We start from the raw sequence: 72,089 nt of genomic DNA, 5'->3' as shown, positions 1-72,089 counted from the left end.
CCAGACTTCCTCAGACCACGTGCCCTATGCACATGCCCTCAACAGCTACTTTCCTCATGTATCACCCATTCTGCAGGACAAAGACTTTGAGCTGGACCACCCTGGAGTCTTTCAGGGTTCGGGTCTGAGAGGGTCAGAGAAAAAGAGTGGAATGTCGAGTCCTTTAAGCTGAAAATCAGGAGTCTACACCTGGTTTGAGTTTGTGAATGTCTGGTTTGGAGAAGCAGGAGTGCGCTTGTTTATGTGTGTGTTTATGAGCACTTTCTGCAATATTTCAAGTGTTACCAAAGTTGTTGAAGGGAGAAAACCAATAACTTTTAAACTGATTGGCTGAGACTGCAGTGTAGGAAATGCGGCCATATTTACATGGTGAAACTTAAAATATGGACCTTCGAGCTGAGATACCGCTGCTGATTTTATTGTGGAGTCTGTGTACTTTGTTCATTTTGCGGGCAGTACGGCTGTTAAGGTCATGTACTCATCATCCAAAGGGTCAAGTCTGGAGCAGTATCCTCAACTGAAGTACTTACCTTGAATTGATTCTGTAAAAATACATCACAAAGAGACTCTCGCCATGCTCGAGGATATTAAAGAATTACCTCAGGGGCTGGAAACCCAATTGTATGTGATTTATTGGATTTAAAAGAGTGGGACTGTACTCTAAAACATAATGAAAGAGTACATATGATTTGCAGAGAACACGGGTGCGTTTCATCAGCATACAAGTGCATTATATAAAGAGCCGCACATGTACTGTGTTGAACGTGTGACGGGCTATGACTTCATTATTCGATAAACAGCTCACTGAGCCCAGCGATTGAATGTAAACATAAATCATAGGGAAAAGGACAGCGTGTGAATCATAAGCACAATAATAACAACAGTTAGAGAAACAGGATGGAAACAGTAACAGAAAAATGAGGAAACGAATCAGGATTTTGTTGTTATTTTAAAAACAGTACAAAGACACGTTCACCTTTAATCCATTATGTATCGTGGTATTTAAAAACCGGATACACCAAGCCTCCTTTTGAACAGCCGTGTGTCTCTGCCACGACCGCTTCTTGATAAAGCTTTGATTCGGGTCCCACCTCCTGTCCATTAAAATGCCTGGCGAAGGGCAACTTCTCCTTCTTATTTCTAACAGAGCTTTTTGTTCCCTTATCCTTCCTTTTAAGGGCCTTTTAGTTTTCTCCACATAATAAAGGTTGCAAGAAGGACAATGCAAAAAAGCAGAAGTTGCACAGGGTACACCCTGGATGGGACGCCCTCCTCTCTCACGGGTCCAATATTGTGGATTTAAATACAACAATACAAGTTGCTTTTTGGCTTTTTGTTTCTTCCAGCTGAATTCACATGACATCAGGGAGATTTTACTAACCCCTATTTGGGTTCGGTATCAGAGGGGTAAATAAGAACACGCAGTGTGCGGAGTTTAAGCATTTGAAGTATGTAAACCAGTGGTCAGTGGCCATCTGGCTCTGTGTAGAGAGAGGATGAGATACAGCTTGTGTTCTCCGCTGAGGTCTTGTCCTCTCTTATGTGCTCCAGCCTCGTAAAAACCGTCACCTTGTTCCCCTTATCAAACACTGAACCTCAGATACAGCAGTCTTGTTCTCGGTATCTGAACCAGCGAAGGGAGTGTGTTTTTTTTTTTTTTAATAATGGTGAGGTTGATGAGCCGGGACGGGGAAGAGAAGTTCCTCCGAAACAGAAAGACTTTTCCGCCTCCCGGAGAGGCCATAGCCTCACACTCCTCCTCAGCCCAGGGCGCCTCCTCGCAGGAGTGAGGGAGACATCGGGGGACCCGGTCTGTTCTCATGCCCTGAAACTCGACTGGGTCCAGTTTCTCACGGCAGCTGCTCCGCACAGATATCCACTGTAAATGGCCACTGCAGGATGCAGGAAGATGTGACTGAATTTAATGGATGTTTTTCCTTGTGACATACAGATTTTGAATTTGTGAAATGAAAAAGGGAGTACATAAAGGCACCAAAGTCAGTGCTCCTGTGATTGGAGCAAAGGCAGTTCTCACGTGGATTAGGCTGAAGGGTGCTGTGTTGGGAAGAATAAGGTGGCTTTGTTTCATGGCCCAGGAAAGGAATCAGTGTAAATTGTGGTGACTCTAGCAGCAGGTGGCAGTAAAGACCAATAGAGAGTTTTAATTAGTGCTTTGCTGTTATTTGGCTGCAGACACACACGCTGTCTGAAACCACTTGCCCCAAGTGGGGTTGCGGCAAACTGGAGCCTAACCCGGCAACACAGGGCACGAGGCTGGAGTCTGCGGCAAGGCACCCCAAGTGGGACTTGAACCCCAGACCCACCAGAGAGCAGGACCCGGCCAAATCTGCTGCGCTACCGCCTTACCCCTGGCTGCAGACAATTAAATTTAATTTTTTACTGGTCGGTCAGTCGACACACATAAAGCAGGACAGTGGATAAGGAGCAGGTCTTGTGGTCAGGTTGGCAGTTCCAGGTAGCTTCAGCCGTATGGATCGGTGGGCTTCAGAAACTATAATATACAAATAACAATGTAACAAATATACATCTTGAGTCCTACATGTATATTTGAGTCCTGCATGTATATTGTGCATATTGTATTATGTGAATACTGTATGTGCTGTACAGGTGTTTATTGTGTATATTGTGTATATTTTTTGTGGTCTATATATTTGTAACTTATGTCGAACAGCTGCAGGGAATGCACCAAAGATTTTAACCACTTATACACTTGTGTTTATAGTGAAGTGACAAAAAAATGATTTGATTTGATTTGAACTAGAGCAGACCCTTGAAATTTTCAGCAAATTACTCGCCATAACTCCATACACGCGATAAACCTTAAAAAATTGTAACTATAAAAATCTTTAATGTTTTCCCCCACCACCTCACATTCTGTATGTCTAGCTGCTTTAATTATGCATTTATTTATAATTTAGAGCAGGAGAAAAAAATTAGCTCAAGATAAAATACACACCCACACACATTTTCAGAACCGCTTGTCCCATACGGGGTCGCGGGGAACCGGAGCCTACCCGGCAACACAGGGCGTAAGGCCGGAGGGGGAAAGGGACACACCCAGGACGGGACGCCAGTCCGTCACAAGGCACCCCAAGCGGGACTCGAACCCCAGACCCACCGGAGAGCAGGACTGCGGTCCAACCCACTGCGCCACCGCACCCCCCTCCAAGATAAAATATTAAAATTGAAAAAAAAAATAATAATTGTTCTTACCTCTAGTGAAAATGTAAAATTTAAAAAAAAGTCTCAGCAGTAGAATAGTCAGGAAGCTTCTTAAAAAACACAGTTACAGGCAGCTGACTCCTGTGCTCCTTCAGCCGCTGAGCCATTTGTCAGAAGCTCAAAGACATTGACTAATGCCCTGCTCGTCTTTCTGTTGCTCTCCAGCGATGGGTCATGATGATTAATTTTTTTCCTGGAGTGCCTGCAGTATCTGCAAAAACCTCCAGATACGGAATAAAAGCTTTGTGCAAGGTTGATAAGTATACACACACACAAACACACACACACAGTCGGACACCACTTGTCCCAAGCAGGGTGGTGGTGAACTGGATCCTAACCTGGCAGCACAGGGTGCAGGCCTGTCGGGGAGGATACACCCATCGCAAGGCACCCCAAACAGGACTCGAACCTTGGACCGACCAGAGAGTGGGACCTGGCCAAACCCATTGTGCTGCCACCCCCCCCCCCCCCCCTTTGATAAGTAGCTGATATTTATATATTTATAATTGAACGTTTTATTATTTGTTATTTACTAACATTTTCTAAATTGTTATTTTCTGGAAACAAACTACAAAAAAAGCAAAAAAAAGATAAAAATTTAAAGGTTGAGTGCCCCCTGTGTAGTGTCATTAGTGGCAGTAGCAACACAACTGTGAGCTGTCTTGATCTCTGCAGATCGACACCCTTTTATTATAGACAGGTAATCACACATTTTGGAAACAGGAGGAATGAAGTCTCCCAAGGTCTGAGCTCCTCTCTGCACACTTTCTGGTATGAAAACTGTAGTATGGAGATGGCAAAAAGCCTGCAGTTTGCCTGAGTGTATTTTTTCACAGATGGCGAAGCCACAGTAAGACAGACAAGACATTGCTCTGTTTCTGCAAAAATTATTTATGATATATGATTATACAAGATTTATGATATAATTTATGCTTCAATGAGATATGAACTCAGTTTTAAACATTTAGACAAATCACTCCAAAGATGAGTCAGAGGTCATGATGGCTTCTAATGTACAAGCTCTGGATGGACCAAAGGTTCTCCAACACGCCTATGTCTCAGTTTCAGGATTAAAAAAGTTGTTGATCAGATTGTGTGCCTACAACTTATGTCTTATCAAATCTTTTGAAAATATTGCTAACTAAAGACTTGGTAAAAAAAAAAAACAATTACCATTAACATTCTGAAGTGCTACTTAACCTACCAGTCTGAAGAGGGAAGTTGTTTCCATGGTTACCTCCATAACAATCCATGCTAGAAGGAAGGATAACTGATGACTGCAGTGTACTGAGTCAGAACATATTCTCAATGGAAAATGCCACGTTTGCTATGTTTTTACCAGGTATATTGAGAAAATGGATATTTCTGACAGTCACAGACATATTCCAAATAGTTTTTCAGAGATATTTATTATATTTCAGCAATAACCCACTATTATTGTCTTGACACCAGAGAGGAGAAAGATGTTGATATATTAGACATTTTACCAGTCGATAACTATCTGTTTTTCATCTAGTCTGGGGATTTTAAAAAAATTTGTCAATCACCATAAATGACTAAAGGAGCTCTTTATTAATGTTTAGGTACAGGGAACGGTTTAGTACACACCTTTGACACTTTTAACATAATGCAGCAGGAATAAATATCATAATAGTGGACACATTGTTTCCTTACCACAGTTACCATGGGTTGCGGACCATTACCAATGATTGTAAATGTGTGTTGGTCCTCCTCCTCGCAGTTGGAGATCTACCCAGACCAGCAAATTAGCAGCATAATAATTAGCCCTCAGAGACCGATCCTCCAGGCCAAATAATAAATAGAGATTAAGAATTCTGCTCTCTGAGGGGCATGCTCAGCTTCTTGTCCCCTTTCCCACAAAGTAAAAGAACATAGAGCAGTCATAAATTGTTGCCTGTTTCCAAAGTTGCTTAGCACCCCTGAGAACCTATTCCAACGGCCACACTCATGGTTTTTCCCACGAGGAGCCAGAAGAATAGATGAAACTGTATCCCATGTACAGTACTGTGGCTCCCTGACTGCTGCCACACTTGCATAAACATCTGCTTATGGAACAACTGGGGTTTAAAAATTTTGTGTATGACTGCCTTCTGGAATATCAGAAGCAGCAGGGGGCGCGGTGGTTAAGGGCATGCACTAGTCATATGAAGGCTGTAGGTAACAGTCACAGAAGAAAACTTTGACTCAGCAGCCTCGTTCAGGGCTCCAAAACCGAATGAAATGAAAGAATACACACACTTTCTGAACCGCTTGTCCCATACGGGGTTGCGGGGAACCGGAGCCTACCCGGCAACACAGGGCGTAAGGCCGGAGGGGGAGGGGACACACCCAGGACGGGACGCCAGTCCATCACAAGGCACCCAAAGCGGGACTTGAACCCCAGACCCACTGGAAAGCAGGACCCGGTCCAACCCACTGCGCCACCACGCCCCCGAAATGAAAGAATAATGGAATAAAATCCATATTGCATGCAGCCTTTATTTTGTGATATGCTTTGCTACAGCTTTTTCCCTAAAAAAACAAGGTGGAACCCTGTATACAGCTTTGAACCTGTGCAAAGGTTTTATCCTCTTTCATCTGCTCTAACGTACAGTAGAAACAGACCCTACACCACAGAGTACCAGGCTGTACCATGGACTTCCATGATCCAGCAATGACAATGAAATAATAATAATACTATCTTTGTTTAGCACTCAGTAGGTATGTCTGTGCTTTTTAAAATCATGCTTTTATTTATCCTAGAAATAATTTGATTACCTGCAGCTATGAAATAGGGTTAGGATTGGGGTGAGGTTATGCAAGTAGACAGTGTTTGTGTCTCTTTGACTTTGATGTGTGAGTAAATGTCTTGCCAGATACTGGAAGACGATTTCAAAGATATGGAATTAAAATTAGTTCATGAACGCTCCATGCTTTTATTTTTCATATTCTCATTAGAGGAACCAGAAGAAGCTGGCCTACAAATTGCCCATGGGACAACATGGAACATTTTTTTTTTATAACTGAGGACATGTAAGCATCTGTGAAGCTGTTTAAAGCAAATAAAATATTTTATCACAGCCGTATGATTAATTAAAATCATTGTGTGCAGCAAGGGGAAAAGGGTTTCTCATACAAGCAGTGGAATTTTATTCTTCATGCGAAGTCTTAGCTGTTCTGTTATAATTTATTTTTAGAAGAGAGAAACAGTCTCACTAGAAGCAACATCACAGCTACTGCCACTTGACTGCAGTATTACAGTACCTACTGTATATACGATATTCTCACCCCTTCTTTTCCATGCTGTACTACTGTATTTTACAACATTGAGTCACGGCAGATTTGATCAGGATTTTTGGAACTGATCAACGGTGCCAAAAATTTGAAAGTTTTCATTTGTTCTTCAGTGTGAAACTGAAGTCACACTTTTTTCATGTAGAAAAATTTCTTGTATAAACACATGTTGAAAAAAATTAGATAACATAAAATATCTACCTGCATAAGTATTCACCCTTTACTGTGATGCACCTAAATCCGCTGTTGTGCAACAACTGAATAAGCTGAATGGAGATCACCTGTGTGCGGCTAATATGATTTTAGGATAAATACACTTGTACTCACCAGCTGGACAGGTTTATACTGTACTAATAATAATAGTTGTTTTTCATGTTTTATTATTACTGTTTGTATTTGTACAATTTTGCATTCAATAAAAATGAAGTATCATTGCTAACAATTTTCTTACAACATTGTGAAGCTCACAGATGATCCAGATGTAGTTTTATGTAACATTTTTCATCTTGCATATATATGCTGGTTGAGTTAATACCTGTTCTTCTGCTCTGCTTTTCTTGCTGGGTTCCTCATGAGCTGAGCTCAGCTGCACTTCATCTCCTCTTCATGCTGTGTTGATGCTCCATTTCTCCTGGCTCTATCTGGAGTATGTCTGGAATGCCTCGGTCCACTTTGTCTTCATCTGTGCAGCTGGAAGGCTGTAACATGACATGTTTTTATATGATGAAATTAATTATTAGGGGCTGTCGGCAGTGAATGTGATTCATTAGAATTCTCTTCTAAGCAAATATATATAAGTATGAAACATAAGTATGTAAACCGTGTTTCAAAAAAGTTTTAATTCCAGTTCTTCCCAGTCATTTCCAGTGCTTTAAATCACTGCCTCTCTCAAACTCCCTTATACTTTACATCTGTTTTTTTAGCTGAGATGTTTCTCAGACGCAGCTCATAATGTTAGTCAACGTACAGCTGTTTATGCACTGAAGGAGCTGGGTAATTTTACTGGAGCAACTTAGGTAAGTACCCTGCTCAAGGGTATTACAGCAGTAGCTGAGGTTCAGAGTGGAGGTGGCTCAAACCACTATGCTACTAGCTGCCCCTGCTGAAAATCTCTGCAGCCTCACTGCTCCTTTGCACTAGAAGGTCTCAGGTTTAAATCCCACCTCATTCTGTAATACCCCCGAGCAAGGTACATACCATGAACTGATTACTAGAAAAATTAGCAAGCTGTAATAAATAGTTAAATTATAGTAAGTGTCTTAATATTACAAGTCACTTCAGAGAAGACTGTCAACTGTGTAAATGACAATAAATATGTAAATAAAGCAAAGTTACAATTTGCATATCAAGCAGCAAACAGTTGGCGGTATGATGCTCTGCCAATGAGTTAACTAGTGTAGTGGTTGAAGCTGGTGCTTTGGACTCAAAGGTTATAGGTGTGAATCCCACCTCCAGCTGTAGTACCCTTGAGGAAGGTACTTACCCTACATTGCTCTAGTAAAATTACCCAGCTGTGTAAATTGGTACATAATTGGCATTATATTAACATTGTAAATTGCTTTGGAGAAAAGTGTCAACTAAATGAATGAATGTAAGCAAGTATATCCAGTGATGTAGACCAGAAAATATTTTTTTAAGAGCGCAATCTAAGGTGGTCCTTTACAATTTATAGCATTTTAATCTGGGGTCCCCCAGCTACGCTTTCAGCCACATGTGCAAGACAGCGTGGATTAGGTCTCATTCTTATGTAACTCCTTGAGCTAAGACACTAGATCTCTCTCTCTCTCTCGCCCTCTCGCTCTCTGTCTTTCGCTTGCTTGCCCTCGTGCTCAGCCCGGCTCGGCCGCTAAGACCGCTCCAAAATAGCAACAAGTACCGTAAGCATGTGGTGAGCAGCAAAGCGGAGCTGGAACCACATTCAGGCCTGGAGAGTAAAGAGGGAGAGCGCCTCATCTCCGCGCTGCTCCTGCCATGCTCAGCGTTATGTACTTTCTCCGCACTTTCTTCCAGGTAAGATCTCTCTCCTGGTTCAGGGTGATGGACCCTTCTTTGGGTTTCTTACCTTCTAGTTGTGAAGTTGTTTACCTTTTTTTCACAGGCATCTCCTGAACTTGAGAGGTTTATGTGGTAAATGCTCTGTGCAGTGCTTGTCATTTTGTTGTTTAACCATTTTACCCAAAGTGACTTGCTATTTTGCCCATTTCATGCATTCTGACCCAAGTCTAAGGATTTGCAATCTTCCCCAGACTAGATACTGTGCTGTTAAGAGTTGTGCTTCCACCTTGTGTATGTAGAAAACATTCCTGCTTTTTTAACCATTTCTGGTGAATCATTCCTTGGCACTATGGCAACATGTTGCCTTCAGCATTTGTTCTGTATACACGCAAAGTCTTCACCAGGTTTATAATTCAGACATTATTTTCGACTAACCTGAGAAAGAGGATTGACATTCACCAATACACGCCCCTGAGTAAGTAAAAGGGAACTGAAATTCTCAAATACCTTAAGTAGCCATAGTTCTCAACAAGACCAGGAAGAAAGTGGGAACAAAATGGCCAACAGATTCATCATTTGTGAGAGAAACTACTGCTCTTCACACAGAAGTATAACATGTAGCAGCAGAACTATGTTCCATAAGATTTATATTTATTCATTGAGCTTCAATGGGGGTGCAGTGGTGCAACAGGTTTGGCCAGGGCTTCTGCTCTGGTGGTTGGGGGTTCAAGTCCTGCGGGGGGTGTCTTACGACAGACTGGTGTCCTGTCCTGGCTGTGTCCCCTCCAGCCTTGTGTCCTGTGTTGCGGGGTTAGGCTCAGGTGCATCACGATCCTGCTTGGGAAAAGCAGCTTCAGACAGGATGTAGATGGAGCATCAGTTTTTTCCAAAGCAATTTACAATGTTGAATTACTTTCCACTTGTTTACCCATTTATTATCCTGGGTAATTTTAGGTAAACATTTGGTTCAATGATACAGCAACTGGAAGTGGGATTTGAGCCTGTGACATTTGGGTTCCAAAGCAGCAGATCCAACCGCTACACTATCAGTTATCCCAGAAAGGCCACAGGGGGTGTGTTCCCATCTTTAGGAAGATGAGGTAGAGGAATGCTATAATAGAGTGGAAGGGAAGAAAGATATAATAGAGAGGTAGAGGAAAAAATATAATTCTGCATCTCAAATTGAAATTTCTTGAACCCCGTTGACTCAAGTGCAGCGACTTTGATGCATGGAAAACGTGCTTAACTGAGTTTTACGCTACTCTGTGACAGACTTTCCAAAACACATGAACTCTGCCATATGCTGCCATAGACTCATACAGCCTCTGCTGAAGGAACTCAAGGTGCCTCAATCTCCAAGGCTTGGTTCAAGACCTTCGAAGCACTGCTTACCATCAGCAGACACCAAAATACTGAAATCATGAAGGAACCTTATTATAACACAATCTCATCTGAGATTAAATGCATTTGTATTTTTCCCGGAATTCACAGTTGCATGTCCCTTTTGGTTTCACTTCACAGAATTCACTGCATTGGGTTAAACCCACCCTGGAGTTACATAGAAATCTTAACTCAACGTAAATATTGAAATGTGCCTACAGTGTTAGATAGATCTGTTCCTTATGGATAGAACCACTCTGCAGACTCTGCTTGGAGAGCCAGAGGGGTAGAATCACCACCCGATGTGGTGATGCACCTTGGCTGTCATCCTGTGTTGTGGTGAATATGTATTTCCCAAGGGGTGGGGCCTGGACTAGACTTAAGCATCTCCACCACTGACCACATTGAGAATGTGTTCCCCCATACTTGGCCTTGGAAATTTCTTGATACTTCTGCTCAGGTTTGGTCCACTAGTTTTGATTAGGGAGGGGGTTAATTCCTGTCAGCTGAAGATGCTGGGAGGAGTGGGCAGGGTTTTTTTGGAGGCCAGTAATGTGGCTTATGGCTGACAGTCTTCCACAGAGCATACCATGAGATCTTGGTATGGAAGGCTTGGGGATCAAACACACTTTCCATTTCAGACTCTGCTGTGTAATATTTACTGGAACTGAACTTTTGCTGCTGTCTCTTTGTCCAAGAAGAAAAGTGACATTTTCTTTAGTGTACTTTCTCTTATCAGTGTGCACATTTCTGATCTCGTGGAAGAAATCAGTACTGAACCTTCAAACATTTATATTGATATTTTACAAGCTGGGGTGTTGCCCTTACCCCGAGTGATGTATTATACATGAGTTGGTGTCGTAAAAAAACATAAATATAGATCACCTGTTGATAATGGTGAAACTTAATTTCCATTGCTCGTGCTGAAAATCACAGTAAATTGCAATAGTAATGAGCTGCAGGGATGAAACGGATTTATGCAAAGCAGCATAATTCCAGCTGTGATGAGGTATGACTACCATTGTCTTGATCTTTACCCATTTATATTTCCGAAGTGGTCTCTGAAACAGCAGACAGCTGTCGGTTGGCATAACCAATAGAGGTCTTTCTGGGACTTGGTCATGGGCCTAGTAACATACACCCATCGTGGGTGGATCCAAGGGACCTACCCTTGAAGACTCTCAGTCCTGGAAGACTTCTGCAACTTGGGGTCCTCCATTTCCTTAGGTCAGAAACTTGGTCACTATCCAGTCAGCAGCTAATTTTGCCTAAAATGTTGTGCACTTCCAAGAACTGATTAAAAAGCTTTGAGAGTTATTGAACTGGATGGGTCTTGCATGGCTGTAGCTGTCACTACCACTGACGCATCTCAACCAGCAGCACCTAACTCCGATTAGGTACCTGTCCACAATCGGAGTATTCATCTGTAAAAACTACCCCCAGCTCCTTCCCAGTCACGGAATCTCTTAGAGACAACCACTCCTTCTGCGGCCAGGAATCTTCCTCAGCACCTTACCTAGCCTCCTCTGAGTACCTCGGTCCTTGTTCCCTCCCCCGTCTCCCCGTCCCTGTTCCTGTCTCCCATGCCATCGAACTTCGCTTCGCGTCATCGCCCACGTCTTCGGATTCTCATCTCGGACCACGTTTGCATCTCAGATTGAGCTATGTTTCTCTGCAACTCAGAGTATTGCCTTGTCCCAAGTATCTTTATAATAAACGATCCTGCAATTGGGTCCACACCCGGGTCTCCAGTCTACTCTGTGCGACAGTAGCTGCATTGTCATGGTGGTGATGTGGTCAAGATCAAGGTCTTGAGCCTGTATACCAGAAGTAGGAGCCTTTTAGTCCTTCAGTTAACCCCTGTTTTGCAGTTGGGTGTGCAGTTGATGTTTCTACCTGTATGACAAAGACCGTGTGACTGAATTTTGTGCAAAGTTCCAGAAAAGTGGTCACCAGAATTTTTCAGTATTTAATATTCAATCATACACATGGAACAGAGACAATGATCAGAGCAGAAAAAAGCTATGAAAGGTAAAAAAAAATAAATTAGTAATATACGGCTTCTGCCTTGAAGACAGTGTCAAAAAATTAGCTGTGGCATTTCTTCAAAGGAAGGAGTACAGTGGCATGGTGGCATGATATTGCAGCAGGCTTGGCTAAGTTCCACTGTGTGTCAGATCTGGGGTTCAAATCCTGCTTGGGGTGCCTTGCAGTGGACTGATGTCCTGTCCAGGGTGTGTCCCCTCATGCCCTGTGTTACCAGGGTGAACTCCAGTTCACTGAGACCCTGCTTGGGGTAAGTGCTTTTGGACAGTGTGTTCTTTTATTTGAGGGCTGCAAGAACTATACAGAAGTAAAATAATGTAGTTTGAAAAGCGAAAAGTCCACAACTCTGGAGAAATGTGGAATGACATCTCTCAAAACTTTTCGATCCTTGTAATGTTCTCCAAACAATGACGTTAACTGATCAACTGCATTCTGGAACAGCTCATCTACAGCAGAACTGCCAGCTTCTTACTAAATTGTTCAGAAATCCTGTTCTTGGGCATGGTAATAGAAGAAATACATACAGTATTTTTCATCATCCCAGAACGTTAACCAGCCATTAGCTGTGCACCTGCCTTCTCTGAACCCTTTATCGTCCCAGGAAATCCTCCCATTTTGTTTACCACTTCCTCATGGATTGACACCATGCCATGCACATCCCTTATCAGACGTGACAGCAGGAAAAAAAAATTGCAAGCTAAAAGACAGAGGGTAAGCAAGCAGCGTGCGCTCCAAGACTCAGAGCCCCAAAGGCCATGGCTGGGTGAGTGATTACGGAAATTAGATTACGGACGTGTAAGAGCTTTAGTCTCTTCTGAGCACCTCACGACGTAGATTAGCATCAAGCAAGATGAATCCACGCGTTGTGTGCTGATGAGACATCTGGGTCATACCTGTGTGTGATGCCCATTGTTATGCATTCATGTTAGCCTAGGAAAAGTGAACCCGCCAGTCTGTACCCAGTGCCCTGTGTTTCACAGACTGTTGATAGAAGCCAACTACGTCTTGGCCAAGCCTATGTCTGCAGGTTTTCTTTTAGACCATTTGTAAGTGGGGCACCATTAATGGTTTTTAAGAACTGTTGACAGGCTAGTTATGCAATTATAAGTCCCTTAAGTTTAGCTCATTCTTCCATGCCAAGAGTGAGAAACCGATAGAATAAACAATCTCTGTCGCTTGGCATCCTTTCAGCCTCATTTTCTTGGGAAGGAGAAGGTGGTTAAGGGAAGGTGCCTCTTGGGGAAACACCAAAGAACTCTTAGGAAATTCTGTCCACATCCACTGAAAACAGGTTTATTCTGTCAGTGAGACTATGGAAAGAGTACAAATCTGTGCAGCTGGGGTGTAAGTTGTAAATATAATGAGTGATATTCAAAATAAAATTTTTTTGAGAGATGCAGATTAGGCAACAGAGAGGACAATAAGGAGTTAAGGTTTTTGAGTTTAATTCTTAACTGACAGAGATTTCAAGCTGTACTAAAGCAGTAGTATTGAGGATACTTGACACTGGCTGTATTCGAAAGTCCAAAGAAAATCCTTCTCTGTTTTGTACATTACATATGTATATTAGGTGCCCGTGACAGACAGCTTTTTGTGCTATGTTTTGGGATCAGGGTAAGCCGGTAAATCATTTGGTTATAAAATGTCATTCCATTTGTTTATGTTTCTGTGGTTGGTTGCTATGGACACAGTAAAGCAGGAGAAACCCATGTGACGAACCAAAGCTCTGTGTGTGAGAAATACTCTTTTCTTCAGCCGTTCACATGTGACCATACCTGGCTGCAGCAGGTGGCACAGTGGTTAACGCTGCTGGAGCTCCCTGCTTGAACTCAGACCCCTGCACTGACACACTAAAAAACCCTGTTGTATAAATGGGTAAACAAATGTAACTTGTTCTTCAAATGCTGCATAGACAAAAGTGTAATGTAAATATGGTGGCACAGTGAGTAGCGCTGCTGTCTCACAGCACCTCGGTGGTGTGAGAGAACGTGAGTTCGATCCCCGCTCAGTCTGTGTGGAGTTTGCATGTTCTCCCCATGTTTGCGTGGGTTTCCTCTGGGTGCTCTGGTTTCCTCCCACAGTCCGAAAACATGCTGTTCAGGTTCACCCATAGTGTGTGAGTGACAGAGACTGTGTGTGTGTGTTCCACTGATGTATGGATGAGTAACCCGGTGTAAGTAGTGTATCTAGCAGTGTAAGTCACCACAGTGAATAAGGTGTGTGGGATAGTAACACTACATAATATCCATGAGTGTAAGTCGCTTTGGAGAAAAGCATCTGCTAAGTGAATAAATGTAAGTGATTAATCATAATTCTTCTCTTGTTTTTGAAAAGAAGAGGATTAACTGGTTTGTAAACAAACTTGTGAAGATTTTGGTGGAGATCACATGGGTCTAACCCTGTACCAGTCAGTGGAGTTAGAAGTTGGACCTACTGTATCTCACATGTCAGTGGGAGTTAACCCCTCCCCCCCTACTTTATTTACCCTTTTTCCTGTAGTGTGCGACTGGAGTTGCTGGAGGGACCGCCGGTGGGAAGGTTCTGACAATGGGTGGGGGGGCCTGGGCTTGGGGGTTTAAGGTGTCACTATTGCATGACCTCAGATCTGTGGGAAAACCGAGGCGTCCTCGACTCTTATGAACACACAGAAGGACCAGAAATCCAATACCTGAGATTGTACAAAAAAAAAAAACACCTATTTCCAAGGCAGGCTGCTGTTGTCCTGATCTTATTACACACACCATGTACTATAAACACTGCAGGAGAAGCAAAGGATTCCTCCTTGTGTTGACAAATTCTCTGAAAAATTACCCAAGAACACAATCCTTCCTGAAGTATTTTTATGTGGGGCTACTGTGCCTTTACTTATAATTAAGTTGAATTTTACACATTTCAGTCTTTTTTTATTGTCGCAGGTAATATTATATTTTAGTTTTATTGTGACGTTTAATGACCGCTAGCAATACTGATAAAAATCAGTCGGTTGCCATCAAGCACTGCAAGGTTGTGGAGGTCCAGAGCCTATCCTGGAATCATTGCTCGTGTGTGGCAGGGAGTACCCCAGACAGAATGGCAGTCCATCGCAGGGCAATCGCAAACACTCTTTCACATGCACATACGGTACATACATTACGGACAGTTTAGAATCACCAATTCACTTGGAACGTGTCTTTCGACTGTGAGAAGAAACCAGAGTACCTGGAGAAAACCCTTGCTTAGGCAGAACTTAGGCAGCGTTGAGCTCCGTACAATGTTTCAGCTGTTAATACAACAGCGTAATTTTTACTGTATTAATTTAGAATACATACCTTCATCAAGGGGACGACAGCAGGAGGTGGAATTCAAAACCGCAATCTTCAATTGTAATCCAGCAGTGCAACCTACTACAACATCTGCTACTAACAATCAAAAATATTAATAGTCAAGTTGTTATGCAAATTATTTTCTTAATATTCAGGAAAGTGCGACTGAAACAGATGGATGTAGCGAGACTACCTGGTAAAGACAGGTTTGTGTTTGGATTTCACTTCGTCGAGTTTCGTACCATCTAACAAGCACAACTGTTTCAAACCTGGTCAATCTGGCAGCAGTTCTGATATTAAGATGTGATGTGAGCTGAAGACTGTGTTTTTTCACTTTATTTATAAATATTGTTAACACCACAGAGTGTAGGGAACTGGTTTGGTAGCACCCGCCCGTCGCCCGCCCGTCGCCCGCCCCTCCGTTCCTCAGAGTAAATGGACGCCTTTGTCACCGGCTTCTTGTTTTCCATGGAATCTGTGAGCAGTACTAACAGTGATGTACAGAAAGCGAAGGTCAATGTTGACCTTTTTAGCGAATCCCGTCCCAGATCGCGCGTCGCTCTGGAGTTCTGCTCCCGGCCCACCTACGGACAGCGCGCAGCACACGCTTCTGGATCGATGACCCTCGGCTGGCTGTGCGGAGTTTCCAGCCGCAGACACAGGCCTGCCTGTTCGGGTCGAACCCAAGTAATGTCATTCCAGGAGCCTTATGCTTGCCGTCTTTCCGCTTGAATCACTCAGCGGCCGCACGTCTCTTCCCACACGGCCGGAAAACGACAACGCTTGGCAGGCAGAGGGCATTTCTGCCAGTTTGGCATGGCAGCGAGAAAAGGTGTGACCACTCGGCAACTCATTCATTGTTTCCCTTCATTGCATTTACAGCATCGGAACTTATGTGTTCACACTAAGAGTTTAAACTTTTGAGCGACAGAAGCGTTTCACTGGGATGCTTTTGTTCTGGCTTAAATCGCTTGTCCTGACAAACAGGAGCCTAACCCAGCAACGCAGGGTGCAAGTCTGGGGGGAAGCGACACACCCAGGACGAGATTCCAGTCCGTCGCAAGGCACCCCAGGCAGGACTCAGACCCTAGACCCACCAGAGAGTGGGACTCTGCCAAATCTACTGCGCCACCACACCCCCCCTTACTTTGTAATTGAAATGTAATTGATTACAACTGTTCACTTGCTAAACCCCACCTAGACCGCTACTCTCCTCCTCCTCTGGATGCCTGGTGGCTCCACGTACAAAGGGTCTAAAATCAAAAGCCCAAAGGTTCTCAATTCTGAGTTCACTATAGTGGAACAAACTCCATCTGGCCCTCAGAGCTGCTGAATCCCTTTGAATGTTGAATAAGGGTCTCAGAACCGTCAAATAAGTGTAAATGTACTGGAATAGGGTTCAGTGAACCATTCAATAAAAATGTTGATGTGTCTCTATCTATTTTCTTGTTAATCCACAACCCAAGTTATTCTTATTATTATATATATTGTGGAACATAGGCTGATTGCTGTCTCACACTTGGCACAGAAATGTATTTTATTTTTACGGCCAGCACCTGAAGTTCCCTCAAAAATGTAAATATGTAGAAGATCAAAGTGCTTAAATTTCTTCCGCTCAAAAAATGAACATTTGATCTGCGGGACACTTCTAAGGAATTGCGGAATTCCTGGGAACCCTTCTAGAACTTACAAGATGGAGCCATGTGATCTTACCTATGAAATATTGTGACCTTTTGACCTTCAGCCCTTGCTCTGTAGAGGTGGTTTGTGGGTCTGCATTTGTAAACCTAACATTGCTCTGGATGCTTGGGCTGCACCGTCCAGCTCGTCCACCCATGCATCAGGACATGTCCTCAGTCTTTGTGACAAGTAATCCTGTCGATCAGACAGTCTTCCCTGTGTTTTTTGTAACCTCCACCCACTGGGAGGGATAAGCCAGGCTTGCTCAGCCATGCTCTCCTCCGCAGGGGGCCAGGGTGCGAGGGTGAAGTGATGCCTTTCAGTGCGCGCTTGTAGAAACGCGGGATTAAGTGGACGAAATGTAAGACTGAAAAGGGAAGAGCGTGAAAACAGGAGGTCATTTTACTTGTTCTGGTGCCTCTTAAGCTTTGCTGAATCTTATACATGAATTACACAAAGGAGACTTTAAGAAACATGATTTCCCATTAACATTCTGGATTGTGTGCATTAAGTATTGACTGAACACACCAAAAAATTGTAATGACTTAATCAGAAAGCTTGGTTCTTCTACCCTGTTTGGCGAAATATTCACCATAATCAGCAATTCCATTACCTCTTCTGCTGGATGCTGCAGAAGAGGTAGGATAATAAATAGACAGGTAATTTCAGCAGGTTGTTGAGATGTGAGAGAGCAGCTTGCAGTGATTTACTCATTTATTCAGCAGGGTAAATTTCGCTATCAGTTCAGGGTAATTACCTTGCTCAAGGGTACTACAGCAGGAGGTCAGATACAAACCTTCACTCTTTTAGGCTAAGGCTGGTAGCTGTAACCACTGTGCCCCCTGCTGTCCGAGTTACACGGTGCCGTCAAGCTTCAGGGTAGCCCAGGTAGTTGAAACTGAATCACTCAGCATGATGGAAAGGTTTCTCTCATTTCAGGACTTTTCGAGGTTTAAAATTTGGACATCTTACAGCGTTTTCTTCCTACATTTACCACTAGCAGGAGATGGTTTCAGCTCGTATCTTAGCGGCTTGTGTCAAAGACAGCGGGGAGGTCAGAGGGGAGGGGATGCATTTCTGCCCCATCTGCCCCTTCATGGTGCCACCAGTTCAAATATCCCAGAATCAGGTGTCCTAGAGAAGTCCCCTCAGGCAACACGACATCCATTGTGTAATTCTGCATACCCCAGCAAAATGAGTTCAGTATAAAGAGGGAATTAGTGGCTTCTTATGGGGTCCCCTGGCCCCCCTCATCCTTGCCAAGTTCCACCTCTCTGATCACACAGCAGGGGATCCTTTTACTTTTTTGACACCTTGCCCTGGGATCAGTTACATTTCCATCATCACTGCACTGACACAGGTCAAGGGGAGGAAATTTACCCCAGTGCCGTTGCACTATGTACATTGTGAATGTGGGAATTTCATTCAGGGTGTTAATAATGAAATCCCACCAGCCCTCAGTGACATGTTGAGTTCACATATTGATATGTGCATTTTAGCCCTTGCTGCGTCAGGGATTTTCTCATTCTTACAGTAAGACTTTCTGGGTTTGCAGCAGGTGGCGTAGTAGTTAACGGTGCCACCTTTGGACTGGAAGAACCCAGGTTCGAATCCCATCTCTAGTTGCTTGCTGAATGATTAGAGTGACTTGTTCCCCGCTGTACAAATGGAAAAATCACTGAGTTGCTTCGGAGAATTTTTTGCCGCTTGAATAAATGTGATGTAAATACTAATGGTTCTGTGTTCCGTGGTGGTTTTCAAAGATGCGGGACCACCCTCCCCCACCTTCCCTTGGGCGGCTGTCAAAGCTGCTCGCTGTTGTGGTCACTCTCTCCACGGCACGGCTCTGATAGGGAGCCAGCCGGGCGGCACAATAGGGGTAGTCTCAAAGTCTGAATGGAGGGCTCCCACGCACATTCCCCATGCGCACCGGGAGCCCGGTGGGTGGAGTCTGTAACGGCCGAGCAGCGTCGCGCAACCAACGTGAGCCCAGGCGTCGGCAGCCTTTGCACAGCTGGGAGGAACTGGATTATGAGGGAAGGCAGGGATGGGATATCGGGGCCAGCATTATAAAGGCACAGGTATGTGTGTGTGTGTTTGTGTGTGTGTGTCTGTGTGTGTGTGGAGTTGATACCTTAAAAGACAATGGATGTGTTACATGTGTATGTGTGCAGAAGAGTGTTACCTGTGTGTGTTTTTCCGACAGGATACTGCAGCGAGCATGAGAATTTGGGTGCGTCTTAATGTGCATAATCACAAAATGTAACTCCGTTTAATTTTTTGCTATAGTGCGCAGAACAACGTTGCTGTAAAATCTCCATTATTCCAATATTCCATAACATTGGATCCAGTATTACAGTTATAATATTTACTTATTAAGGTACTTATTTATAGATCATTAATTACATAATTACAGAGTTCAGAAGTGTGTTTGAAAGAATAATGTGCTTCTTTGGAACTTCAGCATGGGGGTGTGGGGGTGTGGGGGCGCGGGGGCGCGGTGGCGCAGTGGGTTGGACTGGGTCCTGCTCTCCGGTAGGTCTGGGGTTCGAGTCCCGCTTGGGGTGCCTTGCGGTGGACTGGCGTCCCGGCCTGGGTGTGTCCCCTCCCCCTCCGGCCTTATGCCCTGTGTTACTGGGTAGGCTCTGGTTCCCCGCAAACCTGTATGGGACGAGCGGTTCTGAAAATGTGTGTGTGGAACTTCAGCTTTGCTGTGTTTGCGTTACATACACATGTATATTTACATATTTTTACCGTGGAGCTCAGTGTAAGTACCTTCATCGAGGGTACAGCAGAAGTAGGTGGGACATAAACCTGAGTTCTTTGAGCGCAAAGCAGCAGCTCTAACCACTGCGCCACCTGCTGCCCTATTCACTGAAACACACAGGTAAAAGTGCTGTTAACACTGTATGTTTAGTGCTGCTATTAAAGTGCCGAAATCAGTTGAGATGCAGACCATCAGCATCTTGAATACCCCCCCACAACAGAAACAGCTGTTTTTAAAGAGTCCCTGTGAGGTGAAATGGCATTTTGTACTTCCTAGCGGCATTTTCTGGTGAGTTTCCAATGCAGCAGTCGATGACCTCAGTGATGGGGTGCCTTAAAACCTGCGGACAGTGAAAAACAGGACAGAATAATCTGGAACAAAGCCCGGGGATCTGTCCATGTAGTGTGTTTGCCGTGTTAGCGGTTGGGACCCTTTCGATGCGACGCGGGCCGTCCAGACGTGTTCGGTCAGACATCTGCATGCGCTTCCAGGCGTGTTCTACGGGACATTTCGATTGCACACATGGGTGCGTTTTTTTTTTTTTTTCTGTTTCACAGAGCTCGGAACTAAGTCAGCTGTGTGAGCGGCGCCGATAGCATCAGCAGAAAGGTTTTCGAAAAAGGGATTTCTGCTTTTCACCGTAGTGTGAGGTGGGCGGGAAACAATCAGCGTGTGTTTTGAATGCACGGAGTCACACACTCGTCCCCAAGCTCACTGCTCACGCTGGCACCTCTGCATTTCCACGAAAATGGCACTGGAGTTTGAGGAGTACCACTAGCTGCTAGACGAGTGTTTTGCAACGTTTTGAAAAGCAGAGACCATGTGTAGCTGAGGTAGGGGAAGTAGTGATTAGAGCTGCAATACCTAGATTATAGGTTTGAATCCCACATCCTAGTGTTAACCCTCTGGTTGTGTTCAGGTCAAATTTGACCTATTTACAACTTTTCAATATGGTTTCTATCATCTGAGGATCATAAGGCTTCATGAGATCCTTCACACCAGGCATCTGAACATGTAAAGTTACTGACCACCAGTTTCACGGAGCTTCACCTGTTTTTTCACATTTTGTACTGTGTGTGTGTGTGTGTGTGTGTGTGTGTGTGTGTGTGTGTGTGTGTGTGTGTGTGTGTGCACACGCGCGTGCTCAGATCTGGGTGCCATAGGAAATAAATGGGTGAGAATTTAATACAGACCATAAATTCCAAAAAGAAGACATTGTGATAATGATTAGGAATGAAGTTGGTTGAAATATGTAAGACAACATCAGGTGATCATCTGTGTTTTGTAACTGCTTTACAAACAATTATCATGGGGCGCCTTATTTTGGACAGGAACACTAAAAATTGGAAGGTGTCTCAATGCAGCACACTGCTTAAAAATACCATTTTCCAGGGTCTGCAATGTGTTCAGTCTGCCATCCCACAGATAGAATCACAAACTCCCACTTGTAAATCCCAGAGATCCAGGCTGACCAGGATAATCCCCAGCAGGCAGCGGTGTGTTCTGGATAATAAACTCAATTAACCCTGTGCTGCATTTCTGCATTTGATGCCTTTCTGTTACAGGGCGGCACAGTGACTAGTGCTGCTGTCTCACATGGCCTTGGGTGGTGTGGGAGGATGTGGGTTCGACCCCCGCTCTGTCTGTGTGGAGCTTGCGTGTTTTCCCTGTGTCTGCTTGGGTTTCCTCTGGGTGCTCTGGTTTCTTCCCTTAGTTCAAAGACATGCTCTTCAGGTTCACCCATAGTGTGTGTGTTCCACTGCTGTATGGATGAGTGACCCAGTGTAAGTAGTGTAAGTCACCTTGGGTATGTGGGCTGATAACACTACATAGAGTTTGTTGGAGAAAAGTGTCTGCTAAATAAGTAAATGCTTGACAGTGCATCTGGAATGTTCATTTCAACACTAATGTAGTTCGCTTTATACAGTACAGGTGTACACTGGATACCCGCTATAATGTCTTTTACCGTATTTTCTCTTTTACCTTTTATCTTTTACCTGGCTTTGTCCCTGAGATGAGCAGCTGTTCTCAGGAGACTTCACTGTTGACCTCTCCGAGCTGCCTGATCAGGGGATTTATAGACGATCTGTGACTCACAGTGACTCACAGTAACCCGTGAGGTTAAATCCCTTTTGCTGTAGAGCTCATTACACCTCTGAAAGTAAACAGACACTGTAAGTCACACAAATACTGTGTTTTTAATGAAGTAAGTATACATAGCCAATCACGTTGCCTTTCCCTTGATAATAAAGTGTTTCTAAAATTATAAATTTATATTTTAAAGTTATTAGGCTGCATAAGGTTCGAAAGCTGGGCAAATTCTAATACATATTGACTCAAATTATAATAAAAGAGCAGCAGCAACAGTGGTTGGAGCTGTTGTTTTCTGCCTGAAGGTTGCAGGTTTGAATCCCACCTCCTGATCATGGGTACAAGCTTAGAGGGTTGGATTCAAGTTGCATTTCTTGTATAGTCTGAAAAGGGCTGCAGAGATATGGATGAGTAATCCAGCTGCTCTACACGTCTTGCTTGCCCTCCTGCTTTCAGCCACGACCTCCTTTAAAGCTCTCTTGGGGGGGACTGCAGGGACTAGTTGGTACAAGTAGAGGGGCCCCAGTCGATGGGTTGTACCTGTAATTTAAGAATCCACCTTGTATTGGGGCCTGGGCCTTACAGAGAAGGTTGCCCACAGGAGCTGAACAGATAGACAAAACTATGGTATAGAGGAATGCAGAACGGTGGGTTCGCTGACGGCTGAAGAAAGGCAGAGGGGTCCCGGTCTTTGTGTGAAGTACCATGCACCATACGAGCAGTTTTCAGCTGGGCGGCTGTGCGCATCTACACACTGACTCTGGATTTGGCTTCACTGACCAGAATTTGTACTGTAAGTGTGGTAATAGAGTGTTTTTAAGCAAAAAAAAAAAAAGATATAGGTCAAAAAATATAGATATAATTATAAACTAGGGAAAATGCAAACATATAGTTGCATATAATTCAACTCAAGGGCGATGGTGGAGTTTTATATGGTTTACATGTATTTTTCACATTTTTATATTGTCCTAACTGTCCAATCACAGTGTTATTTTATATTCACAGTACATATATTTTGGAATACTGACAGAATGCAATGTTAAGACTTTCACGGGTATTCATTAGAACTGAACGGGAAACATTGTGTTCCTAGTTGAATTTCGAAATTTTTAAGCTGTAACCGAAAGACATCCATGGCACGTATTGTGATGCCTGAGAAGAAGGTATAATTAACATTCTTCTACTGTTTACACATGAACTTGTGCTCCTGTTTTATGGATTAATTAAACTGGCTTTCCTTCCTTCCATTAAATGTTTAGCTTTTTAGGTGCTAAACTGTTTAACATATCACATTTTTCTCCAGCCTTTTTTTTTTCTTTTTTATACAGCTGAGTGCTTTTACTGGAACAATCCAGTTTAAGAACCTGGCTCAAGAACATGAACACAAAGCCAGTTTTAGGACGTGAACCAGCAACAAGATTACAAGACTGTTTTTGAAACCATTAGGCTACGTAGAGATGAATTCTGCTTGTATTGTGCTCATATTTCCTATCTCTCATTCCTTCTCTTACTGTACAGGTCCAGGAGGCTATTGAGGACTCTGCAGATGACCCAGATGGTTTAAAAGACAGTGGTCTCGGACCAGATGCTACGCAATGGAGTGAGCGGACACTGGACGCCCCTGAAGAATACCACGACTCCCCGCACAGTGACGCTGTTTCTGACCTCAACCCAAACAGCGAAGGGAGTCTGTCCACCCTGCTGGCGGCAGAAGACCTGCATCTTGGGTGGCACATTGACAATACCTTTTGCCCTGTTGAAATCAGATCTCAGCATAGGAGGGGGAGTCCCAGTAGCCGGCCTGCTGCGAAGAGTCCTGGAGGAGATGAGAAGCACACAGAGCAAACCCTGAGGGGTCAGAGTATAGAGACAGGTAGTGAACATGCAGTGATCACAGACACACACATTGACCACAGCAGAAAAGCACAAGGTGGGCACTGCTTGGACACACATTGTCTCCTTACAGAAGCTCACAATGTAGATCTAGGTGTAGCAGGATCGGGAGTTGTGACTCCTGCAGCAAAATCGGGGGAAAAACAGGAAGCCGTGTCAACTTCTCCGGTTCCGCTTTCCCATACTCGTTACTCATGTACCCCAGAGTTCCACAGGATAGAGGACACCTCCAAAGTACGGCAGCTAATCGCTGAGCCTCTGAGGTGTCTGAGTGAGAACCTCGAGGCAGACAGCAGGACCGCAACAGGGCGCAGTTCGTCCAAGAAAGACAAGGTGGACAATGCAGAAGAGCCAAGCTTCCCTTTTCCCTGTGGACTATCCAAACCCAAGGAGGTGCTGAAAGACTGCCTGCTTCTCAGCGATAGAAAGTGTGAGGTAATATCCTCTGACATCTGTGCACTGCCAGACTCCTTCAAACTAACCCCAAAGCTGCCATTTGGCAAAGAGAGCCCAGAATTAATAAATTCTCTTTGTAAAAAAAGAGATAACGTTTGCAATGCTTCCGTTATACGGAAAAAAAATGTAGGCGACACATCTAGTGCTTCAGAGACAGAAACAGAAGACTGTGAGACTTCCCCTACTGAACAGCACGATTCAACAAAAGCAGCAGGACCACTTCCGTGCAGGCCCAAAGTCATTTTGGTGGAAATCGGAGATGACCTTCACGTGAACTGCAAAAAAAGTGGACAAACCAAATCAAATCAGAAATGTAAAAAAGGTAAGAGGTACACAGACCCACTGGTGAACTCCAAACACCTTACTGAGCTGAACTGCCTCAGACACACAGACCACATCCAAGGGGACCTTGGAACCTCGGAGCTAGAGGACATTCCGGTAAGGACGATAGAAATTACACTGGGGAATCATGCCTTTGATAAGTGCATGCGATCACACTTTGATCACATTGATCTGAACGGTGTTTCTGAGGAGGTTCCTTATGAGAACTCCACCTCCTCTTCTGAACTGCACTCTGACACCAACAACAACGTAAAGGCCAGTTCAGACCTGAGCGCTACTGATCATTTTACGCACAAAGTTCTGGATGAGGGACAGTCGTGGACTTATGAACCAGTGCACTCATTCACAGAGGAGGTGGGCAGATGCTTAACAGATGACACTGAAGCTCATTCTCCTCTCAGAGAACTGACCCTGGGCCTCAGGCCATTGCTGCAGATCCCAAATAAGGACCGTGATTTGTCCAATGAGACCACTAACACAGATGTTCTGTGCACCTTGAGAGATGGGCCATCTTGGAATTGCAAGGAGTCTGGACTCATTGCCAGTGGCCTTGAGGGGGTCTCTTGTGAAATTGAGCATTTTGTGGTGGAGGAGCAGGGGCTGAAAGCAGACACAGACTGTGCAGCTAGTCAGGAACCTACCTCAAGGACATGCTGTGCAGATAGTTCAGATACTACAGAAAGGTCTGGAAAAACGTCTGGTTTGCATGAGTGGGATTCTCCTTCTGTTCAAGAAAAACAGGATCTGGAGAGCTCTCCAGATGAAAGACTTGAAAGCTTATTTCAGTTTCAGGACAATGTAGCATTACAGCAGTATGCTTACCAGGATGTCTCCTTAAATTTGGCCTCGGTTAATAATCTTGAGCCGATTTTGGAATCGGATCGCTCTCAGGATAACTCTTTCATTGTGGAGGAAGAGTACGGAGTAGAAGAGGAAGAGGAGGGTAAGGCCAGCACGGAACCTGCAGTGCAGGATAAGGGCCATCATCTGAAGAGCATGAGGGAGGACTCATCCAGCACTGATTCAGAAACTCCTCTGGGCTCCTGCACCCTTGACTCAAATGACCCAAGGGTCATACAATCCCTGCCTAATGAGGTGGTGTGCAGTGAGAGACAATGTTCTTCTATGGAAGTCCCTCAAGACCTGGACACCACCAGCACCAACAGTGAAGAAACAGATGACAATGTCTGTTCCCACCTGGGGAGTAACACCAGTCTTCACAAGGCAGTAAAGAACAAGCCAACTAAGGGCAGCTCAGGTGGGAAGAGCTCAAAATTCTCAGTATTTTCCAAGATACCTTCTTTCAGAAAGGGTAAGAATTTGGGCCGTGAGAACAAGAATGGTAATTTGGGGGTCTCTCCCTTGGAATGCCCAGAAGGGGAGAGAGACAAGGACAGTGGAGAGGGTGGGCAAGTGCACAGAACACCATCTCCTGTTCACAGATCTCACCTATCTCACAGTGCGGAGCAGCTGACCGAGCTGGAGAGAAAGGCTGAGAACTTGGATGATGATATCTTCCACAAGGGTGAGATCTTTGAGCAGACTGTCCAGAAGGACAGTGCCAGTAACCCCAAAGCACAGGAGAGCTACAAGCGGAGCAAGAGCACAGACAGCCTAAACCTGCGCATGAGGTTTGCTCAAGCACACAAGTCCCTGTCATCTTTCTTTGAGTCTCGAACACTAGAAAAAGACAGTGAGGGACAGGACAAAGACAGCGAGGAGTCAAGGACAAAACAGTCCAGAAGGAGATTAAAACAGTTCAAGGAGACTGAGGTGTTGAAGCGGACTGTGTCAGTGCCGGAAGCTGACAGCAACAAGATTTCCCTTGAGATCCATAGTGAGTATAACCTTCATTCCAGTGGAGATCAGCTCAGCCTCTCTGGGTCTCCCTCAAGCCACACTGCCTCATGTCACACTAATCCTTTGAGTAAAAAGCGATCTGCGCAAGAATTGTCTCCTGAGAATGGGGAGTCGGTTGACAGGAGAAGGTCCCCACCTGATGGACTGACCATTCTCTCCCCAGACTCCAACCAGCCATCCTTGGATGACTCTAAGGTCACTCCAGTGGAGGGTTCCACTCCTCTGCTTTCACTGAGCTCAAGCCCCCCCCTCCCGGTGTCTAACCAGGTCACACCCACAAAACCCAGATCCTCTGCTGATGGCTTAGAGAGCCCTTCCAGACCACTGAGCCCTAAACCCCATAGTCCACGATTTGGGACCCACCGAAGAAGTTTCCGCTATTCGTACTCACGAGCAAATACCTTCTCGCACATGTTGCCGGGACAGGTTGTCAGTGCAGAGGCAGTGGCAGACCCCCCAGAGAGGCCGAAGACTCATAAGCCCAGAATGTCTCCACTAATGTCAATGAACTTTTCTGACATGGACTGCCAGCATGAGGACAGTGGAGTGGACATTCAGCCCCAGGTTAGCCTGTTCACCTCCATGTCCGTCAACGAGTTTGAGGTAAGATTAAACTAAACACTGCGTGGTATTACTCAACTTGATGTGTAATTCTGATGCAGCGAAAATATTTATAAGTGTCTTGCTTTGTTACTGGTTTCTTTTTCAAAGCATTTAGTCTTTTCACAGTTCCCACAGTTCCCATCCTGTGTAGCTAATGTATAAATAGCTAATACACTTAATCCCCCTTTTGCTGGGACTGGGATTTGTTTCAGGCACAATGGCTCAGTGCTGTGGCAGGTTGATCACGAAATAAGCTTCTCCTTACATACAGCTTCATATTCGTCCTTCCATCAGAAAGGAGGGCAAGGAGAAAGCACTTGTCAGCAGGTTACTGCTGTCTATCTCCATAGATTCGCAAAGAAGGATTCACTTAAATTCACTTAAGCCTTTTTACCGCGTCTTTCGCGTGTCTGCTTTTTCTCTCACAGCTGTGTGTGGACAGTGCCATCTAGCAATGTTTTGTGGGAACAAAAAATGTTAACTATAAGTATTAATGGTAACGTCTCATCTCATCTCTCATCTCCATGCGTATATTTTAACAGTGTGAATATATTAATAAGCAATAAAAACATATTTTAATAAATATATTACTTCCAATTAATTTATGTTACTCAATGCAAAGGAGTGTTACAGAAAGTAAGTTCTAAGCTTGGTTTACTGTGTGACTCTGCTGTGCCACATGCTCCAATGGGCTGTACGCACTTCAGCGCCACACGATGGCCAGCTTTAGAATTTATCGATTGTATAAGGTATCTTATTTAAACCTACGAGATGCTGTTAAGAAATCTTTTCTGATTCTTCAGTAGGATTAAAAATAGTGTATCATTTTTACTATCATCATCAGCTGTAGCTTAATGATGAGTAGGTATGCTGATGAAATTTAAGACATATATGGTTATTGTATGGTTATTATCGAACTTGGTCTACAACACCGTTTCGAAGCTCATTTTGACTCACTTGATTTACACTCAAAGCAAATGCCAGAAGGTACCATGCGGTCGCAGGGTCTGGTGAGTGTGCCGCGAAGAAAGAGCCAGCAGCAGATTGTGGGCAAGCCAAGGCCCAACAAGACATACCAGCGAACAGCTCTGCACGTGGCTCCAACCACAGCCAAAATTGGATCAGGGGTGCGGAGGTGCCAGCTGTGCTGTGTGGATGATCTGTGGATTGAGGAGGCGAAGAACCACGAAAGACGGCTGGCTAGGGAGGTGCAGGGTGCCTCCAGAAGACCGGACAAGCAGCTACAGGATGTAAGATGGCCCAGCAGACGATGCAGACAGTCCTTCACGAGATGTTCTTTCTCTCGCAGTTCTCTGTGCGCTGCACTTCAATTCTTCAAGGCTTTCCTTGTCCTTTACCTTAACCTCTTAATGCCAAACTGATGTCCAACATCCTACATCATTCTACGTCCTCTTCTGCTGCTACTTCACCCAGGCTACCCAGCTGATCCATCATAACCGACCTCCTGTGGGATCCAACTAACACGCTCCTCTGGTCCTACTTTGTATCTCCAGTGCAATTTGTTTAATCGATAAATATCAATTTCTTGGTGTTATTCAACAGATTCAGACATAATGTTATGTCATTTAGTGATGTTTTAGAAATAACTAAGATATAGCAATGGTGTAGGTTTGAATCCGGCTCAGTCTGTGTGGAGTTTGCATGTTCTTCCCATGTTCGTATGGGTTTTCTGTAAGGGTTCTGGTTTACCCCAGCAGTCCAAATGAACATTTTTCAATTGTTTTGGTGACTCTAAATTACCATTAGTGTGTGACTGTGTGACCAAATGAGTGTGTGTGATTGCCCTGCAATAGACTGATATCCAGTCTAGGGTATACCCTGCTTACGCCCTATGCTTCTGGGATAAACTCCAGACCACGGTGGCCCTGCATTGTACAATGGGATATTAAGGGTGAGCATGACTGAACATTAGGCTGTTTTTTCGTTTTATAAATAGCTGTTGTTTTTATTCTTCTCCTACAGACTCGGGCCAGGCTTTCTCTCACTGTCATGGAGTCATTCTCATCGCTGCCACTCAAAGGTCACTGCTTCTCCCAGAGCACTCCCGTTGGGCTGGACTGCCTCGGCTGGCAGCAGAACGCCTCCTACACTGGTGAGTCCCGCTGGCATCCTTCCGCTGTTTGTCCTCACTTGCTCCTTCCTTGCTTCTATCCTCATTCAGCCTTTGGTGGACTGGCTCACACATGCGTCACCCAGCCGAAACATCGGATTTTCTCCCGGCAGAGCAGCTAATTGTCTCACTGTGTCTGATGTGCAAACACCTCTCAAGACCATTTATTATTGAATTACAATTATTGTTCAGTAAACTGAGTAAAATAGTTCTCTCTGTTAATGGAATACTTATGATGGTGACTTTTTTGGACCACTGAAATTCCTCTAGTGTTCAGCAGGGCGTGCTTCACTGATGGCAAAAAGAAATGCAGAGGACTGTAGAGCAAGTTCCTGAGACGTCCATCTGCAAAAGCTGGAATTAACATTGTCGTCCAGATTTATGGCCCTGATTCTCCTTCAGTCACGAGCATCTCTGTATTTGACTACAGTGTTTGGCGTTAATGACGATTTCAAATGTTTATACAAAGAAAGTTGCTAAAAAATGCATGACAATGCAAAGGTTATACTGGTGCTACAAGTATTTTAACAGTTTTAAAAGCTTCTGTCGTTTTTATGAGCTAGTAGTCACCTTTCTCTCTGAAAGGTTGGATGAATTACAGATTGAAAGTGTCAGGTCTCGATGAAAGCCCTACTTGGGTCAGGTTATGAAGGCCAATTACCCCCTCGGAGGCCTTTCAAAGCGAGCTTTGTGAAACTCGGTGGGAGTACAGTGACCATCTTTGTCTGTGAAAAGTCAGGCTGGGTCTCAATTTCAAGGAGACATTAAACCCCCACACTGTAATGAGGGTAATACAATAAAACTGATTATCTCCTACTAACCAAGCTTGACTTCTGGTCTTATAGATCCCCCTTAGGAGACCCGCTAATGACCTCACCTCTCCCCAGTCAGAGCCTGGCTGCACACGTACACACACGTTCACACACAAACACCGATTTTCCATACTGCATGCTGCTCACAATGGACACAATGCTGTATAACACATTTACATGCACAGTTTCCATCTATTTTAAACATTCAAGTTACGACTTTTCAACAACATTGTGCTGTCCTATTCAGATTCTAACATTTCCGTCTGTTATGGAGCGTTAATAGTCTGCATTTCCAAGTGCCACCATTAGTTGGCAGCAAAACACACTCAGATACCATTACATTTATTCATTTAGCAGACGCTTTTGTCCAAAGCAACGTACGTCTCAGCAAAAGTACAATTTATGCATCACATTAAGAGAAGGAGACATAGCTGCAGACATGAAAGTCTCAAGCAAACCTAGTTTGTTACCTACTACTTGGTGCACCAAGGTTCCTCGTTCGTGTGGGTACCATACCATAGAAGCACAATGGAGGTCTGGTAATGCCTTCATTCCATTCTGTACAGTTTGAGTCTGGTGTCCTGAGTGCCAAATATGAATATACAAAATTCTGGACATGGCTATGAAATTAATCAGTGAACAACTGGAATTCAACAAAGGTTTGTGGATGTTTTTTTTTTTGCCGTTTTTAAAATAGTTTATTTTAATGTAGCTCAAAGTTAATAACACACACACACATCAAAAAATAAAACAAAAACTCACACACACACACACACACACACACACACACATTGACAAAGTATTTTATTTGGAATGAATATTTCCAAGATTTTACATAATGTCAACTGTGCATAATACAGTTTACATCTAATTTGTTAAGCTTTTATTGATGTTGTAGATAATAAAGAAAGTGTCCAGAAGCTCAGAAACACTAGACATTCTTCAGTGATTAACTGGTCAGTGGCACTGAATGGGAGCTTATGGAAATGACAAATTTTTATTTTCTGTAATTTTAATTGAGTTTTGATTTTAATTCATTTTGAAGTTACTAAAAATAATAAAAATCAGTGATGTAGTGGTATAGTGTTCAGGGTACACACTGCATACAGCACACTAGTGCAACCTTGTGCTGAACAAGGTGTTTTTTGGTAATGGACGGATGAAGTATTACAAAGTATTTTTAATTTATTAAAGCTTTATCTGTGTTTTTTTTTTTTTTTTTTTTTCCCCAGAACCTAACCTGTTAAGAAGTGGACAGCTGTATGTATTGTTTAACATTTATTCATTCCAATGTAGAGAAGGGGTGTGGTGGTGCAGCGATTTGATTGGGTCCTGCTCTCTGGTGGGTCTGGGGTTCAAGTCCCACTTGAGGTGCCTTGTGACAGAGTGGCATCCTGTCCTGGGTTTGTCCCCTGCTCCCTGTGTTGCTGGGTTAGGCCCTGGTTCGCTTCAACCGCGCTTGGGACAAGTACCTTCAGACAATGTGTTTGTGTGTGATTCCAATGTGGTAAAAGGAAGTTTGGAGTTATATGTATTATAATAAATATGTGGGGTCAGTGGTCTAGTGCTAGATGTTTTAAATCCTCTTAGGCTTTTTTTTGTTCTGCTGTGGGACCTCCAGTCTAAGTGTTTGTGTTATACTTGTTTTGAAATCTTCTTATCTTTGCGTTGGATGTTTTTTCTTGATGATTAGGTGCTTGTCAGTTGCTTTGTGCACCGCATTTTACAGTGAGCATCTGGGTTTGAACAGTGAGAAATTACCTTCTGAGCAGAGTGGAACTGCCGATGGGCTTCAGATTATAGCACCGTGATTCTTTCTGTCAGATTTTAAAGGGTTTAGTCAAGTACCTCCTTCTGTGATTTGTTGTGACATTTCTCTTCAGCTGCAAAGACAGCAAAGATGCTCTGCAATACTTTGTTATTGCTTAAAAACAATCTTACAGTCTTCCCCACCTTACGAGGGTTATTCATTTCTCAAAAATCCTCCATAAGGTGAAATCTCATAAAATTTAATTTCCGCTACTCTCAGTACTAAAAATTTCTAGCCATGGAAATTTACAGCTCAGTTTGGAAGATGAATTTTCATTAATCAAAGACATAGTTACTGTTAGTTTTGAGAATGAGAATTCTTATGCATTCCTGAGCCCAAATTTGACACCCATTCATATGACAATAAAACTAAATCCCAAAATTTGACACAATTACTTCAGTAGTTAATATTAGTTATAATATCCCAAGCATAGCAGTTTCCTTTCAGTAATGTCTCTATAATACTGTAAGACTGTCTACCTGCACTCGTTCAGCTCTTCCGAACCTATTATATACTGTACACTTAATAAACACTCACAAACAAAACATACATACATATGATACTCTGTGTTCATGTAGTAATTCAACAGTAAAGAGAAAAGAAGTCAATGAAAACAGTTTCAAATGAAGTGACACTCAGTGGACAAGTGGACATGGTTTGGACAGTCCAAACGGGGACATGATCACTGACATTATAACAGGGGAAATGAATAAACAAGGGCTGATGGAGGGTGAGAATTTAACGCAGCACAAGACAAACTATAAATGAGAAAAGAGCTCATGGTGCCTCTGATTTCGAGCAGCTCAGTCTGCTCAGCTTATTTCATTTTGCTGACACTTATCGCCTGACTAGGTTACTGGTTTGAATCCTAGACAGTGCACTGCCTTTGACTCAAGGACTTTGATTTTCAGAACCAGTGTGGTCAATATCCAGCTGCGTTGATGTGTACAACTTTGAAAAAATAACATGCGCGAATGAATGAATTAAAAAAGCACAGCAGTTTGGTGCATTGTCTCAGAGCTCCCCGGGACAAGTGCCGCATAGGAAAGCGAAGAGCGACACATGAGCCGCCTCCGCGTTCACACACTGCGCGCTGGAGGAAACAGCCTCGCTCAGTCTGTTTCAGGATGGGTTTTGAGCCAAACTCCCAATGTGATGCCTTCAACTGCTCTCAGAAAATTGGCCTTAAATCATTAACAGTGTTGTCACGTTTGAAAAAGTGAAGGGAATGACTCCGGGGCCAGCACATAGGGGCATGCGACACTGTCTTGGGGATGAGCAACCTGGGTGGAAATACAGCAGATTCAGCTTGAATGCCTATCCACCCCCCCACCCACACGCGGACCCCTGCAGTGCCACTCCGAAGCTGTTTGAGCATGGCCAGGAGCTAGGCTGTGTCCCTGTGTGAGTGTGTATGACCGTATGTGTGTGTCGGGGGGAGAGGGAAAGAGCAAGAGCGAGAGAGAGGGAGCTGGAAAGAGAGAGAGAGAGAGAGAGAGAGAGAGAGAGAGAGAGAGAGAGAGAGAGAGGGTGCCGCAGCCAGTCAGCTCTTTAGAGGCTGAGCAGCAGACCGCCGTGCCGGGCGTTGAGCAGCAGTGCGCATTGCAAGACTCCGTCTCCGGCAGCATGCGGACGCAGAGCAATGAGAGAGTTGTCCCGCTGCCCGGGGGCAGCCGTGGGAGTGGGAGCTCCGGGCTGTCACCAGGTTCCGACTCAGACAGCAGCCCCGGGGCAGGGTTCGAGGGAGGCACGGGGAGCAGTTTGCGAGGTGTCTTGTCCCACTACTGGAGCCTGGAGAGCCTGCACTCCACCACAGGTGAGCGATCACTACCTGCTCACACCCCACATAGGGTCAGCTGGACCGTAAGGGGACAACTCTGAAGCTGTGTTTAGACTTCCTTGGGTCTGGATTGATTATTCATTGTTATTTATTTATTTTTTTTTATTTATTTGAACGGGACCAGATTACACCTATAGAGACACCTAAACAATATACCAGGAATACACAAACGCACAGAAGTACGTAATGAAAAGCAGAGGGTTACAGTAGTTAGCAAAGGTGGTCAAGCAGTACAGCCTAGGAAGATCTTGGGGAAAAAAGAAAGAAAACATTATTTAATCTTCCACCACGAGGGTCAATTTATCAAAGGTGACTACATGCTTGTCCGTTGCCCAAGTTCATGGGGGTGACCGCACCTCTGGTCAGACTCGCACTGTCAACAAACACACACTCAGCCCTCGGCCTCCGAATGGCCCCACTTGGCCTCAGCCCTCCTTAAGAATATTTATTGCATTGATTTTTTTTCCTTGAAAACAGAAACAGGAGTCTAAATTTAGCCTGTAGGATGTATTTATATATGTTGTGCATAGTGCTTAAGAAAAAGCAGCTGTTTCCTTGAGAGGAATTCTGGCCAAACACTGCGCTGAAAAGAAGAATGGATGAATAGCGACAGCGGCAGATGCAGAAAACAAACATAATTCAAGGTTTCTCTGTTTGTGGCTGTAATTTAAATGCAGGCTCTGATATTGCAGCTTGAGGAAGTATCATTATGCTCTCCAAAGTGAATCGGAGTAGTTTTGCTGGTGGGTGTTGCTATGTAAACCGGTCATCTTGCACTGGTCACTTGTTGGCCTGTGCACTTTTAAACCCTTTTTATAGAGCCCTGAGGGAAAAGGAGACCAGTCTGTCCACTGGAGAATGGACTTTAAGCCTTGTGGGCAACTGCAGAAAAATGCAAAAGCAGATAAACAGCAGAATAAAGACCAAATGCGACAAACAGATGGCTGCTCTGCTCTACAAACAGCAGCTTTGCGTGGCCATGTGACACCGAGCAGCACCGTGTGGTCACGTTTCATCCATATTGCAGCAAACATTTGGAGAAAAATGGGGTTAAAGCAGGTGGCACAGTGGTTAGGGCCATAACCGTGTAGTGAAAGGATTTGGGGTTGAATCCCACCACCTGCTATAATACTCTTGATCGTGGTACTTAGCCTGAAATACTTCAGTGAAAACTACCCAGCTGTCTATATGGACAAAGAAGTTCATGTTGCTTAGAGTATAAATACTGCTTTGGACAAAAGCAGCAGCTAAATGAATTAATAGCAGTAAAAATTAAAGCAAACACTCAAGCGATTGAGTAGTATGAGAGATTTTCGCTATAATTTTTGGACAGAAAGTCTGTTGAAAAAAAGGAACCAGCCCAGCAGCCCAGAATCATCAATAAACCTATTAGTTGTGCAACTTGTTGCATTTGTTTCTGTGCCTTTTGAATTATTCTATTTTTACTACTTTTCCACAACTTCCTGGATGTGTTGCTGTATAAAAATAAACTCTGTACATGTAATCATAAATATGAATATATGTTTAATTGAAGATAAAGAGCATCCAGAAAAATGGTAAAGCATACCTGACTAGCATCTCTTTTTCTCCTTTAAGCTGTTCCTAGGAACTATAATATGCATTTTTTATTGCTAGCCTTGACTGTGTCAAAGCACAGAAATGTGCTTTTTGAAGATATGCTTGACTTTTAATCAAATTTCATGATGAGATTGATTTTGCTATTTGACCTCTGAACGGTTAAGGTCAAGGGTTATGCATCTCCCAGGAAGTCACATGCACACTGGCAACAGATAATCATTGGCTTTTTGGTTTTTTTTTAGCGAGCAAGTGGGAATATTGGGTTTGGGATGGAAGGGACAACGTGGCGGAGCACATTAGTGCCAAGAGGGATTGCGTGTAGTAATCAGATTTCTTATTTTTTACCCTGATTACCCTGATGGTGGGCGTTGAGCCCATGTTAATGGGCAGGTCAGCAGGCGCTCAAGTCCTGGTTTTGTTGAGGTGAGGGGTCATTTTTACTTTCTCACACATCTTTGCTGTTCTGATAGCTCAGCACAGTCTTCAATAACCTTACCGAGGTAATGAGTTTCTGAAAAACACTTTGCTAGATCAATCTTGTAAGTTATCAGTTTTTAGTGTTAGATGCATCCTTTTGGGCTTGACCAGGTCCTGCTCTCTGGCGGGCCTGGGGTTCGAGTCCTGCTTGGGGTGCCTTGTGACAGACTGGTGTCCTCTCCTGGGTGTGTCCCTTCCCCCTCCAGCCTTACGTCCTGTGTTGCTGGGTTAGGCTCCAGCTCGCTGTGACCCTGCTCAGGACAAGCGGCTTCAGCCAATGTGTGTTTGTGTGTGTGTGTGTGTGCATCCTTTTGCAGTTTTATGGATAGCAGTTTGTAACAGACAGAACAGTAGTTCAGAACACTGGCAAGTTTGTAGTTGCCAGACCCAAAAGAAGCCAACCTGTTAAACCCTTGAGAAGAGCACAGTGCATGTACTTTTAGCAGTTTCCATCACTTTTTGCTAAAAGGGGCTTAAACAGTTCATTTTGGCTTCATGGAATGAGTTGTTGAGAGGCTGAAGAGAGCGTAGGGGTTCAAGCCGCCAGCTGCCTCTGACCTCTCAGAAGCCTGACCCGTCCGCCCAAATGAGGAGATAACAACGTCAAGGGAACAGCACCGGAAAGCATCCAGCCCAAAAAAGAGCGAGATGGCGACTTAAATGGGTCATGTTTACGAAACCAAATACCCCTGAGCTACCTTGACTGCTCTTGTGTGAAACAGACAGCGCACACACACAATCCAGACAGAGTAAACAACCGCTGTCTTCCGAAATTCGGGACTCGTTCTCCTCGTTGAGCCTATGCTGTACTTTTCACGTGCCGAAACAGTCGACATTCAGAATTGATTCGAATATTGACGAGAGTAGGACGAAAAAGTCTCCACAATGAAGAATTCATCAATAGCAGAGCTGCTGCTGGTTGGGATAGCACCATCTAACCCACAATGCTTTGCAGTACACAATAATTTGATATGGATTTCAGTAGAGGGAGAGGGGAACTCGTAAAGTAATTTGCCAAATGACATCATTTTTAAGGCGAGGCATTAATACTTGTTTGGCCTACAATTCTGATGCGTCCTGGTTGATGTGGGTTATAAATTATTCTCTTGTGTGTTCATTGGAGACTGTTATCCATACAGTGTGTGCAGTACTAGATGCTCAACTACAGCTGAACTTCTTTATTTATTTATTCCTTCAGTGGCGGTGAGAATCTCATAACACCCTGGCTATGGCAGCCCATTGCTGCAATGCTAAGGCTCAGTTAAATACCATTGATCCTTTTTATTGTGAAATGGAGAGACCAGTGTGTGTCGTCTGAGCACAGGGAGTAATTAGCCAGCTAATGCACTTCAAAGAATGCAAAATCATTGGATGCCGTTGAGGTCATATCATCATAGTATTGAACATACAGTCCAATAAGATTTAATAATTCCCAGTTGAGCGTTCTCAAAAGAACCATAAATCATGTCCAATGGGCAGGGGAATGAAGCATGATAAGAAGAATGGATTAATTAGTAAATGCAGTTTAGGTAATGGATTTGTGTCTCTTTTTTCTCTCGTGTCTCTGGAGGTGCCCCTTCAGGATGCTATGTTGGTCAAAAAATGGTGAGCCTGATGTGTCTGAACCCAAGTTCTAGGGGCCCTTTTACGCTTTGAAGTGCGTAGATCTAGATCTCCTTTTGTCCACCATGTTTCTACAAAGTTATATAGCAGATACAGTAGATTACTTTTTTGGAAAGGGATCTGTGAAGACCGATTATTGCACTGGCCCTGCCTCTCCCATCCCACTGGTCATCTCTCCAAGAAGATACCATCTCAGATGTGCCCATCATAGTTCTAATTTTATTAGTGTGAGACTGAACCATGGTGCCTTTTCTCTCCTTCTGCCCCTTCGTAACCCCCTGGGTGTGTTGGATAGAATTTAAAGACTCATTCTGGATGTCGGTTCTCCAATTTGCTGCCGGTTAGAAGGGGAAAAGCTGGATTTCATGATAGAGTTCGTGTTTGGGTGGAAAATGTTACAGTGATCCCATGCCAGCTAACACTAACACGGTAGAGGACATTTATATTGGCAGATTTTGGTCAACTGAAGAGGCATGCCGCTCCAGGACAATTCTGTTCCTAGGAGACCAGGAACATTATGCTCATAGGGTCTCCAGATCTGGATGGTTCACACACACACACACATTTTCAGAACCGCTTGTCCCTTACGGGGTCACGGGGAACCGGAGCCTACCCGGCAACACAGGGCGTAAGGCCAGAGGGGGAAGGGGACACACCCAGGACAGGACGCCAGTCTGCCGCAAGGCACCCCAAGCGGGACTTGAACCCCAGACCCACCGAAGAGCAGGACTGCGGTCCAACCCACTGCGCCACCGCACCCCCCGTGGATGGTTCATAAGGTAGGATTTTGTAGTAATACTTTTGTTGAGGTATGGATAGTTAAACAATTAGACCCATCAATTTAGTTTAGGGAACAAGGGACTTGGCTATCCATCCTGTAGTGTGTTGGCAAGAGAGTAGTGCTGAGGTTTCAAGCCTGTGGTAGAGCATCATGTAGGATTAAACTCACAGTGCTGCTTTAATGGGTTTAACACAGTATGTCTACAACTAATGTTTCTCTTTCATCTCCCAGCCTGCAGAAGTGTTCAGGGTACATCTCCTTAAGGCGCACCCTTTAAAAACCCTAATCCAAATTCTAAGAAAGTGTGGCACATGTGAAAATCCTTTTGATACTAGTCTTTAGACCCAATAACCTCTATGTATAGAATGTTACGTGGCTATACACTCATCCACCAAGCATGCAAAGAAATTTATTTCTTGTGTGAATGAATATTGTTCCTAAAAATGTGCCACGGTCATCATAGCCATAGCGGTAGGACTTTTTCACTGCAGAATGTCTTGGTACAACTTTCTTACCCAAGGGAGGGTCTGCTTTGAATGAAGTGACTCTGATAACATCGAGCACATAATAAGTTGAACCTGATGTCTGGGTTGCAAACTCTTTCATATAGCAGGAGCTTATTGAAAGAGAATAGGAAAAGAGAGAAGGTGGAGAAGGGAAGTTTGAGAGGGCAGTTTAAAGATGAGAATGAATCAAGTAGTTTCACGAAGGAAATGGGACTGGAGCTGCCGAGCTGCCTTTCAGTGTCTGATTCACACTCGTTCAGTGTGGCTGTCCAGCTTTACACCGCAGAGTCAACATGTTGGTCTAGAATTGACGGCAGTCATCCTCTGAGATACACCCTTTGAGTTGAGTTACGAAATGTGCCTTTGTGAAAAGTTTCATTTTAATACTCCCATTTCACATTGAGGGCCATTTCTTCTAATGGACAAGGACTGAATTTGCTGCAACTGAGTGGCACGAAACCAGCCCCACCATGAGCTCTTCTTCTCAGTTATAGTTTGTCTCGTGCTGCATTAAGTTCTCACCCTCCATCAGCCCTTGTTTACTAGTTTCACCTGTTGTAATGTCAGTGATGTCCCCGTTTGGACTGTCCAAACCATGTCCACTTGTCCCCCGAATGTCACTTCATTCACATTGTTTCCATTGATTTCCTTTTTTTAATTGTTCCTTTTTATGTTAAAGGTTGAATTAATATATAACATACATAGTTTTTTTTATTAAAGGTGCTTTAATATATAGACACTGAGTATCATATTTTACTCAGTGTTTATATATTAATGCACCGTTCATAAAAAAACTATATATATTATCTCTGTTTGTTTTGTGTGTGAGTGTTTGATAACAGGTGTTAAAGAGCTGAATGAGTGCAGGAACACAGTCATACAGTATCACAGAGTACTTCATAAATGGAACCTGCACTGTTATTTTGTGTTATGTTAGCTAATATTAATTAGTTAAATTAACTGTCAGTTTTGGAGCTCATGAACACATAAAAAATTCACCATTTTAAGACTGTGGTAAAATCAAATTCGATTTATGAGAATTCACCCATCTAATAGTTTTCAGGAATGAGCTGTATTCAGTATGAGGGAGAGGACTGCATATTATTTTCCATCATAGTGAGACAGACAGCACTGTGGTTAATAATGAGGAATTAAAAACTGAAGACCATCAATTCACATTCCAAGCTCTGCTCTGGTACCCTTAAGCTGGGAACTTAATCTCATTCACCAGTAAATCTTCAATAATGAATTGAAAAAAGTGGCTTCAGAGATTTGGTTTGCGCAACGCTGTTAGTGGGTTGTGCCTTGTTAAGTGAAGTAACTAACCGCATTACAGTAAACAAAGGTCAGATGTCATGCTAAGGGTCTTCACTGTGTGGATGACTTTAGAACCTGGCAAATATTTTGCAAAGATGCATTTTTGCTGCCAGGCTTGCACAACTGGGGTGCAGTTCTACGGCGTTCATGAGTGCTGAGAGCTGTCGACAAATGAAAGCAACAGAATTATGGGAGAACATGAAATTGCATCACCCAGAGCTCAGCTTCTGCTTACTTTTCCCCTTCAGGCAACACAGGGAAGAAAGCAGTGATTTCAGGAGAGACAGTATATGAACCACTGGCTCAAAGTCACCTCATGTGTCCATTGTCAGGTTTCTTTGACCTCTGCAAGGTTTTGTCACAAACATGGTAAATAAGCACAAATGGGGTTGAGAATGTGCAAAGCACTCCTTCAAACCCTTCGCTGACCTTTGACCTTAGGCCACTGTTGTCCCCCCGCCACCAACTTACTGCTTCCGCTCGGCTGTTTCCTTGCCAGCATGACTCTGAAGGCATTAGATTCGCAGCGTGACATGAGATGACAGCGAATTAGGCATGTCTGACGTGCAGTGGTCCGTCTCTGGCACAGAGGACATTCGGAGACGGCTCTGCCTCCCGCTGTGCTGCAGTGGGCAAAAATAAAACATTTAAGATGAAATATTCTTCTCTTAAATAACCACAGGAAAAAAATGGCTTTGAGTTCAGCACCTCCTTAGTGTTTTTTTTTCATTTTCTCTGAAAAATTAAAAGAGACATGCAACAGCCCTTTGCCTGTAAAGAGAGCACATTGGGATTTTTCAACAGTTATTCGACACTGGTTGAAAAATGTCTAATAAACATGCTTTAAAGAAATAGGCATAGGCCAGTGGACTGGAGTGATATGCAAACCAGAACTTCATTGCAGGAAGTTCGGCTAAGTCTTATGCTGGACACTTTTGGGAATATAAAGGGCATCATGGTGGCCTATTGTACTGGACGCATAGCCTCAGATTCCACAGCTGTTGACTTCTTGCACTCTGGGGTAAAAAAACGCATGGCAAAAGAACCTTTCTCAGACCAATCTCAAAACTCAGGAAATATGTTGTGTTAATTCTAAGAAATCCTTTAGAAGCTTTGTGGAAACCAGAGCCCTTAGAGAATGGGGTTGTCTTCATCCCTGGTTTTCTCCCCAGCTACAGCTGAGCATCCTAAGGGGTCTGGGAGAGTTACAGGGGTTCAGAGAAGAGCTTGTTCTGCTCTAATTATAAAACTAAATATTCAGCAGATTGGTCTGTTGATGATAAAATTCCTCACTGATGAATCAAGGATGCTGGCCTATGGCAGCGATGGTGCAAAGGTTCCAACCTGGACTTTGTGGCTCCTCTGAAATGGAGAGGGGAATGGGGATTTTCTGCTCCCATTCCCGTGATCTTTGACTGTGGGCAGTCACCTTTCCTTGCACACATCACATATTACCCATACTCAAGAGTCCAAGACAGCCAGAGTGCAATCTGTTGACAGCTGTGTTAGCTTAAATCATTGCCCTCTTTTGCCCTCTTTTAAGCTTGGCCAATAAATCATATCCACAGTGGTCGGGCCACTTTGTTTCATCACACTCTAAAGGTTTTTTACAGGGCAGTATGGGAAAGAAGGGTTGTGGACAATCCATTTACAATCCCCCCCACCCTACCCCAAACCGTTAGCAAAAATGGATGAAGGCCTCTTGGTTAAAGAAAAAAATGGGAACATAGCTTGATGAAAGATTAGTACAGATCAACTTTCTAGAATTAATAAAATCAAGACATTTACCTGATACTTTTCTCCAAATCGACTTACAACGTTAAGCTACTCACAACTATTTACCCATTTATATAGGTAGGTAATTTTGAGTAAATACCTTGCTTAAGGGTACTACAACTGATGTTAGGATTTGAACCTGTGACCTTTGAGTCCAAAGGCAGCAACTCTAATCACTGCACTGCCAGCTGCCCCTAATATATTTTTATAGTCCATATTTTTGTATGGAATGAGCAGTTACTCAACTACTCCATCAACTGCATTAATGTAAAAGAACAAGCAGTGAGCCTGAGCAGTAAGGTTAATAGGGTTTCTACTAAAATTTGTTTTAGTAGCCAGTGCCCCTAACACACTAGGGTGTAGCTGAATTGTAAATAAACTGGTTTGTGACACCATTAAAGCTTTTCGTGACCATTGTACGTGAGCTTTGCATTGTGCTGAGCCATAGGTCCATAGTTCATAGTTCTGCCACTTTATATCTCCACAGCACATTTATTCACTTAGCCGGCGCTTTTTTCCAAAGCGACTTACAATGTTAATCTACCTACAATTATTTTCCCATTTATACAACTGGGTGATTTTACTGGAGCAATTTAGGGTAAGTACCTTGCTCAAGGGTACTACAGCTGGAGGTGGCATTCAAACCTGCGACCTTTGGGTCCAAAGGCTGCAGTCTCTACGGACTCTTTATTTCCTTCAGGATTTTTCCATTCCTTCTATGTGTTATACTTTATAGCGTTTCTTCATACCAGTAAGAGACTTTTTGTTTTTGCATAGGTCTGTTAACAGTTCTGACTGCAATGTGCTCTAGCCCACCATGTAATCTACCCGTGAGGCATCATCTGACATTCTGATGTTCAAACCAGATCACTTGATGTGCTTGAAATTTTAATTTCTGCCAGAATTAGATTAAATTCATGCAACTCACAACCAGATGTGCAAAAGCATCCATAATATAGAAGGGGTTCTGATGTAGTTTTGGAGCTACTTACTGCCCCAGACATCAGGAGGAAGGGCACAGCCTTGTTAAGAGCCAGAGACTTGACCATTTAGCTCTAATGGCCACATGCAGCCTGTCTGCTTCCCACATACTGTGACTCATTAGGACTTTAAAATGAACAGAAAACTGAAATCTGATCGTTGCCCCCCGGCTTGTTTCACATTCCTCAGCTCTTGTACTTGGAAAAAGAGCCCAACATTCCTTTCTCTTTCTCCGCTGCCAAATGGCATAATAACAGATGATGTATGAACTTTATTAACAGTGAGGTTAAATCTATAGTTTGTGATAATATGACATATTCTTGTTACATTCATTTTCCCATTCTAGGCAGATGTGGTAAGATGAAGACACAGTAGCCTTGCATAAAAAATGTCATGACAAAATTATGTCGATAAACTGATAACTAGGCAAAAATACAGTGTTTATTTTCACTCATCTTTTTTCAATGTGAAAACTGCAACCAAGACTAAGGTTTCCCAGTGTGCAGATTTCCAGCACGTAACAGGATGCGAACGTCCAAGAGAAATACATAGTAACTGGCCTTGTGATGTAGATAATTTACTGTGTACTTCATTGTTCTGTTAAAATGCTTACCTGTGATGTCAAATCACACAGAGTCTTTGGAGAGCTCCCCAAGTGTCATTATATTAGCTGGATGTGGGATAGAAAAGCTTTTCATTTCCTAAAAAAACCTCATTTTCTTATTCTTCCCCCTAATTTGTTCCTGAAAAACCTTTTGTGAGGTGAGATTTTGAAAATTAAAGGCATAATTACCATAATTACCATTAGTATCAATGTGTTCTTGAGCCTTCAAACTGGCACCCATTTACACGAAAGTATCACCAAATCCCATAAAAATTCAAACAATTACTTCAGTCTTTATTAGTTCTCGTAACACAACAGAACAGTTAATGACTCTGTAATACTGTATGACTGTCTACCTGCACTCGTTCAGCTCTTTAGCACCTATTATGTACTGTAAACTTAGCAAACACTCACAAACAAAACATACATATATATGGTACTCTGTGTTCATGTAATAATTCAACAGTAAAGAGAAAAGAAATCAATGAGAACAATGTGAATGAAGTGACACTCAGTGGACAAGTGGACATGGTTTGGACAGTCCAAACGGGGACGTTATCACTGACATTATAACAGGTGAAACTAGTAAACAAGGGCTGATGGAGGGTGAGAACTTAACACAGCACGAGACAAACTGTAACTGAGAAGAAGAGCTCATGGTGCCTCTGGTTTCGCATGGCTCTCATTTAATTTTGCTGACATTTATCGCCTGACTAGGTTATCGGTTTGAACCCTAGACAGTGCACTGCCTTTGACTGAAGGATATTTTCAGAACCAGTTTGGTCAACATCTAGCCATGCTGATGTGTACAACTTCGAAATAACAAGGCAAATGAATGAATGAATGAATGAATGAATGAATGAATGAATGAAGCACAGTAGTTTGGTGGCTCTGGTCTCATACCACTCAGCTGCACAGATGAGCAAAATCCAAATTCTGTCCTTATAATTACGAGAAATGCTCGAAAAACATAAGAAGAAATGTATTATAAATTGAAGTAGGGGTACTGAATGAACCCATTTATACCCTAAGTGTCTCATAAATCAAATGCTCGTATCTGAAGGGATGACTGTATTCCTCATTGTGTCACCAGCTGAGTTTCTGGTGCGGCACAACCAACTGATGGCCCATAAAATGTTTAGCTCCAGAGTGGTCGGTCCTCAGCAAGCCCACGTCTCCATCAGCAGCTCTGTGCTGCAGTTCCAGAGTGGGAATTGCAAACTTTTCAAAAACAGAGGAAATTATGCAGGCTGATGAAGCCACCCTGACTGTCTATTGTAGCAAAGCCGTAGAGCGGTAAGGAACATCTCGCTTGTTCAGTTTTCATTATCTCTTCTCCTCAGATGTAAATGTGGGCTGAAGAGTGAAGGGCTAATTTTTCCCAGTCAATGTTTAGTTATCATAGTACATCTTTCACGGCCGGGTTTCCACAAAGATCTCTGCAGAGATTTTCCACAGACCGCAGAAATATTGAGTAAAAATGCAGCACTCTTGCACAACAATTCCCTGGAAAGGGGAAGGTCAACAGAGGTCACGCCTTGTTTACAGTGCTTTATGTTCCACAGGATGGTCATTTTCTGCTCTTGTGTTTTAAAGAAGTGCTGTACAAATAAACCGCTTTGAGAAAAAAAGATCATTAGAAGTGCCGTGTGCATTTCTCTACGACTCAGCTCTTGACTGTAGATGGGATGTTTTATACATTCCCAATTCAATGTACAAACAAATATACTATAAATAGAGTAGTTTCTGTAGCACGAACATCTCCAGGAGGTCAGAACTTAATGAATGGTTTATATTCTGGTTGTTGGTTATATTTCTGAGTATAAACTAGTGCAGAATTGGTTTTATTTGCTGTTTTTGCGGAAATTCTCTGTTTGCATGTGTCCGCGTTGCTTTTTCAAGTCCTTCCCCTTTGTTTAGGAATCCTCTTCATTTAATCACTGTCTTTTTGGGTGGTGGGGGAGATGGTCAGTGTGTGTTATTTGAATGCTGGTTTGATGAAAAGAGAGGGGGAGTTTGGCACTTTTAGGCAGGAAACTGACCGTGCATCTGCAAGGGTCCCGCTGTCAGGGAAGGTATGCAAGGAACCGCCCTCCCCATATTTTGCGCTTAATTAAAAACCTTTTAGGTTTTTTTGATTACCAATTAGTTGGTATGCAAGCGGCGTAGCGGTTAAAGCTGCAACCTTGCGATGGCAGGATCCAGGTTTGAATCCTACCTTTTGCTTCAGCCCGTGAACTACATACTCACTCCGATACAATAAAATTTACCCAGCTCTATAAATGTGAAAAGCAGTGTAAGTAGCTTAACACTGTAAGTTGCTTTGGAGACAAATCTCAGATGAATAAATGTAAATATCTCATTGTCATGTTAATAATAAATTATGGTGAGAGTGAAATACTGCTTATTCCTCCAGATTCTTCAGCAGGGAAGCGACAGAGGCAAATTCTCCACTTTTCTTGGTGCCAGGTCTCCCTGAGGTTCTGGGCTAAAACACGGGCAACCTCATCTTTGTGGCCTAACCTGTTTCTATCATTTTGTTGCTTTGCCAGGGCTTTCATCCAGAGCAGCTTACATCATTGTCCACTTCTATCGCTTGATATTTTAATGGAACAAGTATCTTGCCCAAGGGCACTACTATACAGCAAAGTATCTCCCGTGTTTGTGTAATGTCTGTGTCTTTAACTACTATGGCACCTGGTGCACCACTTTAAAATGTATATGAAGTAACACAACTTCCATCCATCCATCCATCCATCCATCACCACTCATCCAAATCAGGGTTGTGGTGCTCTTGAACTTTTTAAGCACAGGATGTGAGGTAGGATACATCTTGGGTGGGACTCCAGCCCATCACAACATCTGACCTCTCCAGTTGATCCAGAATCAGGGTCTCGTAACTCCCTACACCCCAGCCAGACCACTACACTCCATCACCTCCAGCCGCTGGGTGGTCTCACACTCAGAAATCCAAAACTGTAAGTTCTTAGGTTCTCAGTTTTATCTACAATATGGTGTAGTTAGTACCCTTTGCCCCTCAGAGCTGCTAAATCCCTTTCAACATTCAACGAGGGTCTCAAACCTGTCCCTTTCAGACCTGTTTCTCTTCTCATCTCCGGACTGCTCCATTAACTTGCATCACAACATCTTTCATAATCACCTTTAGATTTTCTATCCATTCTATACGTAGCTGCTTATGTGGAGGTGTTGGACAAACTATGTTTCAAGAATTTGCATGTCTGTATTCCTCTATTCCTAAAACACAGTTTTGTTTACTCACAGTTGTACGCCACTTACATCACCATATTAGTTCTATAACAAGAGAGCCCAGAACCAAGACCACCTGGCTACTGAGAGTGTCTTTGTTCATAAAGCAGGACATTGTTGTTCAAACCTCAGTGGAATATTTCATCATAGATGGCTGGACAGGGTGTGACTGTATAATTCTTTACCTCCCAAAGAGTCTTTACACCGAATACAGTATTTATTACTATGTACGCACACACTGTCTGAAGCTGCTTGTCCTGAGTGGGGGCGCAAGGCTGGAAGGAGAGGGGACACACCCAGGAGGGGACGTCAGTCCATGACAAGGCACCCCAAGCAGGACGTGAACCCTAGACCCACCAGAGAGCAGGACCCAGCCAAACCCACTGTGCCACTGCTCCCCCCACTACTGGACAGCATGTATTTATTCATTCATATTGAGAGGGAGAAAGTATTATGTACACATTACATTTTTCAGTTTGTTTAAGTGCTGTATTCTGCATAGTCCTGCCAGTGGTCAGTGAAGATTCAGTCCAGTGTCCACTAATATCTGTGCTCTTTACTCGCTGCTTCAAAGTGCCAGCGGTAACTTCAGTCCAGTCTTCCATTCTGCACACACAACTGTCACTGATATGATTTTTTTGCTGCAGGTTCAAATCCCACCCCCCTGGCCTCCACGCACTTCGCACCCCTGCCTCGATGACCCATTAAATTCTGACTGAACCCAGTACTGGCGGCACAATCATTCCAAGGCCAGTCAAAGTCAGGATTTGTTCAGTCTGTGAAGATCCCCTCATGATCCAATGTTGTTCCTCCCTTGAAACAAATGCAACAATATGGATATCACTGTATGTTTTTTTAATTAATTATGTCTATTGTTTTTTTCTGTTTTTCGCATACCTGTCGGTTTGAATCTGGAAACAGCACCAGGATTAGGCCAATAGCATATCCATTGCTAATCCCAGGGATTTATCACTGTCAGACGGCTTTATTTACAGTCAGGAGTGTGAGGAGCTCTTGCCGCACGTACGGTTCTCACTTTTCATTATATACTGGAGATGAATTTATTTTTGAAGCACCAAGACTTGGTGGCCATACTGACATTAGCTGCAGGTGGGTTTAAGGACAAAAAAACATACACACACTCCCAGCTGGGAAAAGCATGAACAGCATTGCTTTAACCGAGCTCTGTTGAGCACAAACACCGCAAATAAGATTTTTGTATTTATGAGTGTTGATTGAGAAGCGCTGCTGAGACTGGGTGCGCTGTGGCTACAAGGTTGTGGGGGAGGTCAAGGTCAAGGCCTTGTGCCTGTACACCAGTTGTAGGACCTGTTTTGTTCTTGCCCGTCAGTTGTCACACGCAGTTGTTGTACCCCTATTTTGCAATGGAGGCCACTGATGATGTTTCTTCGACTGGGAAACAGGTGTGTCAGTAAGTACAGCAATGATATTCAGGTGGTGGAAGCATTTCAAAGACAGTTCCATGACACTGAGTGATGATGTCTGGTCTGGGAGACCAAGCACTGCTGCTAATGACATGAGAAAGATGTGAAGAAAGCTCCGGCCGTTGCCTTGCTGATGTCAAAAAAATCGATGTCAAGCTGATGTCAAAAATTCGCTGCTGCACGTCTTTGAGAAGTTTTTGGCACACTGGTAGAAGTGTACAGAATGTGAGGGAATGTCTTTCAGCTTTCAGACCAAATGACCTTCGGTTGTCGTGATTCATTTGGGCCCTTTCACTTTGGTTCCCTCTTTCTTCTGCCTCCCATTCATCTTCCAATCCGTTACCAAGGCGATACATCTACAGCCCAAGAGTAATCCTGGCAGGAAAGAGAAGAACACATTTTAGTTTTTTTCCACTCAAGAGCCATCAGGGGAACATCTTTAGTGCATGTTTGCACCTACAACTGGAAATGGTAGAAGAGACCTGTATCTTCGTGCTGGAGACCACACTAGTGGTAGGCTGTGATGCAGAGATCTGAAGGACATTGTTTAGAAGGCCTTAGCTCTGTGCTTGGCCACATAGGTCTTGTGCCTCGCTGATTTATCCTTTATCTGGGAGATGAATCAAGCACTCACCACAAGCAAGCTACTTGTTCCACAGGAACCTCCTGCAACCCATCTAGTAAAATGTGAAACCTATTTGATAACCATCTTGACGGAAAACACCGAACAGTTGAGTTTTTCACCAATCATTATAAATATTCATCAGCCTGAGACAGAGACATAGTGAGGAATATTTATTTCATAGCTACAGTTTCATAGCAACAGTCCAGTGTTTGTCTTGTTTCGTACATAAAATAGATTTTTTTTTTTGGTTAGTATTCAAGTTAATTCATTTATTTCCTTGCAGTTTTATATTTTAGGGATTATATAAACCCATATAAAGTACATTTGTCCAGATGGTTTCAGCGAGAGACTCGGTGCCAGTTCAGGACTCCTGGTGAGCGCACAAGACTGGGCCAAGCTGGTGGTCAACTTAGGAAGGCAGCTTACAATTCCACTCAATATCACAGAGACATCTTTTAAGATTCAACATTGTCCAACTGTCTGAAGCTTCTAGACAAGTCACTCTGTTGGAGTTTACAGTCCCATGGGAAAAAATGAATGGACAAGGCCAGTGAGAAGAAGAAGATGAAGTATGAGGGACTGGTGCAGCATTGCTGCTCAGAAGGTTGGAGGGCAAAGTGTGTGCCCATCAAAACAGGCTGCAAGGGCTTTATTGGAAAGTCTCCGTGTCAGGCCTACAGTATTTTGGGTATCACAGGCTGTCAAAGTTGTTAATATGGCAGTGGAAAGGGCATGTAGATGGCTGTAGATTGGGAGAGGTGAGCTGTGGGTTCAGTATAGAGCTGCCTAGACATGAGGTCTGATCAATTGTTGGATCTCCTGTTCGATGGTATCTGGTGTTGAAAGACCCAAACACCCAGTGACTAAAGGTTACATCACTGATGATGTGTCTAGGTTCATTGCAAGGCATGTAATAAAAGTAGATAGAAGAGAAAAACTGACCATGAACTAGTTTCAACCTCATGGGTTCAAGCAGGTCTATAATTCCACCATTTCTGTGACATGTTGCCCTCACTACCATGCTACCTAGCTGTTATACATTCAGACCTTTATTTGTGGATGCTGAGTTACAGTGAGTTTATTCCCGTAGTTTGGGAAATTCCCTACTAGATGGTCAACAGATCTGCACCCCGATACCTCCAGGACTTGATCTCTCTAATGTCTTGCTTCAACCTAGACTGCAATTTTCCTGAGTATCTGAACACGTGGTGATCCCATTCACAAGGGGTAAAATTCAAAAGGTTCTGGATTCTGGGTCCAATGTGGTAAAATGGGCTCCTTCTGTCCCTCAGAGCTGCTAAATCCTTTTCGACACTCCAGAAGAGTCTCAAAACAGATCTCTTTTGAACCCATTTCTCTCTTGACCTCCTAACTGCTTGAACAACATATCTGCAAAAAAAAAGTTTGTATGTCTTGTCAGTTCTACATGTAGCTTGCATGCCAGCAAAAATGTTGGTATTGGACAAACTGACTCTCTCTTTGTAAATGAAATGAACTTTTGTTTCTATCTGTTGTATGTGGCTTGGGAAAAAAACATCTGCTATAGTGCTGCTTGAAAACATGAAATCCATAGAGATGTTCGTTATTCTTGCATAGAATGTTAAAATTTACATTTACATTTTTTTATTTAGCAGACACTTTTCTCCAGAGTAACTTCCAATGAACTCTATGTAGCGTTATGAGCCCACACACCTTATTCACCGTGGTGACTTACACTGCTAGATACACTACTTACACTGGGTCACTCATCCATACATCAGTATAAAATAAACATAAGTAAAAACAGTACAAAATAAACATAAAACCGAAGTCTTCGAACTTAAAATAAACTTATAAAATTAATAAATAATTTATTTTAGTGATATTATTTACACACCTCATTCTACTTACCTGCTTGTGTAAAACAATTCAACTTGGGGTTCACTTATTTTTGCACATGCACTACCTCCGTGTTTCTACTACACACATGATTTCCTCTAAAGTAACATATGGAATTGAGAATTACGCACCTATTGTGTCAGATGAGAAAGACAGCTTCTCATTAAATAACCATTTCATGGTGAAGCTAAGGGACGCAAGGGGTTCACATACTTTCAAGCAGCACTGTTTATGAATAAATGTAAATGTAATCAGTCTGAGTCGATAATGAATATTTATTAGCGGCAGCTGAGATGACAGGAAAATAGTTTGCCGAAAAGTAGATGATATGAGCTTGGCAAGGCGCCAGCTCCAACCTCTTCTGCGTGCGTGGTGTGCATTGCGTGCTGAGAAGGTCTAATACAAAGTTGTCATGTAGAGGAGGACAAGGGACCGAGCCGTGGGGACAAGGGATGTGGGGGGTGATGTAAGTGGATGGTGGTGGAAGGAGCAGGGGTGGGCGGGGGTGGTCATCGTGAAAGCTTCTTCGCCTGTGTTATTTCTGGCTGTAATTGTTAGGCTTGGAGCGGCACAGGAACGGCTGGGTGCGAGAGCTGGGTTGGCCTGTGGGGGGCGGGGGTTGGTGAGGGAGAGTTCTCAGAGTGGTTCTTCAGCCTGTCACTTTGGCTCTCCGTCACACTCTGCCTCAAACCCAACTGAGTGTGGCTAAGAGTGAGCGGCTGTGCCAGGTGTCACGCTCCTCTATCCATCCACTTTCTATGCATCTTAATGTCACAGTTTTCTCTCAGCGCTTAATATCATCAGGAAATTAAATGGTAAATATTCCAAAATTTCCCTCATTCAAAATACCCCGTGTTCACAGGGGTTCCATGGACACCCCCCCTTGGAGAAGTGAAATTTCTTCATATAGTTGGCCATTACCCCGTAGACCTAGGAAGCCTTTCAAAAGCAATTATAAAATAAAAACATATCTAGATAGTTTCTGTATTTATTTAATGTATATATACAGTGTATATATATATATATATACATACATATATACTGTATGTATATAATTTATTTTACAGCAGAACCAAAAAAGTTCAGCATGAAAGAAGTTTGTTGTGCTTAACGTTGACTCTAATGGTGTGCAGGAGAAGAAAGGACACTGAGCAGGGTGAGCTCATATTGAGGCCTATGTTTGACACTACAGCAACGTGCGCAATTCAAAAAAATGGTCTTGCAAATGAGGTCAAATTTTAAAAATGAAATTATAAAAAATTACAATTTTTCATAAAATTAAATTTGGGGTTACAAAGCCACCAAAAATAAAACTCTGTTAAAACCCCTCAAACGTAAAGGGTTGAGTGTAGATTGCTTGAAGCCCCGGTTAAACTGCTCTACAGTTTCAGCTGTAGCAGTCGAAAAGAAAACACAGAAGAACTAAGAATAAAAAAAAACTTCCAAAACCAAAAACCAGAAAGCTTTTCAGCAGGGTAGATTCACATGCCTTTATCACTTTTCAGTCTGTCAAATTTCTTTTTTAAAGTTGAAGGCCCAAAAATAACAGCGTGTGATCTTTGTCATCACACCTGCTGCATTCAGTTGAATCCTCAACAAGGCCGTGAAGCTCCTATGATATCACTGGGTGCATTGGCCGCACCATCCGCCCCGATGCTCGTGACTCGGGTGCCACGTGCCGTGTCTCTCAGAGCCACAGGCGGGTAATGAAAATATAATCAGTACGGCTGATCGCGGCCCCCACCCCGAGTAGGGGTGCATATCGAGCACTGCAGCGGCCTGTCTCTGACCTCTTAATAACAGCTAACCCACATAGCGGTGGTTCGTTGGGATTATAGCAGCGCTCCTTGTCGATCCCACCGCTGTGTGTGCTCAGTTTCCACAGCTGGGCAGAGGGACTGGGACACAGAGAGAGAACAGGATGGATGGATAGATAGATGGATAGATAGATAGATAGATAGATAGATAGATAGATAGATAGATAGATAGATAGATAGATAGAATTTTAAAAATGTTATTAACAGTTTTGGGAATTGCATCTCTGAATTCTAGTGTTCAGTTGTTAACCAACAGTTTTCTTTTACTTTATTTGTTTATTTATTTGTTTGACCCGAACTTGAAGGAGTGAGTGTCACACATCACTGAGCGATCACTTCCATGTGGAGTGGAGGCCCTGCCTTTGGTAGTGTGGATGGGAGGAGCAGCAGGGGTTGGGAGAACCAGCCGGGCACGTCTGAAGGCTCGCGTCATTTGCTTGCGACGTGATTAAAGTGCGGAGTGGCGTTGTGCTCCATCGCAGCCCAGCCTCTATGCATGGTTTCCGGTAGTCCTTCGGTGTCAGTGACCAAGAGCAACCCCACGAAAGATGAAATTTATATTGTTGAGTCTGTTTGTGATGCATGTTGGGCAGCCATGGGCAGAACTGAAATTACAAAACCCATTTTAAACAAATGTAACAATAGCTACTGTGGATCAATAATAATAATAATAATAATAATAATAATAAAAAGAAGAAGAAGAAGAAGAAGAAGAAGAAGAAGAAGGAGAAGAAGAATAAGAAGAATAAATAGAAGGCATTCTTGTACTACGTGAATGAACTATGTCCCTGGTCCATTACAGAAGAAAAGGGACAAATAATAGCAGTTGTCGGGGAATCTGTCTTGGCCCCAGTGCTTTTCTCAGCACTAATAAACAAGGAGTTCTTGATAGCTGGAGAGACGCCCAGCGACAGCTGCACGGTGAGCCAGTCGCAGTCCCTTTCAGCTAGAGCGCCACCCGGAGGAAAAGGCGAGTGCTCGTACGAATTGCTTTGCCGGCAGGACAAATGTGCATCTCTGCTGCCTGCTAACGTTCCTCCTTTTTCTTTATGCTCCCCTGAGTCACCCTCACTATTAATTTCATTAATGAAAACAGGGGCGGGACTTGCAAGGGAATATATTACTCAGAGTTAGCCAAATTTATTTTTAGACACTTTCTTCTGATGGCAGATGTTTGCAGTCATCTAGACACGTCCAGGTCAGACAGCTACTGATTCCGGATGTAAAAATCTGATCCTTTGACCTTCTGCATTAGTTATTCAAGACAAACCCAAAGGTATAAGAAGCACAAAATTAAATATGCTTTAAAATCTGTAAGAGGTATTTTTAAGCTGCTCAGCTGTCCGTCTGCTGTGACAGCTCTTCACAGTCTGCTGTGCACTGCACAGGTACTGTTGTACAGCTGTGTCACAAAAACGCAGCCAGCTGAGTGTGAACAATTGTTGAAATGAAGACCGAGGTTCCAGCAGTCCCTGGTTTCACCCTCCTACCCAAGTTAACCCTTGGTGGCCTTTTATTCACTATCATATCAAACTGGCTACTAAAAATTACTTGACTACTTAAAGAAAATTTCAAAATGTATCATCACACCTCCCTGTTTATTTGTTCATTTAGATAGTTTATCTTTACTTAATCCAAATAGTTTTAAAAAAATCAGCCCTCGATGTAATCTGCAAGTGTAGAAATTTGGCTGTTAGTTGTGTACAAAACTGCAAAGAAATCTTAGGTTATTAAAACCACCACAGCGAGGAAAAGAGCAAAACAGAAGTCACTTAATATTGAAATTCTTCCTGACCAGCAGTTCTATCTCTCTCCATCCCAGCTATGGTCATTCCAGATGGAACAACGGACAAAATCAGCCTAGGGGATGAGGTTGGCAGCGACGAAGACCTGTATGAGGAGCTCCAGGGCTCCGGGCATCGCTTTGGGCACCCTGGCGGAGGAGGGGAGCAGCTAGCCATCAACGAGGTACCCCTGGCACAGTTCTCTCTCAGGCTCCTTTAGTGCTTAGCTGCGTAGTTTCACCATCTCCTGAACTGTGGGTGCTGAGAGCGCACCATTGCCTCATCTTGACTCAGCTGGATGCATAACTCCACACAGGAAAAATTAGATAAGTTACTACTGTATAGGTGGAGAGATTTTTGACAAATAACTATGTGCATCATATCTTGTTACTGATTACCTAGACTCAGGAACACCACACAGGACCTGTAAATACTGTAAAGACATGTGGAATGAAGGTGATCCTGCACTTCTATCAGAAATCTGGTCTATGTGAATGCATTTTGCTGCCAACTAATGGCAAGAGGTGGAAATGCAGGTCCTTTTTGCTACGCAAATAGACATTAAAATTTATTCATTTAGCTGATGCTTTTCTCCAAAGTGACGTACAATGTTAAGGTTACAATTACTTACCCATTTAGATAGCTGGGTAATTTTACTGGAGTAACTGCCTTGCTTAAGGATACTACAGCCAGAGGTGGAGATCAAACCTGCACCCTCTGGATCCAAAAGCAATAGCTCTAACCACTACGCTACCAGCTGCCCCTGAAAAGCAGAATACTGAAGAAAATGCACTTAAGAAATAAACTCAACTTTTGTATCTTCAGAAATTCATAACTTGAATGTTTGTATCACGAAGCACCAGTGTATAGCTACAGCAGGACTTGGGGAAGTGGAATGGGTATTCTGGGGAAAGGTTACACCTTTGTGTATGATACTTTCAATGAGAGTTTATGGGTGTCTGTGAGAGACTGAGAAAGAAGCACAGAGAAGTACACAGATTGTGAGGTGGGTTGAGTAAATGGGTCCTGAGTGCTCCTGAATTTCAGGAGTCAGTCGGGTTCAGCTTCTTCCTCAGTCATCCTGTGGAATTAGGCAGGGATTATCAGAACTTTTGTGTAAAGCAATAATTTTGGAATCCGATCTACAGAAAAGGCAATAATGAACCCACTTTCCTTGTCAACCACCCTGGTCACTCCAGTTGCCATAAAAAGCATTTTTAATGATGAAACCACAGTTGAGCAACCAGGGAACGCACACTGTTCCTCCGCACCGCCAAATAACCATCTTTATTTATGTACTGATGGCCAACAAATCCGTCACGTTGTGCTGCGTTTTTTGTCTTTCCAGCTCCTCTGCTAAAACGGAAATGTGATATTTTTCAAGATGCCTCTTTTTCTATTAATCAAGACGTCAGCATGTAATACTACTTTAGTCTAGGAGGGCTGACCTGGCAAACACAGAAGCAGCTTTCTGCCAGACAGCAGCTTTTAAGATCTATTATACTGCACTGTTCGCATCGCCTCCTCCCCCTCGGACTCCCCTGGGTTGCTAAGGCCAGCCTCAGCTACACTGGTATCCAGGATACAGCACAGAGCCCTGTCTTCTGATTGGCTGCCCTCACAAGGGGGGGAGGAAAAGGAAAAAGGAAAAATAGACAGAGCAAGTCCGGGAGTGGGATGGATGGTTGTGCCCCTGCTGCCTGAAGCAGACCAGGCATCCATTTTTTTCTCTTTGCATTTCACTTGAAAGAGGAGGGGAGAGGGGAAAAGCTATGTAGGACTGTCTGGGTTTGGGAACTACAGGCAGCATCACGAGCAGAGGAGCACGGGCATCGGGGAGAGCAGGGACACGGCCAGCGGAGAGACACGGGAACGAGGGAGGGCTAGCCGACAGGGGGATGCCGAGGAGCGTCGCGTGCAGCTGCTGACACACGAGGAGAGGCGGCGGCTGGAGGTGGGGTTCGGGGAGGGGGCACAGCAGAGATAATAGGGGTGAGGAGTGGGTGGGGCGGGTCGCCAGGCAGCATGGCCCGCAGCGCCTACCGAGCACGCCACCGCCTGGGCCTGCTTGACACGCTGCTGCGCTGCAACCTGCACCCCGAGACCCAGAAGGTGGTAGTGTTTGCCATCATGATGCTGCTGGTCATCATCAACGTGGTGCTCATGTTCCTGCTGGCTTTCCAGTAGGGTGAGCCACGTACGTGTGTGTGTGTGTGGGCAGCGGGGGACGGGCCACACGCAGCCGTCGCAGATGACCAGGACGGGACTTCAGGTAATGGAACGACAGCGCTCACATGGGCAGACAGTCAGGGTTGGCCTCTCTCAGCCTCACGACTGGATTTGTTTAGTGGTTCATCACCGTGGAAACAGCAGGCATTAGTCTCTCCTGTGTCCTATAGGGATCACGTTAAGGCTACTGCACTTTTTATTATTATAGGGATTCGAGTGAAAGTGTATTTGTTCTTCTTTCTGTGTTTCATGTGTGAGCCTGGGGTGACAGGGTATTTGCCCGGAGATTTATAGAGAATGTACACTATAAGTAGTGCTTCACAAGGTTTATAAGATATGGACGTCAAAAAAATACATGTAAGGTTAGGGTTAGGGTTGTGTATATATCATATATAGGGTTAGCATTATACTTAAGATTAGGGTTTTATATATGGTTTTTATATATGTAAATGTATTTTACTGATCAACAGCAGCACAGAGTTACAACAGCTTAGAGACAGAAATTGTACACTCAGAAATTATAGATACCTCATTATGGACAAAATAAGGGCAAAATGTTGCACTGTAAAACTGAATCATTTTAAATAATAACATTAAATAAAAAACAGGAATGTGTGAGTGTTTGTCCCTAGTTTTGTTCTCACTTGATGCTTCTCAGCCCACAGTACACGTAGGTGACGTAGATGTCTGTGTGTGTAAAGTCCACGGGCTGGTTAGGGTTCAGGGTGGGAAGGGGCTGGGGGCTCGGAGTCACTCGGGACGTCATGTGTGCCAGGGTGCTTTGAGTGGCAGCTGGGATGTGGACACATCAGGGCGGCTTTGCAAGCGATGGCTGTCAACCGTGTCTCAATTAACTGAACGATAATAAACCATAAATAACATCTTCCATCTGCAGACAGAGGAGGTTCTTGTTTTCTGTGTGTGGGGTGGATATGTGCACATGACCCCGATAAGAGCGCAAATTCAGAAAGTGCTCGACCCCCGGTTTCATTTATTGATTATCTATTTATTTTAAATGCATTTTTATTTATTTTTATTATTATTGTTTTCAGTTGCAATATAATCTTGTCCAGCCTGCTTTATCAGTACAAGTGTATGTGAATTTGTCGTGCCAACAAAGCACACTAAATCGAAACTGGAAATGGAATTGTTCGATTCCTGGTACCCGGTAGAGCTTGATGACCATCTCATTCGGTATTTTTGTTATTAGCTGTATTTGTGCGTCAGCTGAGGGATGTTTCACTCTCTTCTTTATTGTTTTGAATTCCATCTGTGTGTTATGGGGGGCTTTTTATGTTTGGTTACATAACTCTATGAGCTCTCGGGGGGGGAGGCGGAAGGGAAACAAGCACCCGTAGGTGTGTCGCTTAGCAACAGCCTTTATTGCCTGCCTCTGTAATGACTGGGTGCTGGAAAAGGATGCGGCTCAGAGGTCCCGTCCTCATGTCTGGTGTGCCATGTTGCTCATATTTCTGGGTTTATACTCTGTCTGTCCATCTGAGCAGGAGAGGGAGGCGATCCAAAGTGCACCGCTTCTCTCTGTTACTTCCAGCTCCTCAGTCCACGGGGGGGTTAGCAAAGCTAACTGGGCAAAGCCATTCAACAAATGCGTATGGTTTATTTTACTAATGGTAGCACTGTGGTTAGAGCTGTTGCCTTTGGACCAAAAGGTCACAAGTTTAAATCCCAACTGTAGCACCCATGAGCAGGGTACTTACCTTAACTTGTTCCAGTATAATTACCCATGGTGACCTATTCCTTCAGTTTTGCGAATCGCAGGGTCATTTATACATCATGGGGACACTAATTGGCACGTTGGTTCAGGCTGCCACCTTGCAATGTAAAGGACCTGGATTCAAATCCCTGCACCTTCAGAATTACTCTGGTAAAAATGACGTATTGATAGTTGCAAGAAAATACACACACACACACACATTTTCAGAACCGCTTGTCCCTTACGGGGTCACGGGGAACCGGAGCCTACCCGGCAACACAGGGCGGAAGGCCGGAGGGGGAAGGGGACACACCCAGGACGGGACGCCAGTCCGCCGCAAGGCACCCCAAGCGGGACTTGAACCCCAGACCCACTGGAGAGCAGGACTGCGGTCCAACCCACTGCGCCACCGCACCCCCACTTGCAAGAAAATAATTGTATATTTTATTTACCACAGTCTGAGAATCATTCTCTAGCTTCGTATTTGGCACATTACAATATTTCAGTGCTTAAGGACGTAGTGTCTTTGACTTGCTATCAGTGTTTTTAAGGTACAGTAGCAGTTCTTTTATGCAAAGTAATTAATATTTAAGAATATATTTTATATTTTATATTTATTTGAAAAAATGACAAAAACTTGGACTTTTGACAAACTAACTAATATTTGTTCATTTAGGTCTGTATATTAAGCTACTTACAATTATCTGACCATGTTTGTTGTGAGTTCTGCATCCAGAGTGTCGATGTGGCCTCGGTGTCAGAGGTAAATTTCCTCTAGATATCACACCCAAGTCTTTTTAAACTGTTGTCCTGTGACAGCTGATCAGCGATGGCGGTGTGGTCTACGCCGAAGCGCTGTGGGACCATGTCACCATGGATGACCAGGAGTTGGGCTTCAAAGCTGGTGACGTCATCGAAGTAGTGGATGCCACCAACAAGGAGTGGTGGTGGGGTCGCATCCTGGACAGTGAGGGCTGGTTCCCAGCCAGCTTCGTCCGGGTGAGCAACAGACCTCTTTCCCTACTCTCTTAATGTACATCCACGCGTCTTTCTGTCTGGTGCTTGTTAATGTTTGTGTGTAGTCACAGTCAATACGACCAATCAGGTTACAAGAATTCAACAATATGAGGAATTTTATTTAATACCCTTAATTTGGCATTCTGGGCATTTCTTTGTGTTTACGAGAACTGAATTTGGATTTTGCGTACCTTCCAAAAGCTGAATGGCACGAGACCAGAGTCACCATGAGCTCCTCTTCTCAGTTATAGTTTGTCTCGTACTGTGTTAAATTCTCATCCTCCATCAGCCCTTGTTTACTAGTTTCACTTGTTATAATGTCAGTGATCATGTCCCCGTTTGGACTGTCCAAACCATCTCCACTTGTCCACTCAGTGTCACTTCAGTCACGTTGTTCTCATTGATTTCGTTTCTCTTTACTGTTGAATTAATACATAAACACAAAACATCCTATGTATGTATTTTTCTTTGTGAGTGTTAAGCGTACAGTACACAATAGGTACAAAAGAGCTGAATGAGTGCAAGAAGACAGTCATATAGTATTATAGAGTAATAAATGAAGGGAAACTGCACTGTTATGTTGTGTTATAACTCATGTTAACTACTGAAGTAACTGTGTCCCTTTCATTGGACTTGTTAATATTTTAGCGTTAACGGGTGTCACCTTTGGGTGTCAGGAATGCATAACAATTCTTTCAAAGTAAAAGTAATTAAGTGTCTGATTTATAAAATTCATCTTGTGAAGACTTTTTCAGGAATGAATTATTTTCATTACGGGTGGGGGGGACAGACTTGTCTCATTTCTTCAGGCTCAGCTAAAGACGAAATGTATGAAATTTTCTATCTGAAAACAGACAATCCAGAAAGTTTCTAAACAGACCAAGTGTCTTTTTAACAAATCAACACATGATAGTGAATGACATGACTGCAGTTAATGACGGACCTCATGATGCATTTTACTTAGTCACACAATTTTCACAGCTCTTGATCCATGAGATCTGATTATGCATTATTTTGTTGAGGTCCTAAGTCCACCACAGAGAGCAAAGTGTTGCATGACTTAAAGCTCTTTTATAATGCCTTATAACATTCTTGGATGAGAACCCAGAGGTCATATTTATTAGCACTGCTTGACTGAGAAAGAACAAACAACAAAGAACATTTGTTTAAAAAATGACGATCAGCAGTTTCTGTTTGAGTTTTCTGTTCCGCATTTCATGGGAGCATAATTTGTGAAATTCTACTTTGTGGGCCTTTTTTTGTTTTTTGTGGACACACCACATTTACCAGGGAATGCTTATGAATGTAAATATGTGAATGGATTTAAAAAGACTGGAGTGATTTTGTTGAAGCTACAAGTTGAATTAATAAATTCATTAACGTCACTTTATGAGACCTTTGAACAATGTGTCATTTTCCAATTAAACACACATACGTAAACAAGAACTGTATATTAATTTTATTTTTTAGACATTTGCTGGCTTCACTAATTTTTCAGTGTATTTTCCAGTATATTTTCTTGATCCTTGAGATGGTAATTGTGTGAAGTTTTTAAAAAATATACATATTTGGAAGAAGTTTCATACTGAATGTTAATGACTGGTGTTTTAACTGTTTAGAAAAAGTGCCATAAGTTGAAGCTGATCTTGAGCAAGTGACTAAATAGAACTATTGATAGTACTCTCATTCATGGCTCTTATGTGGTTTTAGTAAAATTTCCATGGAGAGTTGATGAGTCCAGGAAATACTGTAAGATTACAGAGCAGCCTGCTGAGAGGTTCCTCACCTCTGCTATAGCTGAGGGTGAACCAGGATGAGCCCATGGAGGAATATCTGGCCAAGCTGGAGTTGGAGGATGAGGAGGACGGTGCGGCCATGGGGAAGCTGCTGGGACCCGGCCTGCCCTGCAAGGAGCAGATGAGGGCCAATGTCATCAATGAGATCATGAGCACGGAAAGGGACTACATCAAGCACTTGAAGGACATCTGTGAGGTCTGTCCCCCACACACACATTTATTCATTTACTAATGGTTTCCCAACACGACTTACAACATTAGAAAAAAGGCTTTTGTCCCTTGACTGAGGTGGACTAGCATCCCATCCAAGGAGACCCCTGCTTAGCCTGTGCCCTATGCGTCCGTGATTGATGCTGGACCTTTCTGACCCTATCTTAGGAGGTTATAGACAGTGAGTGAGAGAGTGAGCACTTCCTCGAAATATAAAGCCTATAATGATGGGAACAAAGGGTGATCAAGCAAAAAAACATTTTAATAACACCAATCAGTCATAGTATGGAATGTTTTTTAAGGCCTTAATTTCTTGACTTATTGCAGATGAGGATAATTTTTATTGGCCAAGAAGGACACTAACAATGAAACAGTTTTTTTTTTTATTTCCCATGAAGGCCACTTCAAAAATTCAGATTGCAATTCAAAAACATAATTACACAATTTCTTGGAATTCCCCAAGAAGGTTTCTTTCTTTGGTTTCTCCATCGTTTGTGTGGTTCAACATTAGCCTAGTTTAAGGTCATATCAACCGCCATAATTCTTTTTTGCACATTTCGAGGTGAAAGTGCCCAAGGTCTCTGAGCACCAAAATCTGACTCTGTCCGTAAGAGTACTCAGCCAGGATGGACACTTGTCATACCACACAGAAGCTTTTAATGGTACTAGCACACATAATGACACAGGGTTTGACTATAATCCGTTGTTTTAGACTAAACCTACAGCACTTTCATTCCAATGCTAAACCATTGCTTATTCAGTCTTTAAAATCGTTCATCGGTCATGAGAACAAGAAAAGGAGGGTGGTCACCCTCTCCACTAGGTCACTGTTGTACTGCCTCCAGTTATGGAGATATTTGAGACGTGACACATAAGAACCATGTGGAATCACAGCCCCCATGTGTCGGTAGGGTTACATCAAGCAGTGCCGCAAGAGGACAGACATGTTCGCCGAGGAGCAGCTCCACACCATCTTTGGCAACATTGAGGAAATATACCGGTTTCAGAAGAAGTTCCTCAAGGGCCTGGAAAAGAAGTTCTACAAAGAGCAGCCCCACCTGAGTGAGATCGGCTCCTGCTTCTTAGATCATGTAAGTCCATTTTGATGCCTGCTTTTGTTTGCGCCGGCTCCTAACAGAGGCCTTTTCACTAGACATTTGAACCTTTAGAAACTGAACCACAAAGTTGGTGGTTTTTTTTCCTGCAGTTTCAATTATCAGGATTTTGGAGAAAAAATGCAGAATCTCACCAATATGAACAGTGCGTGTTTCCTTAAATGGCAAAAAGAAAGTTGAGACATAATTTCAAATTGCATGGAGTTTCTGTAGTGTTTGCAGTACACTAGAGACTGTTGAAAACATATGCAGGAAAATCGATTTTTAAGCTTGTCTACAAATACATAAATATTTGAAAATACAAAGCCCTTTATAAAGACTAATTTTCCTAAAAATTATTCGTTGAATACATAGATAAATCAGGTTTCTGATGTCCACCAATTAGATTGCTATTAAAACTATATAAATAGTTAACAGTAAGTTCCAGCTCTGATTTTTTTCCTGCTGAGGGAAGCATATTTCTTGCTACCTCTGTCAACACCCAGCAAGCCTGACGCTGCACACCATTTATCAGTTTGTCACTTTTCGGAAATGTAGTGATTAGTATGCACTGTACTATAAAATAAATTGTTTCAGAATTTCCACTGGCCTCATTGAAGGAGCAAATGTCAAAACAAAAAAGATTAAGAAAAGTGAGTTAAAAGCCATAAAAATAACTGATGAGCTATTGCGTGCTCCAGATCTACAAAGAAATTTTTTTAAAAAAAGTGAACAAAAGCAAAAAGTGGATGTATATATCTATTCACATTTTTGCGAGTATGCTGTTTCTGCCTCTGTGTTGTTATGACTCAGTTCTGCTGTATTCAGCTATTAAAGAAAAGCAAAAAGTGGATAGAAAAGAAAGTGCTGCATGTTTTCTGCCTCTTGACTCATACAGAAAATTAGTATTAAAATTTAGAAGTAAAAGTCGGTACAAAAGCTTTCGCATGACCTCAGCAAAACATTACTCATGCTTGTCCCACGTTCCATAATAGAGCGAGTGATACTTCCTCATGCAGAAAACAGACAGAAAAATTGAGTTTTGCATTTGTAACAGGGATGTTTTTTGGTCATCGCACGGTCTGATGATCTGATGGTGCATATTCTTTCTTTTCCTTTGCCCACCAGCAAACGGATTTCCAGATCTACTCGGAATACTGTAATAACCACCCCAACGCCTGCCTCCAGCTTGCAAAGCTTATGAAAGTCAACAAATACGTGTTCTTCTTCGAGGCCTGCCGCTTACTCCAGAAGATGATTGACATCTCACTGGATGGCTTCTTACTCACACCGGTCCAAAAGATCTGCAAGTATCCGCTTCAGCTGGCTGAGCTTCTAAAGTACACAAATCCCCAGCACAGGTGAGGAAATGTTGCACTCAAGCACTGGACCAATGAGTCCTGGCTGTGATGTCGATACTCTACTATCTCATTGATATTGATACTCTACTAACAATCACACTGTTATCACACCGTTCGGACTAATATCCGAGATCTAATTTTTTAAGCCATTCTTCGTTATCCTCAACAATTCGTACCTGCTGTAAATTCTTTAAGAGTTTCCTAGTAACTGACAGTCATGGGGGTCCAGCAGGTAATGCTGGTGCCTTGCAGCTTGTTCAGGCATAGGGTTGAATCCCCCTGAGGGGGCACAGAGTTTGTATGTTCTCCCTGTGTTGGTAATCCAAAGAGATGTGCAGAAGAAGGCAACAGTAAATCATTCCCATACCCATCCTAACCAAGAAAACATGTGAGTGATCCCCATGAGTTGAATTTGACTCAAGGGCACTGACCCTTACCTTAGCGTGCGTGAACAGCGGTAGACGGCCTTGGTTTAGCATCTCATTGACTACTTTTCTTTCATACACAGGGATTATAAGGATGTGGAAGCTGCCTTAAACGCCATGAAAAATGTTGCCAGGCTGATCAATGAGCGGAAGCGTCGCCTGGAGAACATCGATAAAATCGCTCACTGGCAGAGCTCCATAGAGGACTGGGAGGTAATGAAGCAACATGATGTACAACTTCATTGGAAAGACCTCCTTTCCTGTAGCATCAGGGCCTCCATGGACCTGCTCAAGAAGCATGTGTTTGTGTCCATCTTGTCCTTAGGGTGAGGATGTCCTCAGCAGGAGCTCAGATCTGATCTTCTCAGGGGAAATGACTAAGATCTCCCAGCCCCAGGCAAAGAGCCAGCAGCGCATGTTCTTTCTCTTTGACCACCAGATGATCTACTGCAAGAAAGTGAGCACAGTCTACAAGCACAATGAGATCTTTTGTTTATCCACATCAGGCTTTCCTTTTTTTCAATTTCAGTCATACATTCAGTGGGTTATTTGTCCATCTGTACATGTGCACTGTGGATCTGGCACCACGCATTGCCTGTGTTTAAAGGGAATGGATTCCATATTCCTCTGTTTACCAACCTTAGTGCATTAGTACTGGCCAGTGTTTTTGAGTTTCAAATGTCAGATGTTCTTTAGGCCTGTGGAAAAGGGTTGTCTGTTGGCCTACTGTTGTTGACCCATGAATCATCCTGTCTGTGTCATGTCACTGACTGTCTCATATCAAATGTCTTTGTGCATGACTGACCGCAAGGCCCCAGTGTTCTTTTCTTCATCTCAAAAATAGAGTCCTGGTCATTCGCCCGTTCTTCCGTTTGCAAATGTTCAAATTGTCGATTTTCATTTCTGGAAACCCATTGAATTTATTCCTTTAAATGTGATTTGCAACCAATATTTTCACAGATATAAAAATTGCTGTTTGCACACGAGGTCAATTTTTGCAAAGGTTTTGAGTAGGACCCTCTTTTTTGAATTGGCATCTAGTAGTCTTATCCATCTCCCTGGTGCTGAACATTGTGGGAATGAACACCATATGAGTTTCTGGATTCTCTCAGGGTGATTTCTATGCTGTGCGTCGTGAATATTTACAGTTAAAAATCTAATTAATATGAATCATTCACCGAGCTAGTAATCTTCTTGCTTCTTCTAAATTCCTGTAACTAGCTAACTAGTAACCTTGATTGTTTATTATGTTGAAAATATTTTATGATAAAGAGGAACAACATTTTTGTCTAGTGTTGTTTACTTTCTCTTCATCGTACATATATTACGTTTACATTTATTTATTTAATAGACACTTTTGTCCAATGCGATTTCCGATAAACTCTATGTAGTGTTATCAGCCCACACACCTTGTTCACCATGGTGACTTACACTGCTACATACACTACTTACAATGGGTCACTCATCATACATCAGTGGAACACACACACACTCTCTCTCTCTCACTCACACACTATGGGGGAACCTGTACAGCACGTCTTTGGACTTACAAATGTAAATACATACTGTACGTACATATACAGATATACAGTATGAATGTACATAACTGTATTTTATTATTGTATTTATAATAGTTTAACAGCAATTGACCATTTTGATTACTGCATTCTCTGGGGAGATGGTTTTTTTAACCACAGATTGTCTGCACATTTGACACCCTTTCAGGTGGGAGTTCACTTCTTGACTTTGCCCCTCTCCCCTCCTCAGGACCTGTTGCGCCGTGACATACTTTACTACAAAGGCCGTATGGACATGGATCACATGGAAGTGGCGGACCTTGAGGACGGCAAGGACCGAGACTTCAACGTGAGCGTGAGGAACGCACTGAAGCTGCGCCCAATGGTGCCAGGAGGAGAGGAGGTCCTGCTGTGCACTAAGAAGCCTGAGCAGAAGCAGCGGTGGCTGCGGGCCTTTGCCGATGAACGGGCGCAAGTACAGAATGACCGCGAGACCGGTGGGTGCCTCCTTGTAGGCTTCTCCGCACTTTGTACCTTGGCGCTGGCCTTGTTGCTAATGAGGCTGTTAGCATGGGAAACAGCGCCGAACGTGATCTCACCGAAGTCGAATTTCATACGGGACACCCTGAGCAGCCTTAGGCAGCAGGTGTGTCAAGCTTGTTAAGCCTCAGACTTGGAAATGAAGGACTTTACTCCGTTGAGTACGTGCTTGTTCGCACCATAACTTAATCCCTGTTAGCTAACGGTGCTAAGAGGATTTTATTTATCTGTACTCCACAGGTTTTACCATTACAGATGCCCAGAGGAAGCAGGCCATGCTGAACGCATGCAAAAGCCATTCAACAGGAAAACCCAAAGGTACTTGAACCTGTGTTCCCTCAAGCTGCACGTCTCACGGTGTTCACTGGCCTTTGTGTTCCTTTTTGTTCTGGCAGGAGGAGGAGGCTGTAAAATGTATGTAGTAGGAGATTTACATTTACATTAATTCATATACCTGGCACTTGTCTCCACAGCAGCGTACGGTGTTAAGCAATTAGACACGTACAATTATTCACCCGTTCATACAGGTGGGTACTTTGTACTGTACCAGACCTTGATGAAGGTTACAGCATGGAGCATACAAGAAAGTATTACGTATAAAATGTTAAAATAAACTCACCATACCTGAATCTTAAACATATAGAATGAATAAATGACTGATTTACATGCTCGATCCTACTTACCTTCTTGGTTTAACTAATGCAGCTTGGGGTTCACTTATTTTTACACCTGCACTACTGCGTATTTCTACTACACACATGATTTCCTCTAAAGCAACATATGGAACTGCTCTTTACACACCTGTTATGTGAGATAAGAAACACTTGCTCTGAGTAAATAGTTACATTTTTCATGGTAAAAATAAGGGACGTATGGGGTTTGCATACTTTCAAGCAGCACCGTACATATATCAGCGACCGTTCCGGCTCACTGATCCCCCTCTCTTCTCCCGTTCACTGCAGCCGTGACCCGGTCCTACTATGACTTCTTGCTCCGGCAGAAGCACCCGTCGCTGCCCGCCGCCTTGCCGCAGCAACAGGTGTTCCTGCTGGCCGAGCCCAAACGCAAGGCCTCCAACTTCTGGCACAACATCGGCAGACTGACGCCTTTCAAGAAGTGATGCGGAGGAGGGCAACTCTGTGCTCGTGCCTAAACCTGCTTTTTTTTTACCTTCCTTCCGTCACCTCCGTTGTCAGTGACTGATATCGTACCCATTATTTCAATGACTTTTTTCCATCGAAAAAGCACTTTACAAGTTGGTAACAGTCGGAGGTTGGCCCCTGGAGTACGGTAATATTTTCGGAAGTCATTACTGCTATTTTCAGCCGTAGGACTAGACGTACAATTTCTCTTCTGCTTCAGCTCCAGTCGTTTCTTAACGCCACTCCTACTCCTACTCCAAGCGGTGATATGACTGCTGCAGCATCTCTTTCATCGAGAGGATTTCATGGAAAAAGCGATTTATTTATTTTTCAGTATTTTTGTGTTGTTCTTCAAACAATGCCAACTTTTCGCAGTGCCGGAGAAATTAACTTTTTCTATTTAATTTGACAATTTAGACAATTAATAATTCTTTGGCATCCGATGTGATCGATGGGTTCCGCCTACTGCGGGGTTTCTTTTTTACAGACACATGTCACCAGACTGAACACACCCCCACCACTTTTCAGTATTGTCAAGGGAATTATTTGCGGTTGGTTGTTAGCAAGCGAAGTCTGTAGAGCCCAAAGATTTTGTCACACACGCAGTCAATGGATTGAACGATACCTGTGGTCCGGAACTCTGTCTCACCGTGTGTTTGCCGTCTTTTGACATTGTTTTTAAAGTAACTTCTTTTAGCCTTACCTACGCATCCTGTTTTAGTTAACTCTCATGTTAAAGTGCCATGTAAAGCATCGCCAAGAAACATAAATTTGCATGACTTGTGTTGAAACGAAGCATTGGCGTTTTTCGGACACACTGAAAATACTCACTGAGCTGTTACCGTATACATTAAAGTTACTGAATATTCCCTGCATTGCAAAATCGCAGAGCTGATGGAACTGCAGAGATGAAAAATTATTTTTTTCTTTTGTATAGTACTTTGACGCTATGAATTGAAGTGATGATGTATACATGCTTTGATGGGACAAAGACAGCCATGTCAGATTTAGTTGAGGACTCTAACATTAGGATGGGCCATTTCAGCAGGTCTTATGCTAGCAGCCACAATGATATTTGTCAAGTGCCAGCAAATGATATTCTTAAATTTTTTCCCAAGAAATAACCAAACATTCATATATACTACACAGCAAGGGAGTGTAGGCGAATATATATGTATATATTTGCAGACATTTAGATAAATTTGGTGCCCTGGAATATGATCTCACAGCATTGTCAAGGTATAAATATTGCTTATAAATGCATAACTGCACCTATATTGTAATATAAATATAAATGTGTTTATGTTTGTGAAATGCCGTATGAAACTGAATGTAAATATGAACTCAAAGGGAGATATAATTGAGACCACTGCATCAGTGATCTGTTCTCAAACATCAGATTTAGGACAGTAAAGAATTCCTCGCTTCCTCATTCAGAGTTAAATGTTTATTTCTGCCTGCAGCGGGAAACAGGTTTTCAGTCAATGGAGAGACTGAGATCATAACATTTGTTGCATTTAATATGGATTTACCAGCAGCCTAATCTTTAATTTCTGTCTGGATTCTTTTAGAAGAATGAAAAAAGCAGCATGTTCCTTCCTGTATTGGGAGGTGCGGATTCAGGGCATAAAGGAGCCACATTTGTTCATCGCTTGAAATATCTGCACCCGAGAGCATCCCAGAAAAGCGTCTCTCTTGTGAACCACAGCGGCTTTTAGAACTGGCGGCTTTAAGTTAATTCCAATTCAGATTTTCATCCAAGCTCATTTATTATTAAATTTCTTATAAATATGAAATAAATGGCCAGATGATGGGAAGGAGGACGGGGAACTGAACTGAATACTAAGGTCAAAGCTTCCTCTCTTTGTTTTTTCTGAAAGTCATGAGAGTAAACGACACGTGGTGAACCTTCCTTCCAGGCCTGTCTGTCTAGAGGAAAAAGGAAACCAAATAAATGAAAGCGTGGTTTATAAGAACGCTCATTGCTGCAGCCAGTGCTAAGGGTGTTCAGGGCGTTCGGTTTGCATTGACACCTTTTGGCTGGTAAAAACTGTTGTGGTCATTATGATCATATGATTGACTTGTATGAACGAGCGATATGGGCAGTTTCAGCCTCTATTTCTGGTCAAGCGGAGCAGAACCGGAGCCGGCGTACAGGGAAGGGGGTGTTTCTCCAGCTCACAGGTCTATGCCCCTCCATTCCCAGCTGCTTCCCTTTCTTGCTCTATGGAAACGTATTTCGTACGGCACACCGTGTCGCTTTGAGATGCTCAAAGACTTGACGGCATCCCATCTGCAGCATTTTTTACCAAAAGAGAGGAAAAAACGAACCACAATGACTAAACCAGGGGTTCCCAAACCGATTTGGTGGCGACCCTCAGTAGATTTACATTTTGCTTTACTTTTACACTTACATTTATTCATTTAGCAGGCACTTTTCTCCAAAGCGACGCACATCTCAGACACAGTGCTGTCCTGGCTGGTACACAGAGTTAATGACCAATCCCTTTGGTACGTTGTGTTTAATTACATTTTTTAATTGGACAAAATTAATAACAATTTCACTGAAAAATGAGACTTTATTACAAAGTCAAAGATATACTCGGCGGCTACTATGGTACAGCTTCATTTTGTGAGTGAGCTCCTCTGAGTCTACTAATATTGCAGCACCATCTTTAATATTGTGTTCATATGAGTGCTGCTTAACAACAGGCTCCTCGCTCCTTTGATTGGCGCACAAGTTCTAGATGTGCACAGATTCTACTATTATTATATGAAGCATTTATGGACATTTTAAGATCCACAAGTACTCTACTTTAATTACTCTTTTAATAAATCCTCATAATGTGGCAGTGAGGTCGCCCCCTTATCACACTAATATTCATTTTCCAAAGATGCTCATTTGAGTCGTGGGCCTGGGTTCGGGGTCCTGTTCAGACAATGGGAAGCAGGACAGCTGCAGGACAGCTGCAGGACAACTGGTGGTATTGCAGTTAGAACTGCTTCCATTGGACCTGGAGGTCACATGTTTGAATCCCACCTCCAGCTGCATCCGTACAAAAGATTAGATCTTAACATTTTAAGTTGCTTTGGAGAGAAGCGGCAGCTAAATATATAAATGTAAACCTGTCTGAGGTTTACATTTATATATTTACAGCTAACATTGTCGAGCAGCACAGCTCCCACGTATCCTCCTCTGCATTCCTTCCCTTTCTCTCTACATCCAGGAGACTATAGTGCTTAATGCAAAGATTTGCTCTTTTAAGTGTATTTTCAGAAAAAGGATATATTTAACGTTGAGATATTAATTTTGATGGTGACGTCTCCGATTCGTTTTCCCTCCTTAGAAAAATTACAGATGGAAGTGAATGTGTAAATCTCTGGACAATATAAAATATAGTCCAATGGCTATTGCTAAAAAAAAAAATGACAGAAAAAATATTTTTTCATTTAATTCTGGGTTTTATTCTAGAAGGGGGGTGCGGTGGCGCAGCGGGTTGGACCGGGTCCTGCTCTCCGGTGGGTCTGGGGTTCGAGTCCCGCTTGGGGTGCCTTGCGATGGACTGGCGTCCCGTCCTGGGTGTTTCCCCTCCCCCTCTGGCCTTACGCCCTGAGTTGCCGGGTTAGGCTCTGGTTCCCTGTGTGTGTTATTCTGGATCTCTGCTTCCAGGCTATGGCAACAATATAAAATATATTTCACAAACCTGAATGACAGCACGCTTAGCTGCCCGCAGGAAGCTATTTGCCTTTTGCTGTGTGTCTGAGGAGGCCCAGCGGAGCAGTAAATTGAATTACCACCCGCCGCACACAGAATGAGACGTAGACACTTTGTCCAGGGGTTCATGCAATGAAGGCTGATGTGAGAAACCCTTAAAAAGTTTCCTTTTCCTCTTAAAGGTCCTGCACAGATGTGCCTGTCTCTCGCTTCATCCATAAGTTGGTAAAAACTTCATCACCTAGTGTCTATCAGTGCTCTGGGATTTGATAGAGGAGACAAAAATAAATATTTTTGAATCCTGTTACAGCACACGCTATTTCCATGCCTTGTGTCTGCTGTTGTTTGTGCCATGAATAAAACGCCTCTGGTTTAAATACCACGGATCGGTGCAAGTTGTTAAAAATAGAAGTTTTTTAATGTACAAGGAGTTATGAACCCATAAATTTGCAATCAGCTGTCACCCTGAGAGACAACTATGAATATTAATGAGGGTACAGGCACCCCTCCACAGCATTTGAGGAATTTTATGTGGAAGAATTCCGAACACTTAATTTTTTTCTCAAATTGGAGGTGGTTTTGGAAGGAAATACAAATCTAACCTATGATGTATTTCAAGGTACGTGAGTAATGTGCAGGACCTTTAAGTCTCAAACAATATGAAACCTCTCTACATACTAACCATGAGTCCAAAAAAATGCAATACAGTAATAATAAGCACTGAATGTGAGCGATTGCCGCAGTGATTTACATCTTGGCGTAAGCTTGGCACTAGTGAATTCTAAGTGTAGTTTATTTAATTCACAAATTTAGTGTTTGTACAGTGTTTACATGTGTATGGTTGTTTACATATGCACTCAAATCTTGAAATAATAAACATTAAATGTGTCTTTCACTGACTGCATGCATATCTCAGGCTGCAGGCCAAGGGACTAGATAGCTGAGGTTAATTCTTGTTTCATCTGGACTTTGAATTTTCTAAACTTTTGTAGCCCTTTGTCTCCCTCTGTTGGGTAAATTGCCTATAATAAAAAGTAGAGCAAAAAAGGTACAGTGCATGTGCTGACCTGCTGCATAAACTATATTTAAAATGCTGGAAATTGCTTCTACTGATCTCCACGCTGTTTTGAGGAACGTTAAGGAACCCTCACGGGTTGATGGAGTGTGCAACTCCAGATACAGCTGCTAATTTTCGATACAGTGGCTTCATCCTTTTGATAATTATTCAAAATGGCCAAGTGTGTTTAGCAGTGTATTTCACTGTGTGCTCAGCATAGACTTCCTATATTTCCAAGTTTATTAAAAACGAAATAAGTAGTGCTTCA

At 43.2% G+C, this 72,089-nt stretch overlaps 1 protein-coding gene across 2 annotated transcripts; it reads left to right on the top strand.

The window, feature by feature from the left end:
- The first annotated feature begins 33,246 nt into the window (after nt 1–33,246).
- On the top strand, nt 33,247–70,118 carry LOC108927540 (rho guanine nucleotide exchange factor 4-like). Of its 2 annotated transcripts, XM_018740922.2 has the most exons (11): nt 33,247–33,521; nt 54,043–54,188; nt 58,767–58,946; nt 60,762–60,956; nt 61,882–62,061; nt 63,193–63,425; nt 63,934–64,063; nt 64,176–64,307; nt 65,618–65,864; nt 66,148–66,225; nt 66,870–70,118. In XM_018740922.2, exons 1-11 carry the CDS (start codon nt 33,332–33,334, stop codon nt 67,025–67,027), a joined length of 1,869 nt encoding a protein of 622 aa, XP_018596438.1. In that variant the 5' UTR covers nt 33,247–33,331; the 3' UTR covers nt 67,028–70,118. The 2 variants fall into 2 exon arrangements, with proteins under 2 accessions (XP_018596438.1, XP_018596437.1); XM_018740921.2 differs by lacking the exons at nt 33,247–33,521; nt 54,043–54,188 and adding an exon at nt 56,113–56,276 and having other exon boundaries at nt 66,870–70,117.
- The last annotated feature ends 1,971 nt before the right edge of the window (nt 70,119–72,089 follow it).

The sequence above is a fragment of the Scleropages formosus genome, chromosome 19 (assembly GCF_900964775.1).
Source record: "Scleropages formosus chromosome 19, fSclFor1.1, whole genome shotgun sequence".
Taxonomy (NCBI): domain Eukaryota; kingdom Metazoa; phylum Chordata; class Actinopteri; order Osteoglossiformes; family Osteoglossidae; genus Scleropages; species Scleropages formosus.
This window is presented reverse-complemented; position numbering and strand designations above follow the sequence as displayed.

Bases quoted from the DNA above. Each gene is read 5' to 3' on its own strand.
- LOC108927540 (XM_018740922.2), top strand. From the start codon at position 33,332: ATGCGGACGCAGAGCAATGAGAGAGTTGTCCCGCTGCCCGGGGGCAGC. The intron at 33,522-54,042 runs GTGAGCGATCAC...TCTCCATCCCAG, and splicing joins GAGCCTGCACTCCACCACAG to CTATGGTCATTCCAGATGGA. The intron at 65,865-66,147 runs GTGGGTGCCTCC...TGTACTCCACAG, and splicing joins ACAGAATGACCGCGAGACCG to GTTTTACCATTACAGATGCC.